The sequence below is a fragment of the Vicugna pacos genome, unplaced genomic scaffold (assembly GCF_048564905.1).
Source record: "Vicugna pacos unplaced genomic scaffold, VicPac4 scaffold_77, whole genome shotgun sequence".
NCBI classification, from domain to species: Eukaryota; Metazoa; Chordata; class Mammalia; order Artiodactyla; family Camelidae; genus Vicugna; species Vicugna pacos.
In genome coordinates, this window is record NW_027328758.1 from 1,645,469 (window position 1) to 1,717,218 (window position 71,750).

Below are 71,750 nucleotides of genomic sequence, written 5' to 3' on the forward strand. Positions count from 1 at the left end.
ATTACTCAAATTTCACATATGAGGAAATGTACTTAAGCCATGAAAACAACTAATATATTCATCATCAGGAAAGAAAAGAGTAAGGATTTACAATACTCACTGACAATTTTTCTTGCATATTAAGACTACATAAAACCATTTCAGTCTTTGTAAATTTTTCAGTCAATAAGCACCACTAGAGAAAAACAAGTAACATCATTAGCAAAGGTTCGACTTTCAAAGCCAACTTCTCTTTTGCACAATAATTATTTTAAAGGTTTTGTTTCTAGAGCTTACAAAGCACTAAAATAAAAAAAAAGTACCTTTTTAAGTCATTACCTGAGAATAAAACATTTGTGAATTGTACAATTTTAATTTATGCCACTCTATCTCACATTCTCACTGGTGTCTCTCCTTTGAAGGCCTCATCAGGCTGAGATCACTAAAATCGGCCATTTATGGAGTCACAGGGTTTCGGGTAACCACTCAACGGGATGCTGATTAGAGGAGAAATTGAGAATGCATCCTGTGCAGCCTGGATTCCAGCACCGAGCTAGCCACCGCCAGCTGCGTTTGATTTGGGACAAGCTGCCCACTTCTCAATCCCTCAGCTGCAAAAAAGGAGACACTGATACCTACCCGCAAACACCTGCTATGAAGGAAAACATGAGGAAAGCATTTTAGCCTTATGTAGGTGTCCACTTACAGCGAGTTTGGTCATTATGTTGATGAGGATGCCTCTTAATAAATTAAGCTAGACCAAAAAGTAGAAATCCTCATAAAGGAGAAACATTTTATGTCAATTAGCATTTCCTTTTGGGTGGATTGTAGAATATTCTATGGATTTTTTTTAATAAACTATGTTTTGTCCATTAATTATAGATTTGCTGGTTCATGAACAAGTCTCCAGATAAAGAATTAGAGGCCTCTGACCTCTGAATACGAAGAAAGTAAATTTTTAAAAAAATCAGGGTGGAGATTATACCTCATTTGGGAGAGTATGTGCTTAGCATGAATGAGGCCCTCAGTTCAGTCCCCATTAACTCCATTTAAAAACTTTGTTTTTAAGAAATGGAGAATTAAAAGAAAAAGATGGAGGAATACAGAATTTCTTTAGAGACACATCTCAGATTTAAGATGGGGAAGAAACCATCCATTTCTCAGAGGAAATCTTGAGAACTATGTAAACTAGATCTGAGATGTCTAGTCTTCTAACATTATCCATGAATTCATATTACCAAGTCTTAAAACTACCTGATAATCCACAGTGGTGATACTGATCATAACAGCTGCCAACACGGATCGAGCTCCGGCTAGGACTGCTCTGTTCTGACATCTCTGCCCCTGAGGCCTCACCAGGCTGAGAGCACTAAATTCGGTCATTCATGAGCATCTCCTGTAAGGCCTCCATTGTGCTTCTCACTCCCCCCTCACCATCTGAGGGAAGCACTTTTATCATCTTCTCCACCCGCAGATAAGGCCACTGAGGCATAGAGACTAAACCCGTTCCACGTCACATTGTTATTAAAGGATGTCTGTATTTCTGCTGTTTTGCTTTTGACAAAGGAATCTGAGATATCAATTCGAGACTGTTAAATAGTCAAGTCTGTCTGGTCTTCACCTCAAAGAGCAGATACTATAAATTCCTGATGTAGGATGAGGCTGCCGCCACAAACTGACTCAGCTTGAAATTAATATCCAAGATGAAGCAGCGGATACACGTAAATATTCACGACTGTCAACTCTGCTCACGAGTCTGGGCCCCTCACTGCCTGAACGGGGGTGAAATCCCCACCCCTGTCAGGGAGGGAAGCACAGATTTTCAAGGTCCTACCCAGGCTTCATGGGCTGTTTCCCCCCACAGACTGTCCTCAAAGATTAAAAAGCTCTCAAGATTTTTACACCATGCAAATCTAAAAGACATTTCTGCATATGGAGCACTTTCTCAGGCTTAAACTTTTTTTGCCTACACTCAGCAAGGGGGAAAAAAGAAACATGACTCTGCAAAGTCTCTGAGCCTCACCACTCACAGGAGTAGAATGGCCACAGCAGAAGATGACCCTTCACATTGCAGGATGAGAACAAAATAAAGCCGCCCCAACAACAGGCACTCCCAGAGACAGTGCTCAGCTGTCTTCTGCACACTCACGGTTGTGCAGCCCTCACCACCATCTATTTCCAGAACACTTCATCACCCCAAAAGAATCCCCCTTTCACTAGCAGACACTCCCTAATCCCCCTCCACCAAGCCCCTTGCAACCATCACCTGCTCTCTGCCTCTGCACGTGCCTTTTCTGGGCATTTCAGATCACTGAAATCAACAATATGTGGCCGTTTGTGTCTGGTTCCTTTCACTTAACATGCTGTTATCAAGACTCGTCCATGTTGAAGTGGTATCAGCATCTCTGTCTTTTTTTTTTTTTTTGAAAACGTTAAAGTTTATTTGAAGGTCGTAAGTACTATCAAAAAGAGTAGAGTGGAGCATAAGTGATTGGGTTTCAAAGGGAAAAGGGCGGGTTGAACAGTCAGGGTGGACTTCCCAGAGCAGGAGACCTTTTTATCTTCCCTTTTATTATTTTTTTTAATTCACTCTTACGTCTGAATAATGTTCCACTACATGGAACATACTACATTCTGTTCATCCATTCAGCAGCTATGTATGTTCCAGGTCCAGAAGAATGAGTGTAAGAGGTGACTGTCAGGGATGGCACTTAAACAAAGGGAAAGATGTGCTTTAAAAAAAAAAAGCCAACCAACAGAGGCACAAGGAAATTCACTGCGTTTCTGAGCAAAGTGCTTGCTTGCTTCAGCAGGTCTACCGTGCAGGGCTGGGGCGGATATTGGAAGGGATCACTGTGAGGGAGTCACCTGAGAAGACTCCCCACTGCAAGCAGCTCAGACAATTCTCCCTTATCCTGTATTGTTAGAGCCATGTTTCTAGGTTTCTCTTATTTCAAGTAATAGTACTTTAAGTACACAGCTGATCATCTGCATCAGACCACCTTACTTCCAAGCCACAGAAAACCATTCACTAACCGCAGCAGCTCCAGGACATAAAGGTGATGGATCAGGGAGTCCTGCAGCATCCCAGCCTGCAGGTACAAACCCCAGATGTGTCCTGTTGATGTCCAGAAAGTAAAATGCATGGAAATATCTCACTGCTGGTGCATGACTTCAGCCACCAAATTGCCCCAAAATCATACTGACAAAGCACTACTCAACCCACACACTACAAAAAAATAAAAAAGCTAAGAAGGCAAATTTAGGTTCTTCCATTGAAAACCAGCAACCGTCACTGCCAGTATCTGTGGTGTAATGGTCCTGAGTTCAAAAACCACTGTGCACTTTCTTTACAAACGTGAAAGGCATATATGTATTCCACGTAGATGTTATTAGAGTAGGATTTTTCTTTTCAAAATTCCAGTTGCAACATTAGCACAAGAAAATTTATGTTTCAGCTTTAAAAGAAAATCAATTATCTTCCACTTTCTTAATGTTGATCCTATTATTATTTTATAAAGGGAGCTATGCTGCAGATTATAAACCAACTGTTTGGCTTCTGCAAATAATAGCTTTATGACTTCACTATTTCAGAGCAAACTTTAGCGATTCTTTGAGAGGTGGGGCCTGGTGCGCCCACTAACAGCTCTTTAAATACTGACAAGTATGTGCTATTAAGTAATGCAAAGGCTCTAACTCCACATTAACTCAGAAACCAAAGAAACTACACCAAAACCTTACTTTATCATTTTTAAATATTCCGATTCTTTTTAACATTAAATTTCTTAAAAGATATGATTTCTTTTTGAGAAAAACCACAGCTGTATTAAATTTCCTCTCACCAAGAAAGCAATTTTTATCAAGAATAAAAACCCCTATGGAAATCCAAAACACGGGACGTTTCTAGCTAAGTGAACATGCAGATCTGAACACAAACTTATGTCCTATCTGATCTCATTCGAACGAGCGCAACAAAATTCTGGGCTACCCTGGAACTTAGCTCTTCTGTTCCATATGTTGGCTGAGCTAAGATCATCACACAAGGCAGGGAAGGAGAGAAGAAAGTCCACTCGGCGGCCTCCATCTGTTTTCTTCCAGCCACAAGGTATCGCTTGAGCGGCCCCGCTAACAAGCCCTCCCCATAAGGAAATCCGGCATCCACACTGCCCCTGCCGTCCCCAAGCAGCCCAGACACACCTCTCCCACTGGTCGCCTCCCAGCCTGAGAATGGTCTTCTAATGACCCCGCCAGTTGGTGGCACCCTCCTCCTCTTCCCCGCTACACACACACACACACACACACAGAGCCAGGGCAGCCTTCCCAAAGCACAAAATTGATTACATCATCCCCACTTCAAACCCTTCAGAGGCTCCCTGGTAGAGTTCTAGCCCCACCCCTGACCCTGCTTGCCCAGCTTCACCTCAGTACCCAGGTCCCCAGGGACCTCAGGGGCCCCCTGACGTGCTCCTAATTCCCTCTTGCCTCCAGGCTCATTTTGACTGCTTGTCAAGGAAGCCTTCCCTCACTCCAACCTCCCCACTTTGTTCCTCTGTTCCTAGAACATTCTAGGCTAAGTCAACTTCTGACACTGCTAAGCTCCCAAGAAGCTAATGCATTTTGCTTACTAATGTGGGTCCACCCTCTCTACCCTAGACACTCAGAAGTGCACGTGTTATAAATAAATGAATGACGGGATGGGTCTCAAAGGGAGAGACATACCTGCTTTCGCCCGTCCTGGCCCTTCTTTCTGTAGAATATCAGAAGCAAAACCAGAAGTACCTTTCCTGAGGGTCACTTCCTGCTGACAGCCTTCACTGACTCCTGTGTCAGTTTTAGTAAAACCCAAGCTCCTCCAAAGCCCTCCTCCCAGGCCCTCTCCAGTGTCCTCCCCAGCAGGGCACCCTCCACCCTGGACCACAGACGGCAGTCTCCACGAGTCCCCAACCACAAGCCTCCAGGCCTCTGCCCGGGCTGCACTTGCCACATGAGCCTCCTTCTTGACTCCTTCTCCTGGCTGACTCTTAGTCTGTCCTCAGAACTGAATGTAGAGCCCATTTCTTCCAGGAAGTCCTCTCTGATAATACCCTTTAGCTCTTGGCTGGGCTTCTTCTACAGCAGCACTGCATGGCGACCAACTGATGTTTGTCCACCCACTCCTTTGAGACCATGACATCTTGGAGGCCACGTGGGAAAAAGGAGTGAGATGACAAGAGGGGTGGGAAGAGCAAAAAGCAAAATCAGAGCCCAAGTCCCAAATTTAAGGATCCTTTCTCAGAAAAAAGAGTAAAATGTTTCATACATGTGTCATTTGGCTACGATTTTTGTGGCTCATGGAAAGCAAGAGCTTGGTGTTTTAGTTCAAGAACCAAGTTACATGCAAAGAAATGTATATATTCATATATAAAGCAAGCCAGAGCTGCTCAACAACAGTATGCTGTTAAATTCCAAAGGAACTTTGATAAAGGCAATCTCTCTCTCTCCGTTTTTTTTTTTTTTTTTTGGAATCATATAGTTTCAGAAGTATTTGTGTAACTAAGTGATTGCTACAGCCCATGATTCTGCACTGCAGTGTTTGGGGCTGAGGAAGCCCAGATTACATGCACTGTGTAAATGCAATCACACCAACACGCTGATAGGTGCCGTGGTGGTGGAGCTGATGTTCCAAAGCAGACAACCTTACAATAGAACACATTTCTAAGTAAAAAGTAAGAAATGCAATGTTCTGTACTCAATTACATACGTTATATGGTTTATTACCCTACAATGCATCCTTCCTAATGAAACCCAAAAATAAATTGCCAACGTCGATTTTCTCCATCTGATGGTTTTATGTTAACATTTGTTATCAAACTCTCACTCCATACGAAAACCTCAGACCTAAGCTGCAGCAGAGTTACATCCCGCAGAAGACAGCCTATCAAGGGAGAACTGGAGAGTTTCCCTTCAGAAGCTGCTAAGTCTGGTTTTGCACCTGTACGTAATTTGCAACCACGTCATCGTCAAAGGAGTAAAACCTTACATCTGTAGGGTGTAAAGCACTGCGGTGCTTCCAAACCATCAAAGAACGCTGAGCTTTGTGAAACAGTCCTGAGGCACTTAAATCGTACTTTTTCTGAAAGGCTCTGAAACTGACTCACTTCACCATTCCAGGTACAACAGGAATTAGTAGAGAGAACATGCCCTTGAAGTCTGACAAGGCCCTGCTTGAATCCTGCTACAGCATTTACTAGCCACTAAACGGACCAATTCCTTAACCCCTCTGAGAAGGCTTCCCAATCTGCAAAAAGGGGCTGCCACCGCCCTCATGGGAGGGATGGATGTGAATGGAAAACCCAATTAGGGCTGCCGACTGGTACCTGACACGGGGCCTGGCTAGTTTCCCTCCGCTGCCCTTATCTCCCTTTAAACTTGCACTGTTCCCCCTGGTAAGGGTCAAGCCCCCGCAAGAGACTGCCCGATTCTTCTTGTATCCCCGGATACATGACTTACCCTTAGGAGGCCATAAAAACTGCCTCCTCCCCAGTTACTATCAATATTCTTTAGAGTCTGGGTTGTTTTAACTCTATTATACAGGGAGACTATTCTAGAACATTCCAAGCACCATTCTCCACGTTGGCTCCCCTCCCAGCACCCATCCCTTTTCATCTCAGATCCTGTATGATTGCCTTCTGTTCATGGGAAAGCGAGTCCAGTAGGGTGGGGACTCCCTAGGCCTCCCTCCCTCCCTCCCTCAGAAGTAAGTGTGACTACCTTCTCCCCACTCCCCACTCCAAGTCCAGCTTCTGAGTAGTCTACCCTCCCAGACCCTGCAGACTGCAACGTCCCAAGACACACACGTGGCCACGACCCTCCCTTCAGATTTCTTCCTGGCTGGCCCTGCCCACCACCCGGCCCCTTAAGGATAAATGGCATTGCTGTGAAAATCCCAAACGCCGCTGACTGACACACCAAAGTTGCATGGTCTGGGCTTTCCTCCAACCGAGGCACAGCCCTGCCCTCCCTCACCTTCAGTCTGCACCTCTGGAGAAGTGCTAACCCACATGTAAGGCTGTGAACACCAGCTAAGAAGGACGAATCCCAACGTGTATTTCTAGTTCGGCACCTTCACCTGATCCCCAGGTTCATAGACCCGAGTGCCTCTTTGAAGTCCTAACTTGGATGAAAAATGGCATCTAAAAAATGCCTCATGTCCACCATTTACTCTGGAATTCGATTCCTGGCAGGTACCTCCCAGGCTCCCCATTTTAGTAACAGCCCCAGCACACATCTAGTTGTTTGAGGTCACATTAAATTTCCCCTGTTCCCTCCCCCCGGCCCTGCCCTGGAATCAGTCTTGTTATTTCCGTCACTAAGCCCATCTCAAGTCTGGTTCTGCAGGGACCACGGCCAGAACCCCACAAGCTCACAGCAGTGTGCAGTGAGTCACAGTCCTCTGAAGGGTGCTCCCTGGAGGGGGAGGCATCTCCTGGCACGGGTCACCTCAGAAGGCACTGGATTCTCACAAAGAAGGTCCAGGAGAAGGGACTCAAGGTTTGTCCGTGGTCTGAGCTTTGAAGGGCCCGAGGTCTTGGGGAGCTCCTAGTGAGCAGACACACCTGCCAGTGAGCAAAAGAGGATGGAGGAGCCCAGGCAAGGATGTTCTCACTCCAACCCCTGGGCTCTCAGGAGCCACAGGAAAGGCCTGTGTCCAGGGCACAGCCCAGTCATCACAGATCCCAGCCTGCATTTGCCAACCCAGACAGCCTAAACTCATTCAACTTGGGACACCTACTTCTGTTCTGTTCCCCACCCAGAATGTGATGGACTCATTCAGAAATTCTGGCCTGTCTCAAGCGAGACCAAGTCAGTGAAAAATGCAGAGTCGACATTTGGACCAGAGCATGAAAGAAGAAACAAGGCCTCATGGTCAGCATGATGGTGGTGGCCAAACCCTTCCCCCGGGTGAGATGAACCAGGGTGGGGGTGAGAATGCAACGTCCTAGGTCGGCCAAAGCATCTTCCTTCACGGTTGACTGGGGTGTTGATGTCTCACTACCACAAACTAACGACACGGCCGTCAGTGGTGGACGTCAGCTGCAACAGACACGGAGTCAGCTATTTACTGCCAACATGGGTTAAAATAAACGCCGGTGCAGGGAGGCCAGCACGGCTGCTGAGGCAAACCACAGACCCGGCTATGAATGCCCACTGGCTGAAACAGAGTGGAACCTACGGTCCCCTTTAGCGGTCCATTTGTCCACCAGATACAGGTGAGCCAGCCTCTTCGGAGAAGGCCATGTATTCCTGATACTCAGAGAAACCAGCCTCGTAAAGGGAACAAAAGAGTGGCATGGATTTTAGACACGATACTGTTCCTTTATGAAGGCAAAGTAAACTAAATGGCACGGGGAAGTTGAATGCAAAAAAAAAAAAAAGTGACTGCTTCCTCCAACAGCGTCCCCTGCAGCTGCTCACCCCCGAGCCGGCCACTTCCTCACCAGTGACCGTCGGCCTGGAAGCGCCGTCACGCACGTCACACAGCGACAGCCAGGAACCACATGCCGAGCACGTTTGTGTAAAAGCCCGAATCAAGCAAGATGCTGCAGACTTTGACTTTCCAATTTAAATACTCCATGAAAAGAATCCCTCAGCAGCAGCCTAAATCAATTCGCATCTCACTTCTTGAAAACAAACAAATTTAATAAGGGCGCATTTGTCACCAAATATAAGGAGGATCAAACAGGTTCCTCAAAGCAAGGATTTTAACAGGTACCAAACACCAGTGGGTAATGTGCTAAGAAAGCAAATATTCCAAAAAATTACAAAATAAAAGGATGACTAGGATAATACATGAATCAAGTCAGCTGTTAAGTTTTTGCTTTTTAAAGCGATGGAGACAGTACGGAGGGCGATCTGGCTATTTCCAATGCAGGGTGTGCACATCCCACCTTTTCAGACGCAACAACATCGTCACTGGGCAGTACAAGAGAAAAAGGAAAAAAAGAAAAAGGAAAAGAGGAACAAGCGAAAATTAGAAACACAGAAGAACAAAAATGACTTTGACAGCCTGTACAAGAGCTTAGTTGAGTGTGTGAGGCCAGGGACGCGGGGACGGTGAGACCCACACTAACCTCCTGCTCCAGGGAAGGCAGGAGACTGTGGGGAGCGGTGCTGCCGGGGACACCAACGTGATCAGCTCCCCTAACCAAAACTCCACCTACATGCATCTAGATAGCTTTTGAGCTACAAAATTTTGTCGCAATTCAGGCTGGACAGTTTTACTCACTGCCACCAAGAGTAGCAGGAGAGAATTAGGCTCTGATCCTGCACCAAAGCATTGCTTTATAAATTAATGACTGTGGAATAGTAAAAGCAACAATGGAGTAAAAGTGACTGGAGAAGAACGTGCTTGACCCGAGCTCACTGGCCGCGTTAACTCACTGACGTTCAGATGCTGGCTGGGCGCTTATTGTACCAAAACAGACAGACCCACCTGGAGGGAGGTTTAATGCGCTGCTGTATTTTGATGCCGAGAGCCATGCCTGGTACACGAGGTTCTGGGTAAACAATGGGGACAGTGTCAACCACTATGTGCTAAGCACACATCCAGCTACTCAGCCAAATCCCAAGGGCAGACTTCAAAATGCAAAAACAAGCTGGCATTCTCTGGTGGGTCTACAGACTCAGAGCCACGCAGTTGCTGAGCAAAAATGTCACCAGTGCCTCTTATGACAAAAGAGGAAGCACTCTCCAGGGGGCTGGGGCAGGGCTCCAGGCTTCCACTGCTCACCCACCAGTGTGTGCAGGGGGATAAGGTGGTCCCTGCTTATGTTGCACTGATGTACCTACCTTGACTAACGCCTGGGGGCTCAGCAGGAGGTGACAGGTGAGGTAAACGGAGTCAGTCTGGGAGAAGCCCGGTGCTGGCAGCTGTGCCTTCAGCAGTGCCCAGGCTCCTAAACCTGCCACCTAATCTCCAAGGAGCAGAAGGGGAGTGCGGACATGTAGATCACCGGGCCCTGTGAGGACAAGTACAGATCATGGACACGACATGCCTTGCCCCTTCCTTAAGCCACAGAGGCATGTCCGGGGAGGAACTGAAAATTCATCCAGAGTTCTCCAGGCACCACACGCTGGTGGGACTCGGGTCCCCTGTGCCTCTCACTCACAGGGCTGGTCTGGACATTCTTTTTATCAATTCTCTGGCATATTCTCCTCCAACTTACCAACAACCAGAAAGTAGGATCTGATCTTAGGTATGTTCAAGAATCACAGAGCACCGCCTCCACAGCGGGCCCGGCAGCACGTGCCATGTCCTCCGACCGTCACCTTTGGGACCGCCATGAGCGCTCTCCAGACTCAAAGCCCGAGGCCGTAGGCCGGGGGGACACAGCTTCCCTCACTCTCCCCAGCAAAGTGGAACCACCTCTCGGCAAAGGCATCTCAACCTTTACTGCCCGAGGGACAGCAAGATAGACACATGGGGAAACAGAGCAGAGGGTGAGGGGGTAGGCTGCCCAGAAGAGCTCGTCTGCACTTCCGAGGCAAAGTGAGGCCTTTGACCTAATCACAGGGGCAAAGTGAGGAGGAACCTTTCCCTGCTGTGTCCCATACTCCGTGACACAACATTCCTTGCATAAGGAGTTCATTCGGAAGTCCCTGGCGGTGTTTCTGATGTCCTAACCTGGCATGGTGGCTGTCGGGCAGGGAGAGAGGGCCTGAGCCGTGCAGGTGCTGGGCCTGGGAGGCAGCAGACACTGGCTCCAGCCGCAGCTCAACCAGCGCCTCGTTCTGCGTCTCGGGATTCAGCATCTCATCTATAAGCAAAGGGATGAGACTGTCCCAGGACAGGCTGCCCAACAGAAATGAGATGAGATCCATGTAAAGAAAGTTTCCCAGTTGCCACATTTAAAAATTAAACAAACAAACAAACAAAAAAACAAATATTAGAAAATGATTTTAAGAACAGATCTTACTTATTCTACTGTATGTAAAATACTATCATTTTGACATGTATTCAATATAGAAAGTAACAAGATAAAATACATTCCTTTTTCTAGACAAGCCTCAGCGTCTGATGTGCATTTGACCTACAGCACATGTCAGCTCAGACCAGCCTCCTCCTCAGCGCTCCTAGCATCAGTGGCTGTGGCTACTCTATTGGACAGAAACTCCAGGGGTCCCACCAGTGGTCCTGGCTGAAAAGCGGGAGAAAGTGTCCACACTAACCCTAAAAGGACCTCTCTGAAACAAAGGGGGATTCACCTTGAAATGTCTGTAAACCGGCGGGCTGCACCTTCCTCCACCCTTGGCTACAAGACAGCCTTCTTCCTTGCTGATCCCTTCCTGGATGTAGGGAAGCAATCCGGCACACAGCCAGGGCGGCCGGTCCTACAGGTAGACTTACCTGCTCTCTGTGTCCAGTCCCATGAAGTCCTCCTTCTCAAACAAGGTGCAGAGGAGGGGGATCTTGTCTCCAGACTTGTTGGGGGCCCTATTCAGCCACTTGAACTTCAGAATGATGAAGAGTGACTCAGTGAAGTCCTCGATCCTCTTCTCCACCAGCCTGCAGGCCTCGTAGATTGAAGGCCACGTCTGTGCGTGTCTGCTCGGCCACCTCCCCATACAGCACAAAGACAAAGAGCTGACAGTCATTAACGAGGTGCCATACAGCTCCTCTGCAGGTGGAGCTTCTCGAAGGCCTTGGCCAAGAGGCAGTCGGTAATGGTGACAAGGCCCACGACCTTGCAATGGGTCTGGAAGTTTCTCCACTCATTCTCGGGCGCATAGTGGTGCCTATAGTGGATACAGAGTGCCCACTGGGAGCCGCACGGGCTGATCTGGCTCACCAAGGAGATTCGCTTATAGATGCAAAAAAAATCTCCTCTGAGATGATCCCAACGGCTTTTACCATCACGGGGAGAATCTGGTCGTTCTCAGCGCACTGCACGTAGTCAGGGATGCTCATGTTGCAGCCCCTGCAGAGAGGGGAGAGGAGATCGAGATGCATACTCTGCTTTGGGCTGTTCACCCCTCTGGGTTGCGGTGACCTCGTGTGTACCAGCCAGAAGGCAAGGGAAGCCCAAGCAAACCGGGGGTACAGTTTGTCCTCAGAGTCAGCACATGGCTAGTGTAGCTCGGATCACATTACCCAGCTTTTGGTCTAGGCTTGCTGCGCCTGCACAGCAGTCATTTCTTGTTTTCTGTTTCCAAGTACCTAGCCAGACCCTGATGCAAAGTCAGTGCTCAAAACTGCTGAATAAAGAAATGAACAAAGGAACGGCTTTCCAAATCCCTTTAAGCAGAATATAGAGAAAAGAGCCACAGTGGGATCTAAACATCAGGATTTCAATTCCAATTTGTTTGAACTCCTAAGCTGCAGAATAATGGATAAGAAAACTTGCCTTGGGGAAGAGGGTACAGTTCAGTGGTAGAGCACGTGCTTACCATGTACGAGGTCCTGGGTTCAAACCCCAGTACCTCATTTTAATAAATGAAACAAATAAACAAATATACTTACCCTCCTCAAAAAAATATTTTTTAATTCAAATTTCAAAAAACATCTTGCAATTGACACAACATTGTAAACTTGACTATACTTCAATTAAAAAAAATCTTGCCTTACAAGAATATATCTGGATTATGCAAGTTTGCAAATGTAAAATGCCTAGGGTACCACCTGCATAAAAAGGGGGGACTGTAGAAATTTACTATCGCTCTTTTATGAGCTATATTACCTTTGGTGGGGGTTATAACTTCTCACATCTAATTTTCTCAGATTAAAAAAAAAGAAAACTTTACCTTATTCTCAGTACTGCTGAAGAATCTGATAACCCTATGAAAGCATCTGACCCACAGAGGTTACTCAATAAATGTTTGTTGAATGAATGAATAAAAAGCAAAGTGAATGCTGCTCCCTGCCATACACCATCATAGTGGTACTGCCTAGAAATCCCAAGCCCAAATTCACCTGACTCTGCACTAACCATGTGGGTGACCTGGGCAGGCCTGTGTGCTTCTCTAAGCCCCAGTTTAATCGTGAATAGAAATGAAGGCAATAACACAAACTTCAAACGGTTAGTGAGTCAGTAATGAATTGTACCCGAATTTTGCAAGATCGAACCATTAAGGAAAACTGGGCAAAAAGTTCATAGGCCCTCTCCATATTATCTCTTAAAACTACATGGGAATCTACATTACATCACAAAATTAAAAGTCTAATTTCTTAAAGAGGATATTGAGGTTAAATGAGCTCACTGTCTCAAATAAGGAACACACAGCACAAATAGAACTATCCCTAGACCATGAGATACACTCAGTTAAATTTCCCACTGAACCCACTGGTCCCTCCAAATTCAGAGCACGAGGATGGGTCTACGTGGCCAGAGGCCACTGCACCTGAAGCTAACAAATCTAGTAGTCCCCACTTCCAAGAGCCCTTGTCACCAACCTAGGTCTAAGTTTGTATTTGTAATTTATTTTTCTTTTTATTAAATAGAAACCCCCAATTGCATAGCCTTCAGTTCACCAAAACCTGACCACAGAGATCATGGTGGCAGCCCTTCTTTGTGAAACAATAAAATGAAATGCCATTTCCATAAGACCTCTGTGTAAATCTACAAGGAAACTTCATCCTGGACTGAGAGGAACAGGACTGGGGAGGAGGGGGCAATCTGGGGCACAGAGAACTATGGGCCACCTGTCCGACGATGGACTTTAGTTTCAACACTCACCCTCCAAGAACTTCAAAATACACACAGACAGAGTGCTATGGACAAAATTTTTTTTTTTTAAAGAAATCACTGACGCCCTAGTAGCTCTTGTTTCTAATGAGACACAAATGGATTATGTGTATAATGTTACACAAAAACCCTAAAATACTATCACCCCAACTTGAAACATGAAGAAACTGAGGGAGAGAAGTTTATCACATTGTGCAAGATTAGAGAGAGGCCACATCAGACACCGTATTTAAACCCAATCCCCTTCTCCACTGCTCACACTAGAAAGTGTGACATACAGCCCCTTTCCTGCCCTTTCCCTGCAATAAATCTCTGAAGAGTCTTTTCTGTGCCACCTGGAATCACAATTACATCAGTTTTCCACAAAGAACTTTGTCACTCCTTGGAGGACGTATCAAAATCTAAACGGTTGGGATGGGAGGAGAGATTTGCATTTTTTGTTTCTCAAAGGAAACATGACTTTAAAGGAAACTGAAAAGCACATATCTAGTCTACGGTCTCATTGTGCAGAGAAGGAAACGGACGCTGAGAAGAGATGAGGAAAGGGCCTTATTAACAAATATTGCCTGAGTGCAGCACCAAGCCAGCCCTGGGCACCACTGTGGGAAGATCTGGGAGGCCCAGGAGAATGAGTGTTAGAAAAAGGAAAGAGAAGAAGCATACAAGGCCCTGTCTCTACATCACCATAACATGGAGTTCCACCAATTTACCCAGTATGTGTGCAGCCAAAATTAAGGTGGGCTAGAGAGGTTATAGAAACTTTGAAGTCTCAATCATAGTGGAAATTCTAACATTTACTGTGCTTTTTTCCCAGTTCAAGCATCAGCTCAGTGGGCGCTCTGTACCAGGGACTACAGGAGGCCTGGAGTTCTCCCAAATACAGATATCTGTTACCACGTGAGAAAACCACATACAGGCCCACCAGAAGAAAAACGCCCACAGATAAGATGGAATTACTGAAACTGAAAGCCGCCAAGCAGCATATATTAACTAGGAAAAACGGTGCTGCTAGAAATGGACTCATGGACATAGAAACAAACTGTGTTTAGCAGGCAGGAAAGGGGGGATTAACAGATACACATTAATAAATATAAAATAAATGACAAGGACCTGCTATATAGCACAGGGAACTATATTCAAGTTCTTGTAATGAGTTGTACTAAAAACAATCTAAAACTTATGTATATACATATGCATCTGTTTATAACTGAATCTCTCCTGTACACCTGAAACTAACATTGTAAGTTAACTACACTTCAATAAAAAATAATTAGAAAAATAAAAGCAGGACATTAAAAAAATAAAAGAACACTGTAATCCCCTTAGCTGTAGGTGGTGGAGAATTCTGGTTGCAAGCACCAAGTCCACTGGATCACTCCAGAACTGACTGTCACCCTTTCTGACCATCAGAGTGTCACTTGGCTTCACTGAGGTTACTTTTCTCTTCTGTGAAAAGCTACAGTTGCAACTAAGAATGTATAGAATCTCATCATTCACAAGCCCAACAATTTGTGAAGACTTCCCATGGGCCAGGCTATGGACAGATGAAAATTTAGGTTCTCAGATATATTCATCGGTAGAAGAAGTTTATGCCATAAAGACATTAATTATTCCTGTTTTGATAGACAGATTCAATGTAATTCTTATCAGAATTCCTACTAGATTTTTCATGGAATGTAACAAGTTAATTTATGGTCAGGAACAGCCAAGAAACTTTCTGTAGAAACACCACTGGGGAAGGGTGGATAGGTCATTGATTTCCACTGTTCTTTCTGAAGTGATGAAAAACGTTCTGGAATAATAATGGTTGCAGCACTGTGAATATGCTAAAAGCTGCTGAATTGTACCATTTAAATGGATGGACTTCATGGTGTGTGAACAAAATCACAATAAAGCTTTTATATGAAAAAAATATTTCTTGACAATTATTTTCCCCTCTATACAACTAGTCTGCCGCACAATTTAAGAAAAACAAAAAGCCAAAACAAACCAAACTGTGCCAGGAGCTCTTTAGGACTGTAATGTCCCTGGGTCTCCAACGCCTCTGGTGGTGCTGTTCCTGTTAACACACACTGGCTGGGTTGGACTAGTTAGGGACTGTAACTATCTTTCTAAAATCTATGGTCACACGTTTCACCGTGGGAGAGGGAAGCCTGGAGGATGTCACAGCCTCATACCTTCAGCTCATTTTTAGCTGAACCAAGCCCTGCTTTCACCACTATAATCCCTCTCACTATAAAAACACGTGACATCATCAAGCACCGCCATCATAACACCTGAAAGTGTTCAAGGAACTTACCTGGGGCAGAAACACTGAGGGAGGAGACGGAAGCTCCCTTAGCACTGACGCTCCCTTTTGCCGACTCCACCAGGAGAAGCTGGTATTTACAACCTGAGGCTCTCAGCCCGGGGAGCAGCGCCCACGCCACTGAGCTGGTCCGCAGGGAGCGGGAAAGGGAGAGGGGGGCAGCCCCGGGGTCGTGGGGAAGGGAGAGCTGGGTAGGGGACGCGTGCGGCAGCCCCGCTCGGAGGCCAGCCCCAGCTGCCCGCCCCCGTCCGGGTCCGCAGACCCCGCCCGCGTGGGACACAGCCCGCCCAGGTGTGGGGACTGGTCGGCGGCCGAGGAGAGGAAGCCCGGGAGGAGAGGACTCGCGGGAGGGAGAGGGGGAGGGGACGCCAGCCGCGGACTGAGGGGAGCCCGGGTGGGGCGAGAGGCGGCAGGTGCACACCTGGCCCTGGACAGCTGTGGCCGAGGCGCCGGGGCAGAGGGGCCTGGCCCGAGCAATTCAGCTGAACACACGCTGACTCGCGCCATCGTGGGCTGTGACACGCGGACCGCCCTCCCCCAGCAGCCTGAACATTTCCCGGGAGCCCCTACCTTGCACTTCCACAGCCGGAGGCCCCGGCCCCAGGAAGAAGCCAAAGGCCTAACGGGCGACAGAGCTGAGAAATCTTTGGAGCCGATCCCGGGCTCTGAGCTGCAGCTTCCAACCCGCGGTCCAGCTGGCACCAACTACGCATGCGCAGTCGAGCCAGCGACCCTCTGGTTTCTTCGAGAGAAGCTGGGGAAGTGAGGGAGGGAGAAAATGGAAGGAGGGAGGGAGGAGGGGAAAAGTGGAGGGAGACAGATGGACAGGAGTTGCAGAGAGAACGGAGGGATCTGGAGAGGGGAGGGGAGTAGCAGAGATGGAGAGAATAAGCTTTACGTCTGGCGGCACCCCGAAACAGGCGGCAGTCCTGCCTCTGCACCCTTCTCTAACACTTCAAGGCCCGCAGCTCAAATTTTATCTCCCTGGTCCAGCCCTTCAGTCGAGGCCTCTGCAGTACCCCTATGGGATCACGTCCGTTGCCCCCACGCGGAGATGTGTTTCTTGTTGCTCTGGGAACCAAGCACCGGAGGGTGTTGTCGCTCAGAACTACCTTGGGAAGAGTACATATTCCCCTTTTACACGCTGGGAAACAGGCAGGCAAGATCTCTGCCTTAGCTCCACTATCCCAGGTGTTGAGCTGGCGGGGAACGGTAGGTATAAAATCAGAGCCCCAGAGGGAGCATACTGCCTGAGTGTTGGTGCATAGTCCCCATCCCGCCTGATTAAGCCACACCCCACCCTAGGGGAACCATCAAGGGCTCACAGTAGGTCCCTGGGTGTGGGAGAGCTGTCCTCATTTACAGTGCCCAGCTTGCTGGGTAGATAGGAGTGTTACTGAGTCCAAATTCATTCTCCTCAGTGCAGGACAGGCCAGTAAGTTGGGAGACCAGGTGTTGGGGCATGGAATAGCAAGTTTCTGTAGACCTTGATGGCAAAGTAATGTCCTGGAAAACCATCTCACCAAGTCAGAATTCAGGCTTCTTTCCTACGTGCTTGGTTGTAGCAAATTCTTGGTGTAGGAATTCTTTTTTGTTAAAATCCTTTGTTCTTGCAGCTATCCGCCTGAGTCAAATCTCTGTAAACCTCCAGCAAATCAAACGTTATTTTCTATTCTGCAACTTGTTATCTTTTTATGAATGAAAAAGTGTTAAATATCCTTAAAGGTCAGAGCCTTCAGAAAAGGCTCTCCTGTATATTTCAGGCTCTAGGCAACATTGTTTCACAAGCAAGATGAAGACTAGGAGACAGAGCACAGGGTTAAAGTCAAAGGAAAAGTTCTAGTATGGAGTCCGATTTGTTCTTTTCTATTACCCGGGCAGAAGGCACTTGAGGATTTAAACCCCTGTAAGTTAAAAATAACTAAACGTTTAAAGGAATTTACATACATAGGTGGGAATATGCAAAGCATATCTGGAAAATCACACAAAGGATAGTAAACAGTGGCATCTCCAGGGAGGGCTGAAAGAACAGAGGATGAGAGAAAACTTCTTTCACTTGTGTATTTTTGTGCTCTGTTTGAATTTTTTTTAACCATATGCATGTATTTCTTTTTCAGTTAAAAAAAATTGTAATGGAGCAAAGGAGTAACTAGCACAGCAAATACAGCAGTCATGGAATCACTGAGCCATCACTGTTAATTTAAGCCAGGAAACATTTATTGACTCTCTCCTATGTGCCCAGTGCTTTTTTAAGACTTCTTTTATTATTATTATTTTTATTTCTAATTTATTTTATAAAATAATAACATGCTATCCCTCAACCTTGCCAAGGGCTGGTGAAAAACTAACTGAGTTTTTCTTGAGTTGTTTTCCAAGGAGTAGAGATGAGTTATAAACTGAACACATCTTCCGGGCAAAACAGTCGGAGTGGTTTTCCAGCAGGCCAGACAGCTGTGAAGGGTTTACCAGAGAGGAGCCCAGAGGCTGAGAGAGAAAGCCTCCAGGACCCTACAAAAAGCTGCCCAAAGTGCCTTCTCCATGGCACTACTGAAATAGGAAAGAACAAATCTTACTCCATATTAGATCTGTTCGTTTGACTTTAACCCTGTGCCATTTTTCCTAGGTTTAGTCTTGTTGGTCCTGCACCTTTTGTAAAACAATGTTGCCTAAAGCCTGAAATATACAGGAGACCCTATTCTCAAGGCTCTGACTTTAAAGGAAATTAACACTTTTCCATTCATATAAAGATAACAAGTTACAAAATAGAAAATAACATTTGTTTGTTGGAGGTTTACACGGATCTGACTCAGGTGAAGAGCTGCAAGAACAAAAGATTCTAACAACAAAGAATTCATAAACGAAGTTTGCAACAACCAAGCATTCCTGCTTCCCCTTTTTAATATAAAAATATCCTGAATTCTGACTTTCGGAGATGGTTTTCCAGGACATTTTACTTCCATCTTCTCAGCTGGCTTTCCAAATTAAAGTTGCTATTTCTTGCCCCAAAATCTGCTCTCCCGATTTACTGGCCTGTAATGCACAAGCAGAACAAGTCTGGACTTGGAAAGACAAACATACATTGAAGGTACCCATTTGGTATTTTAAATGACCTGCTTCCACTCGTCTTCCTGACGTTTTCTTCTCTTGACAACTCCTGCTATGTGTATGAAAACCCTGTCAGGTGGACACATTTACATCTCTAGCCACTACCCTTCCAGGTAAGAACTGATGCCAAGAAGGCAATGGAAGTTGCTAGAATTTATTACCTGGCCAGAAAAGAGCAGAAGTGGGTTCTGGCTGATGTTCAGGAGCAGGCTGGGACACCTGACAAGATGTCATATGTATGGACAGACAGCTGGGCACCAAAGGAGAAGCTTCTAAGCCTCCATGAGGGACTTGTTGGATAGGAAGGAAAAGTCCCAGCCTATAGCTCTGATCCCACCACGAGCTTCCTGAGCGAGGCTGCACAAGTCACTTAAATTCTCTAGGCCCGTGCTGCCCACCATGGGAGCCACCAGCCACATTCAGGATTATGAAGTTATTCTGTAGCCAGACAGAATTATAAATACACATTTTATTGCAAAATTTCAGCAAGTATAATATTTAAAAACATTGTTAGTTATCTTGCCCTAACAAGTTATTTTTGTATGTCTAGCTTTCTGTGGTTTGCAAAGCCTGCGACTAATGATTCCCTTACAGTGAGTTATTTTGAAATTATAAGTTACTGGACACAGTACCCTCATATCACACTTGAAAAAAACTGATCCACATAAACAAGGTGATCTGACTTAGTAGTTATTAGCAGGGGCTCTGGGGTCAGCCTTCCTGGGTATAAATTCTCACTCTGCCTCCAGGGGGTTCTGTGTGAATCTTGGAAAAATTATTATTATTGTTGTTGTTGTTGTTGTTGTTGTTGTTATTTGTGCCTCTTTTTCCTTCCCTTTTAAATAGTGAGAAATATGTAGACTCTATCTCGTACCGCGTTGCCAGGATTAAATGAGTAAACGTCTGTGCTGCCCACTTCCCTGGGTTTCAGCATTCTCCAGGCAATCAGTGCCAAACTCAGTGTTATCCTCCACTGTCTTCGTCAGTCTGGGATGCTGTAACAAATTACCGTGGGTCGGGTGGTTTAAACAACCAGCATGTTCCTTAAGTTTTGGAGGCTGAGGTCAGTGTATCTGGGAGAGAATAGCCTTCATGGCTCGAAAATGGCTGTCTTCCCTCTATCTTCATGGGCCAGAGAGCAGAGAGAAGCAAGCAATCTGGGACCCTTTATAACGGCACTAATCCCATTCATGAGGGCTCTACTCTCATGACTTCACTTTATCCTAGTAATCACCTCCCAAAGGCCCCGCCTCCCATACCATCACCCTGGGAGATGGGGTTTCGACATATGGATTTTGAGGGGATGCAAACATTCAGTCCACACATCGGCTAACTCTCCCCAACATGCAGTCATCAAACCTGTAACTAATATCAAAGTAATGTTTATATCCCTCTGCACATTTCCATTCCTGCATCCATTAACACTGAAGCCCTGTTATTTTATTCCTTATTTTTCTGGTAGAGATTTAATTGATTCCTCTAATCCAATGCTCTCCTCACTCCAAACATTCGTCTTAACAGCCCTGCCAGGTAGGTCTTCCTTAAGACAACTTCCCACGGCACCTGGTTGTTTTTCAGTATAAATGTCAGAATCCTCTCCACACCCCAGCCTAGACCTTTAATCCCTTACACTACCGCCCACTATGTTATTTTTCTATTACCACTGTAACAAATTTCCATAAGCTTAACAACTTAAACCAGCACAGATTTATCACCTTATGGCTGTGGAGGTCAGAGATCCAACACAGTTCTCACTGAGCTAAATTCAAGTTAACAGCAGGGTTCCTTCCTTCTAGAGAATCTAGAAGAGAATGTTTCCTTGTTTTTGGTTTTTTTTCTAGCTTCCAGAGGTCACCCAACTTCCTTAGCTTGTGCCCCACGACTTCCTCCATTTTCATGGCCAGCAGCCTTTCTGAACACTGCTCCATGGCTACACCTCCCTCTGAGTTTAAACTCAGCTGGGCTATGTCCTCCATTTTAAGGACTCCTGTGATTACATTGGGCCCACCTGGACAATCCAGGCTACTCACCCTATTGTCTCATCTAAGGATCCCCTTCTCCCCTCCAATTCAGGCATTATGTATGTGGCTGTGACATTCACCTTGTGTGACATTTCCTCTCATGAGCAATTTAAGGTTCAAGGCACTTATGAATGACTTTTTGTTTTTCTTCCTTAGTCTTTCTACATTCAGTATGTGTGGTGAGATTATATGAATTCTTCTTATTTGTGGCCCTCCACTAATCTTTAATAATGTATCATGGGTTTAAAAGGCTAATAGACAATTTAGAAGACAGAAATCCTCTAAGATTTTTCTCCTAATATAATCTGTTATCCCTTTTACCATGTACAGAAACATGTCACAGTTGGCTAACCTGTGGTGGGGGAGGGACATGATTCTGCCAACACACTCCCCTCATTCTCACCAATTTGATGATCGGCTAACCAAGGATCTATGCTCCCCACTTTGCTCACTTCTTCCTCTTTTCCACTGACTATTCTGTTCCCACTGCTACCTTCATTCACCACATCAGGATTTCATGACCACATTCTTCTCTAAATAAAGTGGATATCTTGCATCTAATGTCTGATAACTGTTCTTATTTTATATGCACACACTGACCTACACATAACTCCACTGATCTCTTTATTTTCCTAGAATTGTCCAGAGGAATCAGTTCCATGATGATGATGATGATGATGATACTGACAGTGATGACAAGGGCCTCTCAAGGATTCTGATAAAGAGGGAATCAATAAAGAGAGGGAATCATTACAAAATTGCCCCAGAAGCAGGCTTAAAAGTAAATAACTGCTAAAGTGTTTAATGAAATTGACTAATATTTAACTATTTTTAAAACTTTGTAACACTGAATTTAAAATTTTAATGGGAATTTTCATTCACCCCTAACCAAGATTCAACTCCAGGACCAAAATCTAAGGAATTCTATCTTCTAACAAATTGTCCACTAGCCTTTTAAACACGTGATCCTTTAAGAAGGATAATTGCTGGGCTGAAAATAAGCAGGATTCATATAATCTCACCAGACACAGTGAATGTGGAAAGACCAAGGAAGAAAAACAAAAAGCCATTCATAATGTCTTGAAACTTACGTTGCACACAGGAGAAAATGTTAGCCAAGGTGAGTGTCACATCAACATGACGACTGAGTGGGATGGGGAAGCTGATCTTCTTCACCAGACATTTATGCTGATTTGTTAGATGCCAACACAATTTCCTCATTGGATTTGCTTCTAATAAGTATGGAAGAGTTTACGCTCTACCAACAGACTAAACATTTCCCCCTGCTGTCAGGTCACTGGACTGAATGTCCCCACAAGAAGGACATGATTATGTTTCAAAGGGAAGTCTTCTTGAGAAGCAACAGGTGTTTCAAGGGCAGAACTGCATGTCCCCCCATGGAGGGCTGGAGGAGTGCTAGATGGGGCACTAGAAAAACAGCAGGAGTGAGTTCAGATACTGCTGCTCAGGTCGCCAAAGTCAGCAGTGCTATCTCTAAGGATATGTCATTCTCCCAAAATTTCCATGAGTGAAGGAGCCTGTGAACACTAAGCAGGTTTTTAAGACACAGCAGCACATAATTTACATAACAACTCAATTACAGTATGTTTTGATATTTGGAAAATAATTAGCCATTGTTCTTTGAAACTGCAGCAGTAGCAATAGAAATAAAAAAGACTGAGACATCTTGGAGACAACAATCAATAAACAATTCTAAATCTGCAGGATTTCTTGACAATATGCAAGCAATGAGCTAGATGTGTGCTGCAGATACCTCTTACTGCAGGGCTCACTGCTGCAAAGCATAGAACTAGTTTTCTCAGCAGATATAGGGAACCAAGTCAAGATTCCTAATTTTGAGAGGTTTACCATATGGCTGGAAAGATCAGACAAGTACATACAGCCAAATATGAATAAATGTAATCAAATAATATGAAATGTGAATGGAGCACAGAAGAAAGAGAAATTCCTTTCACCTGGGATCTAGAGAGACTTCTTCTGAAAATGCGGCTTTGGAGATGGCCAAAGACATGGGTGGAATTTTGGTAGAACAGGATGTAAGGAATTTAAAAACTGATTGTAAAATTCATATAAAAATGCAAAGGATCCCAAATATCCAAAACAACTTTGAACAAGAAAAACAAAGTTGGAAGACTTACACTATCTAATTTTCAGACTTTTTTTATAAAGCTACAGTAATCAGAAAGTATGCTGTTGGTGTAAAACAGGAAAATAGAATAATGGAACAGAATAGAATGTTCAGAACTAAACCAACACTTATATAGACAATTGATTCTCAAAAAGGATGCAGTGGAGAAAAGGATCTTTTCAACAAGCAGTGCTGCAATTGTTAGACAGTGATACGCAAAAAAAAAAAAAAATGAACTTTGATCCACACCTCACAAAATATACAAAAATTAACTCAAAGTGAATCATAGATCTTAATAGGAAATCTAAAACTATAAAACAGCTAGGAGAAAAAGCGTAGGCTTAAGCTTTATGGCCTTGGGTTTGGCAAATATTTCTCTGCTATGACACCAAAATTATCATCTATTTTAAAAAGTAACTGATAGAGTGAACTTTACAAAAATGAAGACTCTTCAAAGCTCTTCTAAACACTGCTAAGCAAATGAAAAGACAAGCCATAGACAGAAGCTATTTGCAGATCATATATCTGGTAAAGGTCTCTCTTTGTGTCTGATCCAGAATAAAAACATTTCAAAACACAATAATAATGCAAACACCTGAATGAATGAATGAGGACAGAAAACACACTTCAGTAAAGATATCCAGATGGATAATAAGCATATGAAAAGATGCTGATTAAAGATGCCATTAGTCATTATAGAAATGCTTTTAAAAACCACAGTAAGATACTAGTTCACATATATACTAGAATGTATACGATTAGAAAGACCGACCTTCCAAACTGCTGGCAAGGAAGTAGAGCAACCAGAACTGATACACACCACGAGGAATTTACAATAGCACAACCATTTTGGAAAAGTCTTTAACACTTTCTTTAAGAAATTTAAACACCTATCTACCATATAACCCAGAAATTCCTCATCTGGTGCTTTAGAAAAGAAAAGCATATATCCATACAAAGGCTTGTAACCAAATTTTCACTGCAATATTATTTATAATAGCTCAAGTTGGAAATAACCCACGCATCCATCAAGAAGTAAATGGAGAAACAAAGTATGGTCTAAGCAAACACTGTTCACAATAAACTATTCAGGAAAAACTCAGCATTAAGCAATACTCTGCTATGAGAAAATAAGCTATTAATACAGCAACACAGATGACTCTCAAAATAATTACACTGAATGAAAGAAGTTAGACAACATAGAGTAGATACTGCATGAATCCATTCATACAACGATCATGAAAATGCAAACCAGTATGTTGTGATAGAAAGCAGATCAATGGTTTCCAGGGGAAGAGATGGGGAGGGAGGGAGGGACAACAAAAGGCAGGAGAGAAGCTTTGGGGTGATGGGTATGTTCACTGTCTTGAATGTGGTCATGGTTCCTTGGGGATATACTTATGTCAAAACGCATTAAGTTGTACACTTTAAATGTGTGAAAATTATTTTGCCAAGTATACCTCAAAGCTGTCTTAAGAAAAAAGGCACTTTTGTCGACGCAACTCAGGGCCTTATTGGAGTGAGATGATCAGTCCCTCACCCTGTCTGCCTAACGGGAAGGTAGAAAACCTCTTACGGAAGATAAGATACGGATTTTTCATTTGCAATGTCTGCCATGTAATAAGGAATTTCTAGACATGCAACATGTCGAGACTATATGATGGATAAAATGAGAATAAGAAATATTAGACAAAGGATGCAAACCCCCAGGTGATGTAGGCATCAGAGTTACCAATAAAGGCTATAAAACACTTTTAATATATTCAAGAAAATAAGGAAATGATGAGAGAACAAATAACAGGGTCAAGACTTTCACCAGAGAAATATACTGGAATGTATTTTTAAGAAAAATCAAACAGATACTCTAGAACTGAAGCTTTCAGCTCTGGAAACAGGTAAACAGAGCTAATTAGGATCCCTTTTAAGTAAACCTTTCAGTAATGCCGGATAAAATACAACAACAAAAGTAACACAGAGATAACTATGGAGAGAGAAGTTCCCAGGTGACAATAAAAAGAGGACACTTAACGCCAAAATGGTAATCTTGTGAGCTGATGCCACCGCACCCTGGAGGGAAGGGGTTTTCATCTGCACATAAATAGGGATACAATGTCCATTTAGGAAAAAGGGTCCATATCAGACGTAGAAGGGTCTTCCTTTATAGAAACCTCTGCATAAAACGTATTGGACAACTTGCCTCTTCACTGAAAGGAAGACTCAAAGTTCTCCACCTGTGCATGCAGGAAAGTGGTGAAACAGCCGGTTCTCTAGGGAAAAACAAAATCTCCCTTAAAAAAATCTAATCTCCACGCCCCTGCTTTATATGAATGTGGAATCCATATTGATACTCCACTTAAGATTCCGGAACTCCCAAACTGAAAAATATAATTCAAGGTTGATCATATCACCTAGAGCCTTAGGATAAGCAACACAAAATTGTTCTCTAGGGAAACTTTATAAACCAGGATATAAGGGACAAACATAGGAAAAAAATTGTACTCGCTATAGAGAAACTCCCACAACTCTACACACACACAGACACACAACTATAAACAGAAGGAAATAAATGCCACAGGGAAGAAAGAGCTCACCGTAAAACACAGGATGATTAATATTCCAGAGCCTAAAATTATGAAACAATCTAAGAGAGAGCATAAAATAAGTATGACTGAATCATTAAAAGATAAAATGAATCTTATGCAACATAATGAACAATCAGGACATCATGTAAAAGAAAGCAGATCAATTTTTTTATAGAACTAAACAGAACTTATGGAAACAAAATACAGATATCATTTGGCATATAAAATTCAATGTATGGGTTAAGTAACATTTTAATCTTCAATATCTAGGGTGTTCATTAAAATTCAACAGTAATCTCTAAAGTAATTGTTTAAAAAGAGAATAAAAATAAAGAAGTCAAAATGAAGAATGCAAAATAGGCCGGTCACTATTCTAAGTTCTCCATCCATTTTATCACTTAATGCTCACAGTCTATGAGGTGGATAGTACCACTTTTTGTATATGAAGAAAGTGAGTCTCAAAGGGATTACATATCCTGGTTACATGGTTAGCAAGGGAGGGAACCAAGCCCGGATAGGCTGCCTCTACACGCCATGCCCTTAACCATGACTGCAAGGGATATAACCGGCAGGAGAAAAGCAGAGCAAAGCAAATAGAAATCACAAAACACGATGCCAGAAATACAACATCATCACTAATCACAATGTATTTAGATGAGATACAGAATGAGTTAAAAGATTTACAGATTTCATTTGTTTACCTGAGACAAAGCAGAATTAAAACTTAAAACTGGTTGAAAGCTTAGAAGAATACCAGAAAGAAGTCAAAAGTTAGAGCCAGAAAAAGAAACACCTGAGAAATACTAATCAATGGAAAGGGAATCACTCAAGCCCCCCTCAGGTTCATAGGTACCTGAAACCCACCTTGGCCTGACACTTACCAGCTCTGTGCGAAACACTCAATCCCCCGGAATCTTCGTTCACTCACCTGTGAATGTAAGGAACCATCCCTCCTTCCATCCGGCCAATTTGTATTGACTGCTGTGCCACGGGTACTGGTCAAGCCACCTGAGGTCCGTCAGTGAACAAATAAGGATCCTTGTCCCTGTAGGACTGAGGAGGAGAAGAACATAAACTACAGTCGTGACAGTCATGTGAAATATGTGGTATTCTCGAAGGTGATAGAAATAATATGATCAGGGAGAGGGGGTTTCTGGGGCAGGGACAAGGGGAAGGCAGTTTCCAGTTTAAAATGAGATGGCCAGAGCTGGCCTCACTGAGGACCTTGAGAAGGGGGCGCTGGTTGCTGAGCTTCCTCTAACACAGCACCGCACACTGGGTGACGGGAACCACAGGGGCTCACTGTCTCACAGCCCTGGGGGCGGGGAGTCTGCAGGCAGGGTGTCAGCAGGGCTGGTTCCTCCTGAGGACTGGGAGGGAGAGGCTGGTCCAGGCCTCTCTCCTTGGCTTGGAGACGACTGGCTTCTCTCCACATTTCATCACGTCATCTCCCATGTACACGTGTCTCTGTGTCCACATTGCCCCTTTTTATCAGGACACAAGTCATACTGGATTAAGGCCCACTCTAATGACCTCTTCTTAACCAATGACCTCTGCAACTACCCTATTACCAAATGGGGTCATGTTCTGTAGTCCTGGCGGTTAGGACTTCAGCATATGAGTTTGATAGAGACCGGCCACGGCAACAGGCCTGTGGGTGCAAATCTGATGTCCCCAAGGGCCAGCAGGGAGGCCAGTGTTGCTGGAGCAGAGTGAGCCGGGGAGAAAACCGGAGATGAGCTCAGCTTGGGGAGGGGGAGGAAACCTGTAAGGTCACCATAATGACTCTCGCTTCTTCACTGTGTGAAATGAGAAGCCATTGCAGGATTTTGAGCAGAGAAGATCACACCCAGGGTCTCACTCATGCCTGACTTAGGCAATGAGGATGAAAATATTTAGGCTTTTGAGCTGATAATACTTAGACTACATGATGGACTTTGAGTTGATGGTGTAGTAAATGAGACTATGGAGGGTGTTGGGATGGGGTGGATGCATTTTGCATGTGGGATGGACAAGAACCAGTGGAGCCAAAGGGAAGAACTTTGTAGAATAATGGCCCCCAATATGTCCACGGTCTGATCCCTAGAACCTGGGAATATGTCACTGTGCATGGCAAAAGGGACTCTGCAGGTGTGACTGTCAAGGACCTTGGGATGGCAGATCACTGTGGGAAAGCAAACGTCATCACGGAGGTCCTTAGAGGAGAGGCAGATTGGTCAGAGACAGAGATGTGAAGTGGCAGCAGAAGTCACAGTGACACAGGGCCCTGGGCCAAGGAGTATGAGCACCTATGCAAGCTGGGAAAGGTAGGAAGGTGAATCCCTCCCAAGAGCCTCGGTGTGGAACGTAGCCTTGGCCACATGTTGGTTTTAGCCCACTGACATTGATTTTGCATTTCTGCACCCTAGAACAGTGAGAAGATGAATGTGTATTGCTTTAAACCACTGAGTCTGTGGTCCTTTGTTACAACAGCAATAGGAAAGGAACTCAGGAACCAACATGAACATGAACCACAGGCTGCCTGCTGTGCTGGCAGGAAGTCCTTTGTCTCTGATCCTGGGGGAGTCTCCTGTCTTCTGGCAGCATCCACAAACTACCTCATGCTAACTTGGCAGCTTGCAGGTGGTCAAATCTTAACCCTGCACAGTTCTTGATATTTAGTTAATAAAAAAGATGGTGTCATCATGGGTATTTTTCCATCTTTTAAATACACTTCAGTCTTCTAATTGAGAGATGATGTAAATCGTTTTCAATCTTAATAATAAATAACTGTGGTTTTATTTGGTTACTTAAATTATGAATAATAATATTCACATTAGTAAAAGTTATTAAAATCAACATTCTTCAATGAAAATATCGTTTCTTTTTGCATGAACATGTATTAACTACAAGAAATGTTCCATGCTTTGTTCTACGATTTAGTGTTAGGGTCTTAAAGAATAATATTTTCCTCAAAATATATTATAGCGAGGGGATTCCTTTTGGTGGAACAGTTCCGGAATCAAATCTGGCGCATGGCTAAGGCCACAGGGAAACTAGAAATGATAGAAATCAGGAGGCATTATAAACACAGAACAATTTTTAAAGGAATTAAAAAACTGGATGTGTGAAAACAAAGAATCAGAGAATATTCTGGTGAAATAAAAGTATTTTTCAGCTTAAGCAAGACACTGGGTGAATAAATCTAAAATGAAAAAACCACCCAGAGATTAGCAGTGAGTCATGCATGCAGTGTGACTGATCAAAACCAAGTTGTTTCCAAACCAGTGTGCAGGCTTGCTGCCTTCATGAATCAAGTCTGTGTGGCACCAGGCCACCTTGAATACATGTTGATGAGGTATTTATAAGCCCTTCAACATCCCAGCTCCAAGCCCACGCACACGAGCCAGACGACCATCACCTACACATCTGCAAAACACACAGCATGGTGAATAGCACTTTTCTTGCTCAGTAGCCGGTGGCAGGGTAGTGTGAGCAGACAGGTATACAGGGACACAGGGACACAGAGGCACCTCCCCTCACTCAGCTGAAAAACTTCCGTGCATTCCTGAGTACAGGATTGTCATAAAATGCACCATGCATTGATCCTCCTCCTAGGAAAGAAACGACAGTGTTGTCCTCAGGTTTGAGCAAGGGTGGCCAGGGGATTTCAGAAGAGCTGTTTCAGCACAACCAATGGAAATGTCGTCCACCGTGACCACGAGAGACAAGTCTCCTTCCATCCCGGTAGGCACTTGGGCTCCTGATAAAACTGGGCTTAGTAAATGGTTGAGTAGAAGGCACAGACCTGAGGGGTGCCCCAGCAAGAGACAGGAGGTAGGGCCTGGTTTATGCTGCCATCAGGAATTTTCAAAACAGCAGAGCTGAGATGAATCATCTACCCCAGACTCCTAGCCTTAAGGTTAAAAGGGTGGCAGCCCTGACAGGCAAAGCAACATGCTAAAGGCAGAGCGTGGTAGTGACAGTGCCAGATGAAACGCACCGTGCCAACCCCATTCAAGGCCACTGACACTGAGGATGGGGCCAGGTTTCCAAGTAGGAGAATGAAACAGTGTAAATACTTTGTTCCCCCCAAAACCCCAAATTTTTTTTTAAAGGCACAAAAACTCACCTTAACTAGCTCTCTTCTGAGGGGGCTCTCTTCTGTCTCTGTCTTTCTGTCTGTCTCCATTTCCCTCTCTCAGACACAAACACATACAATTTTGTGAAAGGGCAATTCCTTCCATACAAAGACAGACTTCACATCTTCAGAAAGACACTTGACAAAGCACGTTTCTCAATTCAAGTCTTTGTGTGAGGTCTGAGCAAATGGCTTATTTTCTAGAACAATCGGTGGTTCCAAAATCAGGAGATCATCTTCCCCAACGGAAGAGTTCTGGTCTGTATTGATGAAGTTGGGGATGTCACATTTCATGAGCCTGTTCAGCTCCTCCTCTGGCCACCTGCTGCATCTGAAGGCTTCCTGGAGCCGAATATCACTGTCAAGGGCAATGGTTGAGATACCAGCTTTGGCCTTGTCCAAGTGGTCCACTTCATTGATGTAGCAGTGAAAGAGGGACCTAGATTCGTCATTGCCCTGCCAGAGAACACCTTGGGCACCAGCGGTCTTCCAAAGTCTGACACAAAGCTATTCAGTCTGAATCTCTTCTCGGGAGACTCTGCATTGCTATAAAGAACACCAAAATAAAAGATCGCTCACACTCTAGCTCGGTGACCTGAAGAATCATAGTTTTTGCCATCTACTGAGAGTAAATCCCTGCACAGAGCACGCTTACAAGCACTGGAAGTGAGAGACATCACTTCTGAACACATACAATTAAACCCAAGGCAAAAGTCTCAAGTGAGGGCCCTAGGACCATCCTGAAAAGACATCGCTCCCTGAGAATCCTCAATATTGGTGCCTCGAACACCAGTGTTTCTCAGTGGGACACTCAGATCATCTTCACCAGAATTACAGTCCTTTTTAAAATGCAGAATTCTGGGGTACACACCCTCAGAGCCTCCAGAGGTAGGGACCGGCAGTCTGTATTTTCATAGCCACCAAGATCACTAACCATGCTCAGGTTTAGCAGCGCGGTCTACATCGGGTCACCTGAGCATCGACAATGCTGTCTCACGGGGTGGGGGGGCCATGTGTGTCAGGGTGCTTTCCTACCCACGTGTCTCCCCTGATTCTCAGAACTGACAGTGCAGCCCCATTGGGCAAGAAATACCACCATTTCACAATGCATACGCAGGGAGCCCGACTGACAGATACAATCAGTGATAGGAGAGGGGACAAAACTCAGGTTCCTGATCCCTTGTTACACTTACTGTGGGACAAATGATCAGTTCAAGGGTAATAAATCAGTGAATGAGTGAATAACATGACTCTCGTTAGTCCAATGAGTGCCTGGAAGAGCGAGCCTAGGCACACTGAGAACCATAACAGCCCATCTACTTAATTTCCATCCTCCTCAGATTTATGTAAAGGTTACTTCCACCAAGGCAGTGACTCCTGAAGGGCAAGAATCATGTCTGAACAAACTCTCAAATCCAGAACAGAACAACTAGGCTCTGGAGTCTGTGTTTAGCGAGTGTTGAATCTCAGTGATTCCAGCTCTTACACCTTGCCTTCCCATCCCACCCCTCACGATATAGCCCTTATGACCAGTTCTCCCGGGGCTGGGGACACGGAACCCATTTACAGGACTGGAAGAATCTGATCATATAAACCATCCCCCAGATTATCATCAAGAGTCACCTGCATTTCAGGAATCGGTAATCCCAGAAGCTTTGCAGTTCAGGCAGGTGAGGGACTTTTATATCAGCTGTGTCTTCTACTGTGACTGCCTGGGTAACATCAGACACGGAATTATCAAAAGCTTGAGCTTTTCCTTTCAGGAATAATCTACTAAACAAATCTCGTTGACCACTCAACAAATGTGATGTGAAGATCAATGATTTACACAAGAGTACAACATTCACTAGGTCGTTGATTTTGAATCCGACAAAAATCATTTGAGAAAGATTGACAGAAGGTAGCTTTAATGCAAATTTACGTATTCTTACCTTTCAGTAAATCATCTTCTTCCCCTACTTATCACTTCACCCAAGTTTAAAAGATGTTTGAGAACAGGGATGTGTGTGCCAGCAATCTGTGACCCAATAACCTAAAATGTCACCTAGGAAAAAGAGGGAAGTAACATATTTTTAAAAAGTATGGTGAGGACAGCAGGGCCATCCCCCAACTCCACACTAAGAAGCTCTGAGTAATAGCTTTCCTGTCTGCCTGGGGCATCAGCTGATGTGAAAACCCACCTAGAAAGCACACTGTCCAGCAGCTCTTCCATAACACAGGCTACACTTTCTCAGGATTAAGAATTGGGCCAAGTAACCCCTTCACTGAAGAATAAACACAAAGGAGAACAAGAGAGTTCTTCCCCTCCCAAGGGGAGAGCCCAGACCTTGGGCTGCATGCACTGAGCCCACCTCCCAGGAGAAGGATAAACTGGAGAAGGACGTCCTGCGAAACTAGGGCAGCAAAGGTAGAGACAGGAACAAATTGACCAGCTTGCCAGGGACAGCCCCCTCCGTTGCTGCATTGGTGGCTGCCTCAGTCCCCTCAGCACACCCTGCCCACCTCCGGTGGCTAAGCTGTCAGAGAAACTGTGCTTTGCAACCTGGGGCAACAGAGGCTGCCCCCAGGCCAAGCTGCTGGGGAGATGGGAGCTAAACCACTAGCTCCCAAGTGGCAGGCCCCATACTCTCACCATCACCCCGCCGCCCCCGCAACTTAACTCACCCCCGTGACAATATGACCCTGAGATTTGTGACCTGGGAACGAGAGGCAGCAGAGGCCGCCCCCACGTCAGGCCTCCAGAGAGATGGGAGGTTATCCTCCAGCTCGCAATAGGCAGTAACCCTCTCCTCTCCACCCCCTGATCTCACCGCACCCACCTCCCAGGAGCAACCTGACCTGGTGTGGTGTGTCAGGCGAATCTTGGGCAGGAGAGGCCGTCCCCAGGCCAGGTCAGGGAAAAGGAGAAGTGGCCCCATTAGGCAGCTGCGACGGCTGGCTGCCCCTTCCCCTCGACTTCATCGCGCCCGCCTCCCAGGAGAAAGCTGACCTGGAGTTGGGCATCGGGCTTCTTGGACAGCAGAGGACGCCCCCAGGATTGGCCGCGGGGAAGAGAAGAGCAAATTGACAAGCTCCGTCCTGCAGGCCCTCTACCCTCGACGTCGCCACCCTCGCACCTTAAAGGCACCGCCCAGGGCGCCCCTCCCCAGCAGGCTGAATGGGACAGGTGTGTCTGCTGATCTGGGTCAGGAGAGGCCACTCCCACACCAGGCCATCGCGGAGACGGGAGCCAATCTACCAACTCCCCAATTCATCCCCATCCCCCCGCATCAGCCACCGCTCCTGCCCCTGACCTCACAGTGGCCTCCTCTAGGGAGCAGGCTGACCTGGAGATGGACGTCCGGCGAACTTGGAGCAACAGGGACCGCCCCCAGGGCAAACCATGAGGAGAAATGGGAGCAAATGGACCGGCTTCATGGGAAAACGCGCCGCTGCTTCCACCACCCCAAACGTATCACGCCCGCCTCCCGGGGTCAAGCTGACTAGGATACACGTGTCCCGTAACCCAGGGCAACAGAGGCCGCCCCCAGGACGAGCCGCGGGGAAGATGGGAGTAAATGGGCCCGCTCCCCCGCTGCAGGCCTCCGACCCCCGCCACCCTTGCACCCTGACTACCCTGCCTCCAGCCCCCAGCAGGCAAAGTGGGACAGGGGTGTCCCGGGACCTGGGGCAGCAGAAGCCGCCTGCAGGCCACGTGGTGCAGACATGGAGCTAATCCACAAGCTACCCCGGGGCAGCCTCCCTATCCCCGCAGCCACCAACTTACCAGATCCCTGACCGCACCGCACCCATCTCCCAGGAGCAAGCTCACCTGGAGTCGGACCTCAGGCAAATCTCCGGCGGCAGAGGTCGCCCCCAGGCCAGGCCGCGAGGGAGAGAAGAAATGGAGCAGCTCCCTGGAACGGCCCCCATCCCCCTGCTGCCGCCGCCGCCGCCTCCCAGGAGCAAGCTCACCTGGAGACCGGCGTCCCGCCTCTAGGGCAGCGGAGGCCACTCCCAGGCTCCGCCGCGGGGAAGAGCGGGGCGAATTGACCGGCTTCCCCGTGGCAGCCCCCCTCCCCCCGTGGGACCCGCACCTTAACGACACCGCCTCCACTCCCCACTCAGCAAGCTGAGTGGGACAGCTGTGTCCGGCGACCTGGGGCAGCAGACGCCGCTCCCAGGCCCGGCAGCCGGGACAAGGAAGCTATTCCACCAGTTCGCCAGGGGCAGCCCCGCTCCGCCCCTCTGTCGCTGCCGCCGCCCCCTGACCTAACCGCCCCACCTCCCAGGAGCAAGCTTACCTGGAGCCCAACATCTGGCGAATCTCCGGCGGCCAAGGCCCCCCGAGGCCAGGCTGCAGGGAAGAGAAGAAATCGACCGGCTTGCCCGGGCAGCCTCCCACCCGTCGCCGCCTCCACCGCCGCCTCCGCCGCCCCAAACCATTACACCAGCCTCCCAGGGTCAGGCTGACTGCGAGGATGTGCACTTGACTTCTAACCCTGGCTACGTGCCTAAGCACCTCCCTGCAACCCTACACTCCCTGCACCTCTACACCGCTGCCACTATCTGCACTTATGCACTGTCTGCACCCCCGCATCCCCTGAACTGCCTGGACCTTCCACAGCCCCTGCACCCCTGCCACAACTTACACTTTTACACTGCCTACACTCCTGCACCGCTGCATGTCCCACACACCACCTCTTGGGCCTGTGGCAGAGTTTCTGATGTTAGACCAATGCACAGGGACTCACATCTTTGCCAGTATATGATGCATCAGTGAACGTCTGGGGTTGGCTGCAGGAAGGTACATGTTCCCGTTCACTAGCCTGGGCCACTAGGGTGATCTCTGTGAGGTCACCCAGGACGGGCTCAGAGATGCTGTTCTCTGGGAAGGGAGGAGTTGAAACCGGTCTTGAGGGCAGAGCTGGGCTCACCAGGCCGTCCACTCTTCATGTTTTACACAGGGCTTCGGAGAAGTGAAATGCATCCGGCCAAGTAAGACCGGCCTGCTGTGCTCCCACCTCAGTCCTGGGCTCTGAGGCAGACCGACTGGCTCCCACCCTCAGGGCCAAGTTTGGGCACCTGAACGGTCCCTTTGAGGCATCCTATCACTTCTCAGGAAGAAGTCTCTCTGCTTCCACCCCATGGCCCTCCCTCCCACTGTGCTGGCCTCAGGAAGGTTCCTTATTTGGGGAAGAAGGCAGCCCACCCCCTACCCCACCCCTCACCTTGCTCTCACCCAGGCTGGTGCTCTCTCTGCCCTTCAGAGTCTGGAAGGCCATTCCTCTTCAGTTATGTCCCTTCTGAGATGGACTTGCTTCCTCTCAATTCTAGGCGAGGATGCACCATGGAATGCACTGGGTAAGAGAGCCAAAATAAACAGTTTCTTCTGTGAGGTTTTCTGTTTATCTACTGGGGCTGGGCTGTGTGTAGTTTGCTACAGCTATTCGTGCGAGAGGCTAAAGCCACCTGTGTGTCCTTGTTTACATCTCCCCGCTGTCTTTGGGTTTTCCCTAGACACTCCTGAGACATTTACTTCTTCTAATTTTATTCCTGTTATTACACAGGGGCCCTACTGACATGTACGTAAGGTGTTGGGGGAGCGGGACAGAGCAGGGCATCTGTAGTCCTGTGATTAGTTATCATTGAGACTGTGCCCTGAGCTGTGACCTCCACAAATGTTTCTCTTTCCCCCCACCCCAATTTGGGTGAGACAGAAGTTATTTCCCTTCCCCCATGTAGGTTAAGCTCTAGTAAAATAAATTCTCATTAAAACAAAACAAAACAAAGCAAAACACAACCCCCCACAATGGAAGAGAATGTTCTGGGTGTATTTCAATACAGCTATTTTTTTCCTTTCCTGGCAGGAAACATGAGGAGTTTTCCTATGATCTTCATTCTGAGAACAGGGTAAGGTCCTGGAGGTAAAATGCATGAAAAAGAGCAGGGGGCCCCTCTGACTGTCCCCCTGGAGTTGTCACACTCAGATTTCCTCACACTGAGCCTCCCGCTGGCCTCAGGGAACTGTTAAATCTGCCTGCCCCCGGGGTTCTTACAAAAGCGGGTACTTCCCTGGGAGCTGTGACTCTCCAACCCTGCCCGACTGCCTCTCTGGGTTGGGAGCAGCTTTCCCCCTCAGTTTTCTTGTGGATCTAAGAAGAGCAGTGGGTTTTCAGCTCCCTTGGCTCTGGTGTTGTTTTCAGGACAGAAGGGGCAACTTCTGAGCTCCTCACAAGCTGGACCAGAGGCTGGAGGCCTCCCATCCTCTGCCTCCATGCAATCAGTGGCTATGGTTCTAGCCGAGTTTCTGACGATGTGGATTTAAACACACACATCCCAGCCCCCACAGGAGCACACAGTCCCATAAATCCCCCTAGTTTCCACTGGTAACTACGGAGCCGATGGGGACACGGGTTTCGGGGCTGCAGAGGCCTGACTGCACGACTTGCTTTGCGGCCTATTTATGTTGTTGTTCTGGGCCTTGTCTGAAGTGGCTTGCTTACTGTATCTGGTACATGGGAAATATAAAATAATACTAGAACCTCCACTTTTTCTCCCTCTTGGGCCTTCCAACCTATACAGTAATAAGTGAACTCAGACGACCTAGTCACCACAATGAGGTCAGAACAGCCTGGCTCTCCTGAGTGATGGGCACTGACTTGCACGTTAACTCGGAACAGTAGGGGAACCGCCTTCCTCTAACAGGGCCTCTCCCCACACCGGGCACGCCCTCAGCTGAGACGGGGCCAAATCCCCCATTGAGGTGTGTGCCGGTGGCTTCAGTGTGATCTGGCCCTGGCGGGACATGAACCTGCAGTGAGGTGGAGGGTCAGGAGGAGGGGGTCCCTGCTGGGGTAGCAGGGGGCCCGGTGACACCCTGCCCAGCCTGGTGCCTGGGGCTCCCCAACATCTCCTATGGCCCCCGGGTCGGCTCTGGTCCGGGCCACTCCAGGCACCCTCCCAGTATCTCTTCATTAAGTCCCTTTTTTGCTTTTATCAGCCAGAGGTGGATTCTGTTGCTTGTTCAGTGAAACAGTGCATCAGGAAACCAGACTATTTCTAACATCAGTAAAATACCAACTTCGGTCAGATCGCCGGGCAGACCGTGCAGCCCAAATTCCCGCACAGGGCTGTGCAAATGTCTTACGTGAAGGGTCCTTATCATATGTCTTCAGAGATACAGAAGCTGGTGGTTCAGGTAAAACCTCAGGGAGGGATTGAGGAATCCAAAGCTGGTTGGTTTCAAAGACTAACCGGTCGGACCAGACCCCTGTGCTGTGGTAAGAAGCCTGGCTCAATGTCACGCAGACTCAGCACCCTAAGTGTCCGGTGGGGCTGGTGCTGTTCCCTTTATAGGCCATCGTAAGGGAGTCACTGTAGCCCCTTACACTCAGCAGGGAATCCATCCCTCTTAGCCCCCACCTTGGGGGTTCCATTTCACAAATCTCGGGAATGTTTAATTTTCATCTTTGTTTAGGAGGATGAAGGTGGGTCAAGAAGAGACGTAAATTCACACTTAGTGACACCAAGTCACAGCCAGTACCTCCTCCTCGGAGAGCTATGTGCTCCCACAGTGGTGGCTGGGGGCCTGGGCAGAGCCCCTCCACTGGATCCAGAGGGACTCACTCCTCTGGCTGCAACTGATAGGTTGGACAACCAATCCAGGGGGGACAGAGCATCTTTCCCGGGAATTTGGAACTGACACACAGAAATTAATTTCACTCATCTGGGGATTGGGAGGAGGGTGGGAATCAAATGAAACCAGAGCAGGAGAGAAAGTTGCAAGTGAAAGAGAGAGAGACAGAGAGACTGAGCTTGTGAGAGCAAATAGTGGGAAGGAAGGAAAACAATCAGGGGACAGAGGAATTCCAGTTCCTGGCTGTCTAGTTTGTCCCAGCCCATCAACGAACCTGCGGGATGGTTAATATCATTCCAGTTTTGCAGATTAGGAAACAGGCTGAAAGAGACGGGGGTTGGCTTCGGGTGCACTGTTAATTTAAGTGCCACTGGACCCCTCACTTCCCACTGCCTGAAGGCACCATGATCCTCACGAGGACCCTGCTGTGCTGACAGCCCAGCATCCTGATTAAAGGGACCCTGCGGGAGTGGGAACCTCTCTGAGTGTGGAGAGTTCCCTGCACCGAGATTCCATGCTTCAGTCATCTCCCGCTCACCCCAGATTAACGTCTCCCCAGCTGCACAGTCTCCCGATACTCTTCCCTCCCTGCCAGGCGCCCCCATCCTTACCACCGAGTGTACTGCTGGAGTTCAGGCACAGGGATGCCCAAAGGAACACGAGCCCACGGGCTGTACAAACAGCACACTCCCAGCCCCACCTGGGCTCCATGGAGATAGGCATGTATCATGTATCTAAGGCAATCTTCTTCTTCAGCTGGAGGCTATAGAGAAAAATAAAAGGTCCAAAACATCGTTCAGTGAGGAATTCTTCCAAGGACCTGACTCCAGAGTCTACAACCAGTTTTTCTGGCCGCTCCTACCCCCGGACTTTGGGTGAGGTGGATTATTGATCAGCACAATCCCCGGTGGCCCAGCTCCTGGGCTTGCCTGCCCAGAGGAGGCTGGGGGAATGGGTAAGGCCAGGGCACTCAGGAAGAGCACAGAGGCCCTGCCCTCACACCTCCGCACTTGTTAACCGTTCCCCAAATCTCAAGACATCGGACAGAGTGCAGCCACCACAATAATGAGATTCTCCCATCTCTTCACTCACTCCTGTCGGTTCACTTACATGCTGAGCATCCACTGGGTCACAGGACATGACACACAGGATGGCCGAAGGGACAGGCTTGGTCCTTCCCCCGGATCCTGTTCAATCTGATGGAAGAATGATCACTCATAAATGGTTTCTCAAAAGGATACATAGACAGAAGACAAACTGCAGAGTGAATCAAATTTTAAAATATAAATGAAGATCCCCCAGTCTCCCCGCCTAAGGTTAACAGCATAAAGAAAATAGATATTGCCTTTGATCACCAAGGAAGTGATCACCCCCTCTCAGGAGGAAAGGAGAGTTTTTCTTTGAGCAGGACACAGAAGTGCTCCATCGGATTGGACCAGGGCCTCTGCATTCATTCAGCATATCTGTATAAGCTCCTACTACATATGGGAATCTAGTAAGTAGACCCGTTCCCAAGGCTCTTGGGCTTTATTAGTCAACAAAATAGACACGACTCCCCATCACTGGGGGCTCAGAGTTTTAGCAGAGGAAACAGGCTGCATGTTGGGGGTAGCAAGAGCTTGGGGAAAAATAAGTGTGATATGAGCAAGCTCAGGTGATGGTGGTGGGGTGGGAGGCAGGCAGGAGGGATTAGGCAATCCTGGCAGATCGCACGGAGTAATGAACTTGAAGCAGCATAGATCTGGAGGAAGAAGGAAGAGCCAGAGCCAGAAGCCCCCAGAGTGATGGGGAGAGTATGTGCGGAGAGGCAGAGCACGCGGGTCCTGGAAGACTTTGGGACGACTTTGGCTCCTAATGAAATTTTGACCCTTTTAGTGAGTTTTGATGGGATGGGTGATGTCCAATTTATGCTTTTGTTTTGTTATTTTGGGGGGGTAATTTATTTATTTTAGTGAAGGTGCTGTGGTTTGAACCCAGGATCTCATGCATGCTAAGCATATGCTCAATCACTGAGCTACACTCACCCCATCAATGTATGCTTTTATAGGCTCCCTCTGACTCTGTGTGGATGAGATTGTAGAAAAGCAAAGATGGAAGAAGGAGGCTATTTGTGTCCAAGAAGGGGCTGAAGGTGACTCCTAGGAAGGTGGGGAACAGGGAGTAGGTGGTTAATGAATTCAGAGTAGTCAGAATTTTCTAACAAGCTGGATTTGCTGTGTGTGTGTGTGTAAGAGAAAGAGAGAGAAACAACATGGTTCCAACATCTGGACCTGGAAAATGGGATGGATGTCCTCTCCATCCACAGGGGATGGGACAAGATGGGGCTGAGCAGGTGGAAAGGGGCTGGAATCAGCTCAGTTCTTAAATGTCATGGTTAAGGAGTCTATTAGATATTGCCACAGAAATGCCTAACAGACAGAGGAGTCTAGGTTTTTTTCTTTCTTTTTAACATTAAAAAATATAATTTAATTGTATTAAATTTATTATGTGAATGAATTTTGAATTTTATTTCATGCCAAGGTATATGTTATAATAGCCAAATGGAAAATATATCAGAAAAGGGGAGAAATGAGGGCTTTCACATAAACTGACTGTCCATAAAGTAGGTAAAATTTCAATAAAACCAGTCTTCAGTGCAAAAACCTCATCTTTGTGTTACATAAAATTAAATAAAAAAGGAGTATGTTGATGTATCATTATTTCATGTTACATAATAGCCCCAAACAAACACACTGTTTAACTATGAGGCTTGTAGAAATACTATTCCCTTTACTGACATAAATACAGAAATACAGAAAGGTTCTAAGGGAGAATAAGCATCTTAGTGGAAATAATAGAGATCTGAGCATTTTACATGATATGTATGGACTGATTCAAAATTTGGAAAAGTAATTTACACAGTAGAACATATGTATGAATGTGAAAGCAAGATGAAAGAAAGAAAAAGAAAATGAGTATCAGGGAGAGAGTTCCAAATGGAAAGGGCAAATCAGGGAGTTTTGGACAAATCGAGAAATTGATAGCATGTCAACTTCCAAGTCTGGTTGCTTCCACCAAAAGTATAGCAGAGAGATATAGGAGAGACCCAGGACCCAACTCTGGGGCACATTCGCAGTAAATGTTTGGAAAAAAGAGGAGACGTTGGTAAAAGACCAGCCAGTGGATCGAAAGCACAGCGATGGGCTGGAGGCCAAGTAAAGCAGGAACATGGGGGCGGAGGGTTGGAAGAGCTGGGTCAAATGCTGCCAAAGGGCCACGCATGATGAAGACTGAAAACTGACCACTATATTTAGCAACATGGGGTCACTGATGGCCTTGACAGAGCAGTTCCCATAGAGCAAGGGATCAGGGGAAAAGCCAGAGTGGGTGCAAAATGGGATGGCTCAAGAGAATATGCACACAGTGAGTTTAAAATACGCATTACAGATTTGCTGCAAAGACATGGGGTGGCAATTGGTGGGGGCGATTTTGGGTCAAGGAGTGTTGTTCGTTTCTTTTAAGAGGATGGACTTTTATATACTGATAGGAGCCAACTAGCAGGAGAAGAAAATAGATGAGGTAGTGACAGAGAGGATGGATGTGGGAGTGACAGCCCGGAGAAGATTGGATGGATGGGCCCCCTGGCGACTTTTGGATGATCTGGCTTTCGATGTCACCTGTAATAAGAGGTGGGGCAGCAAGAGTGAGGTCACAGACATCAGAAGGCGAGCGGATGTGCTGGGAGTGCTGGTGAAAGTTCTCTTCTGTTGGCTTCCGTTTGCTTTGTCAAAGTAGAAAAGTAAACTTACCAGCTGAGGAACGAGGAGGAAGTGTTACTGGAGTCATGAGCAGAAGATACGAAAGAGCCTTCAGGGACAATGGGATAGTGAAAAGAACAGAGGGAGACGCGGGGAGTGTGCTCTCAGAAAGTTACATTTTACCTTTGAGGTCCCCAAGTGTTGGATGTGTGATTGTCCTTCCTGCTGTCTACGAAATAAAAATTGAATATGGTTCAGGAAAAACGCTATTTCATTCTAAGAGGCTGCCTGTTTCTCAGGATTGGTCATCTTAAACTGCAAACACTACAGAAATGTTGAAAAGAAGAACTTGTGTACCCAATGACCCACTATTTTCTATAAATTTGGTTGCTATTTAATTCCTCTATCAATACCACAGAACCGATACTGTCTAGGAAGGAGATACATCGATGCTTAAATGGAAATGAAATCTGTATCTTTTTCCTAAAATCCATGGCTTCCTTAACATCCCATTCCCCTTGGAATATAGGGGAGTCAGGTATAAAAAATGAGAAACAGTTTGAGAAAATCCCAGATCAGAATTACACAGCACAACCTCAGCTCAGAAGTATACAGCCGTAAAAATGTTTAGAAGAAAATCTCCGTAACTACTCTTAAAGAATTTTGCAAACCTGGGCCTGCCCAGATGTTTCTAAACTGGAGAGGTTCTCCAATCACTTGACCGGTACGGGAACCAGAGTCTGGTCAGCCTTTTCTGTAAAAGCCAGAGAGTAAATATTTTCAGTTTTGCAGATCATTTTGTTATAACCATGCAGGTCTGCAATAAGAAAGCTAAGAGCACTGGGTGACAGGAAACAAATGGGCATGGCCACACCCTCCCTTCCACTCAAGGCAGATTCTCTGTGGTGGGGAGCTTTGCCACAATGACTTGTTTCTTTGTTTCCATTGGTTTCTTTGTTTCCACCTTACTGCTCAAGCTCAGAACTTCAAGTGAGCCTGGTCCTTCAGCATCCATGCAGAGAGAAGGCTGAGCGGGGGTGGGGACCCCACCTGACAGAGAAGAGAGATGGCTTGTTAGCATGACATGAGACAATCACACTTTCCGGGGAGAAAGGGAACAAAGATAAGGGAGGGGAACAAAAATAAGGGAGGGGAACAGCAGTGGGACCCCTGGGTCACCTTCCGGGCTTGCTCTCCTTCCACGGCCACCCTGGGGGTCTGGGTGGTGTTGGAACTCAGCTACAGTGATTAGGCTGAGGGGGCTCAGGATAAAGGACCCTCCGTTGCCACACCGGGTTCCAAGCTCAGCCCCTCTAAGTCTACCCTCTGAGTTTCTGGAACTCAGCTGGAAGAATACATGATCAGGCCAGACCCAGAGCCCAAGCCAAACACGACAAGGGTCACGTGGGGTTGTAACCCCGTGCTCAGTGATCGGGGTCTCCTTGCAAATCTGCAGAAATTCCTGTTCTGCCTCATTCCTGGGAGAAGCCCCACATCTCTTCCTACTCTGTCTGTTCTACTCTTGAGGCTATTGTCCTGGAGGGATGCAGAGTCCTTGAACCTGGCCCTTCAAACGCACATAAGCAGCCTGTTCAATAAAACAAATTATGCACTTTTCCACATTTGCCAGTTTTTTGATTCCAGAAAGGCTGCGGGAATCTTTCTCATTGTCTCCTGTGCCCCCACCTCTTGGTGGCCCTCTCCTCATGGAAACACGATTTCCCACAACTGCACCCTGCCTCCCAGCTTGTCAAAGGGGAGTGACCCACAAAGACACAGGTGTTTCTGAGGATCCTGTCCCCCAGCAGAAAGCCTACTCGGGAGCCAAGGACAGGGATCTGGCCTCCTGAGCCGCTCAGCTCTAATTGAAAGCCTAAACTGGGGACCCCGAATATTGCTGAATGACTTCCTTAGTCACCTTGGCCGGAGGGGCCTGATTTTTCGTTCCAGGACTGGATGTAGTGCAGCCTCCATTTTCAGGGCTGACATTCATGATGGATCTATTTCCTCCAACTGCACCCCAGGAAGGAGAGGCCCTTCCATCCCACTGGTAAGAAACCCATCCCAGGGGAGTTCCGAAGCACTGCATTGCTGTCAGGTCCAGCATCCCTACAGAGTGGCCCCTCCCCCTGAATGAGCCCCTTCCCTGGGCCTTCCCTGCCCCGACATGACAACACCCCAGGTGGTGCTGTGGAAGGCAGGGAGTGCAGTAAGGGGTGGGGGGAGGAGAGCCCCTTGCTCTGGAGTGAGGGTTCTTGGGGAGACCACAAAGCAAGGCTCACCCCACCCCATACCCCAAACTCTTAGCCCAACCAACACAGGGGCCGCTCTGCGCCCTCTCACCGTGGCTCTCCTCTGAGACTGCACCCAACCCGGCATCTGGCACCCCAGCCCTACCTCCCCTCTTATGACAGATACCGTCTTCATGGAAACTGCCTAGCAGCGCGTATTCAAGGCCGGCAGCTGGCCTGGCGGATCTGCATTTCAGGTGCCCTACCTGGCCAACCATGCGTGCCTGGGCTCAGTCCTCTATCTTGCCCACCGGCAGCCTGGGTCCACGTCCGGTGCAAGCGGACGCCGCGGAGCCCAGGCTGATCCCCACACACAGACAGGTGAGGGTGCCCCCGCCCCGCTGCCCCGCTGCCCCGCCCACTGGTGGTAGTACCGCCCCAGCTTCCGGCCGGCGCCACCTGCAGGTGAGGACCTCCGCCCGGCCCCACCCTCCACGGCCCCGCCCAGCTGTTCCATAAGCCTCCCCCCACCCCCGTCCAGGCCGCGCCCTGGCCCCCATTGGCTCCGCAAGTTCTGCCCTCACACAACTAGACTCGGGAGGACGCACGACGCATGCGCTAGGGGAGGGCCCCGAGGCGTTGCCATGGCTACAGGCGCCGCGCCCCTCACGGGCCACAGTGCGCTTCTGGGGCAGGGAGCGGGCTCCGGAAGTGTGTAGCTGCCTGGGACCATGGCGGTGCTTGCTTCTGGGGTTGGCGGCTTGCTTGGCCGGGCGACTAGTTCTGGCCTGGTCAGTAGGCGGCGGACATCCTGTCTGGGGTGGCGTCCCACAGACGGTAAACGTACTTCCGCGCCGAAGGCGGGGCCGGTGGAAATGAACCGGGGTGGGATCGGGGTTGGGGTGGTGGCCAGGGATGGTTGTGGTGCCTGGGAGCGTTTTGGGGCGGGGCGGGGCAGGGCTTGGGCACAGCCTCAAGCTTTCCTCTCCCTCAGGCCCTGGGGCTGGGGCCGCGAATCTGGGTCTCCCTTGGTGGCCGCGGCCTCCCAGAACCCCCCGGGAAGGGCAGGCGGAGGACCCATCTTATATGAAGCGGGACCTTATCCGGGTTTTGAAGAGCCCCAGAATCAGATGTTGGAATGGGGTGGTTTATCAGCCTTGTTTATCTGCAGGGAAATTTCAGTTCATTCCAGATGTTGGTTCCTTCAGTCAACCTCAGGAATAAGACACAAGGGTCAGTGCCGATAAGCAGTTATCTAGGGCTTAACTCAAAATAAACTATGCGGGGTGTAGGGATGGTAGATGGGACACTCTCTCTTGAAGTTAGCAGTTTTATGGGATTAGAGGCCCTGGCTGAGGATTACATCCTCATCTGCAGTAATGGAGGTTGTGAGATACACACAGAGAAGGGAGAGGTGTGGTGGCGGTAACTCATTACAGAATCCAGGACCCTTGCCTGGCTCTAATGTAGAAGAGTCTCACCTAGGATAGGGCAGCAGTTATCAAAGTGTATCCAAGGCCCCTGAGGTGCAAGACCATTTTCATAGAAACGCCGGGATGTCACCTGCCTTTTGCACACTCTTGCTCTCCCGAGTTCCTGTGGGGTTTTCCAGGGAAAACCTGGCCTGTGATATCAAAAAACAGGGAATGCAGAGGCAGATAGGAGAATTCAGCTCTCACCAGTCCAAAAGAGATTTGCAGAAATTAAAATCACTGCTATTCTTCTCACTAATGATTTTTGTTTTGAAAAATAGAATTATATTTTGTTTAAGAGTATTAATGGTAACATACAGCAGATTGTTAATATTTTTAAGTGAATTCATGCACTTTTTCTAACTTCTTATTCAACTTCTAACACAGGAAATATTGATAGATTTAACTCACATAAATAGCAGACTTTTGGGGTTCTCAGTAATTGTTAAGAGTGTATAGGGTTCTGTAGAACAAGAAGTTTGAGAGCCCCTGGAGAACGGGTGCTCAGGTGATAGTCAGGTGCTTAGTGGTGTTAGATGGACGCCAAGATGTCTTCCGCAACTGCTCCCGGACTTGAAGTAATTGGCCACATTGAAATGGGCAGACAGTGCCTCCACTTTACAAACCAGAAGCTGCTGTATGTGTCTGGAGTCTAGGCCATGGGCTGTGCAGGGATTCCCGTTGTATCTGTTCTATCTAAGCGGGGATTCCTGTGAAGAGGCCTGGCCCTGAAGACCCGCTCTCCTTTGCTCCCTGCCAGGTACATTCTGTGTGACTTCAAGCTTCCAGAGGGCTTCAGCCTCCGTAGGAAGGTCTGCATCCACATTGCCTTCCTCCTGAAGACCCTGCTGAGGATGGAGGAGCCGGTACTGGTGCTATCCCCTTGGGGCCACCTTTACCACTGGCAGAGCCCCGACATCAACCAGGTCTGGATTCCCTGGTCGGATTCCTTTGACCTCCCAAGTCTCAACAGAAACATCCCTGACATTGAGTACGAGCAGTTCATTGCAGGTGAGGCGGTGGTCATTTAACTGGGGCCAGGTGGTCGTTGTTCTGGTTCCGATCTGAACATCGGGCCATCTTACTTTGGGCTTGTCAGTCTGCTTAGGGGCCTTGCTCATATTTCCCACACTGCAGGTGAATTTGGTTTTTCCATAGTTTTTTCGGGAAATCAATTTGAAGTGTTTGAGCTCTATGTCCCCTCACCTCTGAAAACCCTGGCCTCCTGGTGAGATGGAGCAGTGACAAGGAGGCCACTGCCACAGAGACCTTGTCCCAGAAGGACTCGCTCCCTGTGCACTCAGGGTTGTTCTTACCTGTAGGAAAACACGATGTGTGTGTAGCATGGGCCACATGCTTGAGAAGGTATGTAACTGCCCATCCAGTATAATTTGGTCCTGCTCAAGCTACACATTTTAAGTTTTGTAAGAGGGAAGACTTCAAGATTTTCTTTGAATAAAGGTATTTAGAGCTTATCAATTTTTTTAAATTGAAATGTGGTTGATCTACAATGTATTGTTAGTTTCAGATATACAGCTGTTTTGTTAGTTTCAGGTATACAGCATAGTGATTCAGTTGTACGTATACATAGTCTATTCTTTTTCAGGTTCATTTCCATTATAGGTTGCAAGATACTGAATATTGTTCCCTGTGTTCTGCAGTGAATCCTTGTCGTTTGTCTGTTTTACATAGAGTAATTTGTATCTGTTAATTCCAAACTCCTAAGTTTTGTTTATAAGTCTGTGAGTCTGTTTTTGTTTTATAAATAAGTTCATTTGTATCATTTTTTTAAAATTCCACATATAAATGATATCATATGATACTTGTCTTTGTCTGACTTATTTCACTTAGTGAGATAAGCTCCAGTTCCTCCCAAGTTGCTGTAAATGGCCTTATTTCCTTCTTTGTTATGACTGAGTAATATTCTGTTATATCTAAATACCACATCTTTATCCAGTCATCTGTCAGTGGACGTTTAGGTTTCTTCTATGTCTTGGCCATTGTAAACAGTGCTCCTGTGAACATTGAGGTGCAGGTATCTTTTGGAATTAAGATTCCCTCTGGATATATGCCCAGGAGTGGGATTGTTGGATTAGGTGATAAGTTTTTTTTTTTTTTGGTATTTTGAGGAATCTCCATACTGTTTTCCACAGTGGCCGCACCAAACTACATTCCCACCAACAATGTAGGAGTGTTTCCTTTTCCCCACACCTCTCCGGCATTTATGGTTTGTGGACTTTTGATTGATGGCCATTCTGACTGGTGTGAGATGATAACATTTTAGTTTTGAGCTGCATTTCTCTGATAATTGAGCGATATTGAGCATTTTTTTATATGTCTATTGGCCATTTGTGTGTCTTCATTGGAGAATTGCTTGTTTAGTTGTTCTGCCCATTTTTGGATTTGGTTGTTTATTTTTTTCTTATTAAGATGTATGAACTATTTATATAGTCTAGAAATTAAGCCATGGTCAGTCTCATCTTTTGCAAATATTTTCTCACATTCCCTAGGTTGTCTTTTTGTTTTACTTATGGTTTCTATTGCTGTGCAAAAGTTTATAAGTTTAATTAGGTCTCATTTATTTATTTTGGCTTTTATTTCTGTTGCTTTGGTTGCTTAGATTGCCCTAGGAAAACATTGCTGAGATGTGTGTCAAATAATGTTTTGCCTATGTTTCCTTGTGAGAAGTTTATAGTGTTTTGTCTAATATTTAAGCCTTTAAGCCATTTTGATTTTGTTTCTTTTTGGTTTTTTTGCGACTCTATTGTATGCTTTTGATTTGTGGTTACCTTATTCTTCAAATATATCAACCCATTGCTATATCTATTTCCTTTAGACTGATAATCACGTAGGCTCCAACACATCCTAAGAATAACGAAGAAAAAAAGAAAGAAAAAAATCTATATTTTCTTGCTCCCCTTTCCCATTCCCACCTTTTTTTATTTTGATGTCCTTTTTCATTTTTACATCTTTATGTTTATTCTCTTGTAACTCGTTATTGCATTTCCAACTATGGTTGTCCTGAATCTATAGCATCCTGCTTCCTTTCTGTTTAGAATAGAACCTTTTAATATCTCTGTTAGGTTCAATATTGCTGAGTTATCTCCCCTCCCCCCTCCCCTCCCCCCCAGACTCTGAATACTCAGTCCAGGATAGCTAAACCATTCTAGCCTTCATCGGTTTTGGGAAAGCAATCTTCAGAGTGGGAAAAAACATTGAAAAATAAAATTCTGTGAGTTGCTTTCTACCCTTGCCCAGAGATGAGAAACATCTGAAGGTGGAGGAAAAAAGTTGGAGGTGGGGAACACAAAGTCTTTTCACCTTTTGCTACTGAAGAAATGATTGCTTTTGTAATTAGTGATGATGCCTTTTAAATTGGTGAGATCGAGATTCCACAGCTTCAGCGCCTGTGAAAAACCAGCCTGGAGAAAACTCTCTAGGGCCCCTGCAGTGGGAAAGGCAGCCCCTCTGAGCACCTGTTGTTCTGTATTCTTCCTACCTCCACACGGGTTCGCTAGGCACCATGCAGGACAATGCAGTTACCCAAGGTGGAGGACGGGGAGACCCCTGCTGTGTGTAGAGCCACAGGAGCCCACACTTGAAGGACAAAATGTAGAGTAGTGGGGCAGTCATAGGAACAGAGGATGGTTGAGACCCAGGATAGTGTCCTGGAGTCCAGCAGCCAAGGTTGGTGGGGCAGATGGGTCCCTGGGGCATGGGAAGAGTTTGAGGGGTCTGAAGCAAAGATAGGAACCAAGAGACTGGATTCGTGTGGGGGTACAGTGACCCTTGGGGGCTGCAGGGCAGCTCAGTGAGCCCAGGGGGAATGGGCACTTCCCCAGAGCTGGGTTGACAGGTCACAACCAAGTCACTGGGGACCGAGAGGCACTGAGTCATTTTAAACTTTTTGTCCCTCTTCCTGGAAAAGAAACTGCTGCCTGTTAAATAGCCTGTGTCTTTAGTGAGAATAAAAGACATGAAGCAAGATTGCCTCAAAAGTCATCCATTATGTAGTTGCTAATAAGGGTCAAATGCAAACTTGAATAGATGAAATGAATCATTCATCAGAGGATTTTAAAATCCTTCAAAATAAAAATTCTTGTTGCCTTTGTTCTTCATTTCAGGGTTCACTTGGTGATAATAGTAGTAACCAAAGCAACATCAAACCCTTACAGAACTCTGTCCTGCTGTTCCAGGAACGCTGTGTTCACGACAATCCAATGAGTAGGCACCACTATGAGTTCCACTTTAAAGGTAAGGATATTCATTAATCACACGGCTAATAAATGGCAGAGCTGGGACTTGAACCTAAGCTGTCTAGCCCCAGAGCCCCCTCTCAGCCCCTTCACTGCAGCTCATCACTTGGCATGCCCGACACAGGCCAGCATATAAGAGCAGCGTGACCTTGGCCAAGTTTGCTTCAACGCTTGGTCTCTGTTTCCTCATCTGTAGAATGGGGGTGTGGGCAGTGAACTCTGTGAGCTCAGTGGTCACTTCGTCCAGCTCTGCTTTTATACTGCTTTGAGTTAATTCAGTAAGTATCCGAGCCCCTACATGGCCCACACATGGGCTGGCGCTTTGCTAGGCCGTTGGTTACGGAGAAAAGTAAGATCAGCCTGCTTCTCCGAGGAGCCTGTGTCCCTCCACGGGAAGCAGCTGCGAGGCCCAGGCTCCCTTGCTAGCAGTCAGGGGCTGGGCAGGAATGTCTGATAAAAGAAGGTGGAGGCAGAGCCCCTCCGGGAACAGTGGTGGCCACACAGCTCTCAGGAGCGAGAGCTTCTGTGCAGGCTGCTGAGAGGGGAGTCCTCATGAGGCCAATAGTCCCCCCAAACTAAGCCCTCAGGACAAAGATCCAGCCAACCTTTCAGTATCACAATAGAGCCAGTTCATCCTCATCACTGTGCCTCTGTGCTCCTTTGTCCTGGGGCCTCTCTTCCCCCTACACCCAGACTTTTCTCCCTCTCTTCTCTGAGTGTCGCCTACTTCACCCGTGGTCCCTGCTTCCTGGGTAACCATCTCTGGAGTTGACACTTTGCCCCCTCTCACACCCCCGTTTGATCAGGAGACTGGGTTGACTTCCTTGTGCTCACTTTCCACCTTCAGATCATTGCTCCTCCTCTCTTGGGAGCACCTGGAAAACCCAGATCCTTTCCTAGCAGTGCCTGCCACCCTGGCCTCCCTGCTCATCTGCCTCAGTCAGGAGAAGCTGGACCACAAGCTCTGTATTGCCTCACCTCCTACCATCAAGACGTCAAATTTGATTCTCCCTCCACCACCCAGTATGGTCATTGTAGGGTCTTCTTCTCTGTCAGCCTGAGCCAGCCACCCCCCATTCACCCTGTCCCCAGGCTCATACCCGGGCGTGTCTTCTTCCCAGGTCAAGCCTCTCTCCTTTATGTGCCCAACTCTATCCATCCAGCTGCTTCTCCAACAGCCTCCCTGGCCCTCCTTCACCCTCACTGGGGCATCAAGCACTGACTCCTCTGATTTCCTGCCTGTCCACGTTCCTCTTACTTCCACTTCCCCACCTTCCAGCTCTGCATCCACAGTCAGCACTCTCTTTATGACAAACAAAACCCCCTTGACCCTTGATCTTTTCAGTTCCTCACCAGGACGACTTCCATCTCGGTTCACCCAGCTCTATTTGTTCTGAGCCTGCAGGCAGCAGGCTCTCCCAGCACAGATTTCTAAGACTACAAATCAATGCCCAGCATGTTGCCACTGCCAGGCAATCCTCCAGGATTTCTCTAGTGAGCACATTTCCCCACTTATCACTCAGTGGTATCAACATTCTCTGCTCTCTGCACACCTCTAAGCTTCCCTCTGTCTCTTCCCTGACTCCCAGCAGATGGCCTTGCCTCCTGCTTCAGAGAGAATGACATGTTACTTGAAGGGAACTCGCTCACCTGCAGCAAATCTGCTCACCTCACCTTTTATCTGTCTCTCTCCCACCTGGACTCTAGCTGTAGTTGTTCTTAATTTAGTGAGTTTAGTTAACATATATATACACAGTTAAAATCATAGCACACAATAGGCTACCTTCTAGGGCTTACTTTTTCAATTTAACATAGAGTGTATGATTCATCCATTCCATTGCATGTACCTGCAGTTCATTTGTTTTAACTGATCTTGTGTTATTTTCACACACACAATATTTAAGAGAAGGGTAAGCCAGGATTCAGGATGCTGGTTACTTCCTGTGAGAAGGGGCCAAGAGCAGGATAGGGAAAGAGGACACAGTATGTCACTGTCAATATTCCTGTTATGATGCTGGGTAATAAGTTCATAACTGTGTCTTATAATATTAATTTTAATACATAAATGCCTCTGACAGGCACCTACGATGAGAATGTTTCATGAACCAAGATATACAATGGATAATATTACATCATTATTGTTATGTAATCTTGTTATATTATACATTAATCATAATCTTACATTATTTGTTATGGGTTATATGTTATATAGGTGCATGAATTATATATTATATATATAAACACCTACATATGTATTATATAATATCTGCTAATAAATAAACAGCATAATATGCTAGTATATATTCTATTATGTATTATTTAATAAATAATATACTATATCCTGTTATATGACATGGCACATAATCTTTAATAAAATAAGAAATCTGTCAATATATAGGTAATTAATAAAATTTTTTTAAAAAGCCCGCAGCTTTTAACGCCGACACCGCTCCAGCTTTCACTGTCTTTTCTCTTCCCTTTCATGGTCGTGGTCCTCACAGTGCTATCCGTTACCCCTTTCATCTCCTTATCCTGAACTTTCCTCCTCCTCCCTTCGCATGCTGGCTTCTGCCCCGTGGTCCCTCTAGTCACTAGCGGCCTCTGGGGCACTGATTTGCGGGCACGGTCTCAGGCCCCAGCTCACCTGGGTGTCCGTTGCCCCTGCCACCGCTGGTGGGGGCGGTGCGGGGCGGGGGGCAGAGTGCAACTCTTGTCCTGGAAGAGAACACAGCACAGACTCAGTGAACAGCAGCAGGTGTGGCTGGGACCTGCAGGACTGTGGGGAGAGCCAGACTGTCTGCATCCCGACCGGGGGCACTTGGAGTGTGAAGAAACCTAGTCCTCACTGCCCCTGAAGTGAGGAAGACAGTCTCAGGTGAGTTAAAGTGCTTATGACCTAGGACTGTTGGCTGGAAAGTACAAACGTGCCCCTAAGGGGAGGGTAGTTGATGTTCCAGGCCCCACGAAAGCCCTAAGGGCTGGCGGGGAACCAGGCTGGACGCTCCACTGGACCCAGTTTCCCCTCTAGGGTGGGGCCTTCGGGAACAAGCAGAAAGCCCTCGGTCTCTGGGGGCAACGCGGCAGTGTGGTAGCATCCCTGCAGCGACTCAAGTGAATTCAGGGCCTGTTTGATTCGTTTGTATGGCCATATCGAGCCTCAGCGGAAGCCACAGCAGGAGTGGATTCCTGTCTCTCCAGCTGTCATCCTCGTGTCTGAGTGCCAGGCTTCAGACCCGATCCCCTGGGGCGCTAGGACAGTTATAGACAGAGGCGGCTGGGGAGGCCTCAAGAGGGCGGTACTGGCCTTCCTGCCCACACGATTACACGAAGATCAAACAATCCATCGATGGGAAGAAACTAAGAACCATGGTCACATCTGGACCCCAAGCTTAGTTGTGGTATATGGGTGACATTTATCGACAATCCAGCGAGGTTCTTGCCAGGGCAGCAAGCCAGGAGTGACACTGAGGAGCATCATTGTACAGAGGCTGGACTGGGGGTCTGCAGGCTCCTCCCAGGAGAAGCCTCAGTGTTTGGGAGGTGGCTAACATGCCACCTTCGTGTCACCAGCAATTGATGCTACCTGCAGAAAATCAGCTGTAATCCTGGGATGGATCAGCCCTGAGTGAGGTGATAAAGGCTCCTACAAGAGGGGGCGCCAGATGGACAGTGAACCAACCAACAGGCTGATGAGATTCCCACCTGTGTTTATCGTGCTTCCGTAGCCAAGAATGAGGAGAGAGTTGAATGGCTCACCATGAATATTTTAGCAACTTGAGAGGGTTCCATGTCTCACTGCATTTAAGTGTCACCTGGAGGAATTCAGGCAGTGTTTAGACCCAGGGGAGTCTAACGGCCTCTTGGTTCCTCATCAACCTGGCAAGCCCACCAGCCCTCTATGGCCAGACATTGGCAAGTCCCTTCCCTTGTTAGAACAAAACCTTTCCCACGCACGCCTGTGGTAAGCTTTTGTTTTTTTTTTAATTAATGGGAATGAAGATACCTTACAGCCTCCTCAGACCTTTCCTTAGGGCTTCTCGCCTTAGACCCCGGCAAGGGGGCCCGCTGCCCTCAGTCCTGCACTGCAGATGGTCCCCCGGGCCCTGACACTTCCTCTGGCCATGCCCTCCATTGGGTGGAGTCAGCAGGGCCAAGGGGACATGGTCATTGGCTCCATCCCGTGCTCTAGAAACCCAGGACTCCGAATGCCCTGCCTCAGCAGCCCCTGATCCATTTCTAGTGCCTGCACCGGCTCTCCCCGGAATTCACATTCCCAGGACTGGCAGAGAGGCCAAAGGGCAGCTGTTTGCATGGAGGTTATAGGCAGAGCCCGGAAGTGAATTCTGAGTGTCCCCCTGTGCACATCCAAGGCCCCTTATGGCAAGGGATGGACACAGCATTGGGAAGAAAAGAGTCAGGCTAGTGATCAGAGTCTGGGAATCAGCTCTCCCCACACACTCACTTTCTTTGCAGGACTCCCCTGAGTCTGGGAATTCTAATTTTGAACCTGGCCTTCCCCCTGATAATGAATGTATATTTGTAAAGGTAGGACTTTAACCTCCTGCACTTAAAATGTTTAGATATATAGGATATGAGCTCCCAGGTATGCTCTGGAACTGCACTTCCAAAAGTCCAGAGCAGTTATGTTGGCTCTAATGAGACTGTAAGTGGCAAAGACCGTCTCCAGAGAGGAGGGGCTCCTGCTTCACGCTCCGAAGCCAGGATCTTCTGAGAGGAAAAAATGGACACTGAGACCCTCAATTGTAAATTGATTTAGAATAACACCAAAGGTGTGTATGACGTGTGTGTGCACACACACGCACCTGGGGAATTGTGTTGTACATGACTGTGAGTGTGTGTGTGGCTGTGCACACACGGGCCTGGGGATGTATGTGGTTGTGTGTATGCTATGTGTGTGTGTGCGCCTGAGGACGTGTGTGGTTGTGTGTATGGTATGTGTGTGTGTGGTACATGAGTCCATGTATGTGTGTGTGTGTAGGGAAGTATGTGGAGCAAAGCCAGTGTGTCTGCACGTGTGTTTGTGTGTACGTGCATGCATTAGTTTTAACAGTAGAAGCTGTCCTTTAGAACTCTGAAGTAGTAAAATTTGTATGATGTCTTTCGCTGTATAATTCAAAATTAAACAATCTTCAGTCACCAGAAATTTATTACCCCCCCGATTCTGATTTTTTTTTTCATATTGATATGTCTTCATTTTACTGATGAGGAAACTTAGCTTAGAGATATTAACTGACTCATATAAGGGCATGGAGCTCGCACGCCCAGGGCCAGGATGCAGTCCAAGCCACGCTGCTCCAGAGGCCTGGGGCCCTGCTCATGATTACACGTGGCCTCTTGGCAGGGGAACAGATTCTGATGGGCTGTGGCCAGCATGCAGGCTGTCCAAGCCGGGGACTTGGGAAGCCGGGCGAAGAGTACCAGACAGCAGACAAGAGTGAAGCCCTGCTCAGAATTCAGAGAGGTTCCTAGGTCTTGGATGAGGAAGGAGGCTCACTGCTCATCCTTGATCCCTTTGCTGGTGGCCAAAAGGGACCAAGGCCCACGAGAGCACTTCAGGGAGCTGCCTGCCAAAACCTGGAAAAGGACTGCTCAGGACTGTCTCTGCAGTAGGAGCAGAGGAAGGAAATGTAGCCTCTTGGTGGACATTCTTGGTGATGGCAGTAGGAGGCCTAGCAGCCTTGTTATGGGGGTGGTAGGACAAGGTCCTAGTGGATGATTGTTTTCACGTGTCTTAAAAATCATTGCTTCATTTATTGTATCCACTTTGCGGATTATTTTAGGATGGTAAATATGGTCTCTTTAACTCCATATTAGCTGGATTGATTAAATTTTATATCGTTAATTTTCTCTTCAATGATTTGGAAGCTATATTGCCTTTTAATGAAAATTCTCTCTAAACTTTTATAAATCATCTCTAAGTTCATAACTTTATATGTAATTGGACCAGTATTCCTAAAACACTATCAAAAATGAAATAATCTATTAGATCCTGTTCCACAATAATGATAAATTTAGCATATTTTACCTCTCTGCTGTTCCAGATTGTGTGTGTGTGCGCGTGTGTGTGTGTGTGTTTGTGTATGTGTCCTCCAGTTACTATTTTTTGACAGTTGCTTTCAGTTTGTTATATTAACAATGAAAATATAGGTATAAACTTCTTGGATTTCATTGCTCACTACCACAATTTAATACCATGTCTTTCCCACTTTTGAGTTATTTACTTATCAGGATTTTCAAATCAACTGGACACAAGATTGGCTAAGTTTTTTTGAGTGGTGGTCTTGGAACACTTTCATGTATATATGCAGCTTTATATTCTCCTTCTCAACAACCCTCAGAGTGTTGTTGATGGCCCAAGAGTTGTTTTAAAATATGGCATTGTTTTTCATCACCAAAAAACCAAAAAAGTTTTCTTGATTTAAAGTCCTGTCTTTTTATGACTGGCTAGACTTGTCTGCTGGATAGAGATTTCCTTAACCTTCCTCCTTCTTTTCGCCATAACTCGGATTCATTGAGATGCATGTTTTTACCATTTCTCAGATGGGCTTCCACTTTGACTTCCGCTTTAAACCATCACCCCACTCTTTTTCTCCATGCTTATTCCTGAAAAAGTGAGCTCTCTATTGGATTAAAGATGGTTCCCGTCAGAGATGTGTGGCTCCCTGTCCAAAGGTCCAAATGAAGAGAAAAGGAAAGATTCGTGTTTCTGGTGGTTACATTTTGTCAGCTTAGAGATTTAGTTATCCGCGTGGCTGCGGTGGAATCTGCAATACCTTGGCTCAGAGTTTCCTTTTTCTGGCTTACTAGGGGAGCTACATTAGCTGGAGTCACGGCGCTGTGGCCGTTGTCAGGATTCCGGGGCTGAGGCAGCTCCTCTCCACCCTTGTTATTTTGATCTTGCAAAATGGGTCCCAGCTATGCGAACCCTGCACATGGTGGCCAGGATCGCCCCCCATGTGACGTGTCTCCAGTTCCTCGGCCTCCCTCACGGCTATCAGCTAGTTCCAGTAAGGGTACGAGCTGGCTTCCACTGCGGTCCTTCCTCCTTCCTCTCCAGGCAGGCCCTCCTTTCCCAATAGTTGTCCCTATAGTTTCTGTCCTGCGCTAAATAAGCTGAAGGAATTCCTCAGCGTTTCCAGCAGGTAGATGGCGCTCTTCTATGTTTGGACTCCTTCAGTGCTTGCAGTGGAAATTTAGGAGGTGGAAAGGAAGAGCTTGGGGGTTCTCCGTATCTAGGGCTCCCTATCCAGCAGATTCAACTAACAGTGGTTTGAAAATATTCATGGAAAAACAGAAAGTTTCAAAAAGCAACACTTGAATTTGCCATACACTGACAACTACTTACACAGCATTCATGTTGTATTAGATACCGTGAGTAATCTAGAGATGATTTAAAGTGCACAGGAGGACACAGCAAAAGAGAATGTGACAACAAATGTACGTGTATATTCATGTATAACTGAAAAATTGTGCTCTAAGCTGGAATTTGATGCAAAATTGTAAAATGACTATAACTCAATAAAAAATGTTTGTATATAAATATATATATGTATATATATATATAAAGTACATGGGAGGGTGCACATAAGTTCCATGCAAGTCCTATGTCATTTTATATAAGAGGCGTCAGCGTCCATGGATGTTGATGTCAGGGTGAGTCCTGGAACCAGTGCCCCATGGTTACCAAGGGTGACTGGAAGTCCAGGCTCCTTATCCCAGCCTGCCATGTCCCCACGTGGTCTGACTCCTACCTGTACCACACTTCCCTTGTCACTCTCCCCCAGCCCTGGCAGACTGCCCCCTGATTCTTGAACAGGCCACACTCACTGCGCTTCATGTCTGGCCCCTAGAAATACCCATTACTTTCTGAGCATGGCTCTGCTTTCACAAAACGGGCTGCATTGTCACTAGAGAAGACAGTGTGGAATTTCCTTTAAAAGCTGAAAATAGACTTAACTCATGATCCAGCCTTCCCACTCCCAGGCATATGTCAGAAGAAAACTCTAATTCAAAAAGTCACATGCACCTCAATGCTCACAGCAGCACTATTTATAATAGCCAGGACAAGGCAACAACCCAAATGTCCATCGACAGCTGACTGGATAAAGATGTAGTAGTATATTTATACAAAGGAATACTACTCAGCCATTAAAAAGAACAAAATAATGCCATTTACAGCAACATGGATGGACGTACAGATAGTCATTGTAAGTGAAGTAAGCCAGAAAAAGAGAAAAATGCCATATGATATCACTTATATGTGGAATCTAAAAAAAGACACAAATGAACTTAACTACAAAAGAGAAACAGACCCACAGACATACAGAAACAAACTTATTGTTACCAGGGAGAGAAGGGGATGGGAAGGGATAAATATGGGAATTGGAAAAGTGTCCCTCTTGGGGAGTTATGGAAATGTTAGCTATCTTGATTGTGGTGATAGTTTTCTGGATGTAGACATCTATCAAATTCATCAAATAGTACATGTGAAATATGTGTAATTTACCATACAGGAATCATACCATAATAAAGGTGCTGTAAAATAAAAGAAAAGAAAAGAAAAGAAAAGATTGGCGGCATTGTGTCCTACATTTTTATGTGTCTTTAGTGAGTGGGTCTTCAAGTTTCCGGTCTGCCATATTTTCTGAACCAGAAGTGCCCTCCTACACTTTTCTTTGATAAAACGTCAGTGGGTGGCATTTATTCCCGTGGCTTCAACTTCTCTCTGTCCACTGATTAACTGTCAAGTCTTTTCCAGCAAGGGCATTTCATTTCAGTCCCAGAAATACACTTATAATTGACAAGTAGACATTCCCACTTGATTAGCCCATAAAAATCTCAAGCTCTGTATGTTTGGATTTACACTCGCTCAGAACTAGGTTTACTTCTTAAAACAGTGACATCACTATCCCATCTGTTTTCCGTGACATACATCTGGGAGTTTTCCTTTACTTTTCCACACCCTCACCCCCGTCAGTACTACAATTCTCTTCCTTAATGTCCCCCAACTAAGTCCCCGCCCCTCGCTCCCCACTGCATTAATTTCCACCCCTTGCTAGTCTCCCCAGTGCTGTACTTTAGAATAAGCAATCCACTTTGCTCACTTTTAATGACTAATCTGTGTCACTCTCCTCCTTAAAACCCCAAAGACTTCCCCGCTGCATATGTGAGGATGTACACGCTCCCTGATTTAACGTCACACCTTCTCAACACTTGCTGCTTTTTTTCAGCCTCAGCTGCCGTTACTTCCCCACAGCCTCTAGCTTCACTGACCTTCCTTCCCTAAGTGCAAAATGCTGTTAGACACCACCAGACCTCTGCACGAGACACACAAGCTGCCGAGGATCCCGTGCCCACACGCAGTCTCCTGGTCTAGAGATTTGCTGGAATCCTTCAAATGTCAGTGCAGAAAGCATTTCCTCTCTGACACCTTCCCTACCTTCTAGAACCCTGCCCCAGGCAGTGCAAGAGCCCCTCTGAACATATAGTATATATGATGCCAAGTGACTCTTAGCACATTGTTTTGAAAACCTATTTAAATTTCTCTCTTCCACGACACACTGTCATCTCCTTGAGGAATGGGGGGCTGTGTGGTATTTGTCTCGACAGCTAACGTCTGGCACAGACCCCAGGCCATTGGAAACAGTCTGCTGACTCCTCAAGAAGAATTGTCATCTTTGCGACAATAAGAAAGACTACATGATCTCTGATCTTACACCATCCGGCAAGGGTCAAAATAATTTCACATAGAGCTACACACGCAAATTATGTGTATTCTCTCCTCTTTGTGAGCCCGAGATCATAGGCATCCTGGAACGTAGGTGTCACTCTAAGCTGTCTGTCCCCTAGGCTGTAACGTCCAACTTCAAAATATTTTTTAGAAATTGTAGGGACACGTGTACATCACCCGGTCTTAGAGCATACGGCGCTTCAGCCTGACCCAGTTTATTGTCCATATGAAAATCAGAAATCTTCCAAACTGAAACCTGAGGAAATATTTCCCGTCTCTCCTTCCAGTCTGTCTGCCATCTGCATCCCACATCCCCACTGCTCACCTGCGTCAGACCACCGTCCATCTAGAAACATTTTCGGTGGGACACATGGATGAGAACTAATTACAGCAATCATGAAAATGGTCGCATGAACGTAGGCGCTGCACAACAAGGATGCTTTGACCGGAGGCCTCAGCCGTGGCCTGCAGGGTCTGTTCACGTTTTCTGCCTGGCTTCAATGCAGACGTTGTGCAGAAAATCAAGCCTGCAGTTAAAGTCACAGAAGGCCTAAGAAATCCAGAAAAATAGAGTGAGAGTCATCTCCTTGGGAATATTTTTGGAAACCATCCACTAATAGGAAGAAGAGCTTTAAGAAGTTCGTTTCAGAGCAGATGATGTCCAACTGCAGGGGGGTCAGTTTTGTCATTGTTACTCGCTAGTTGGCTTTCTGCTGCTTCTAACACGCCGCTGTTTTGAGAAGTGGCCTGAGTCGCCCCTCAGAGCAGAATGGTAAGCTGGGCCTTGCCACAGCCTAGCTCCACTGTTGTGTAGTGACCCGCTGAGAAGGAAGGTATGGTCCAGGGCTTCCTCTGACTCTCTCTCCCTCCGTTATAAACTCTCTGGATGGAAAATGGAGTAAAAAATTCTTAATTCAGTATGGTATTGTCAAAGTATAAAAATAATTGTCTTTGGAGGGGAGGGTATAGTTCAAGGGGTAGAGTACGAGCTGGGTTCAATTCCCAGTACCTCAATGTAAAAAAATAAGAAAAATACTTTTTTAAAAAAAGAAAAAAGAAACAAAGAAGAAAAGAGATCTCAAACAATCCAACTTTAAAAGAAAAAAACATTTTATACATAGTAATCAGCTCAGTCTTTTGCTAGCTTAGGAGTTTGGGATTAACAGGTGCACACTACTATGAATAAAATAAATAACCAACTCCCAGGTCCTTAATAACCTAGTTCAACTTGAATCCTTTCTCTTTTTTCCCCTAAGCAACCCGTGGAAACCTCTGAAATTCTCACCTTATAAAATAATTCATTTAAAGGTGGTTTGAAAGTTTCTGCTTAAAACATTTATTTGTGATTCCGTGAATATAGGTCTAGTAAGAAAGATAGACAATAAACCAGTAAGCAAATAAATATATTATGTACTACCAAGTACTACTAATTTCCACAAAGAAACATAAAACATATTAGGAGAGAAAATGATTGAATAGGACATATGTGCGTGCTATTTTAAATAATGTGATCAGGTAAGTCCTCTCTGAGGGTAAAATAATTTGAACAAGGTCCTGAATGAAGCAAAAATAAGCCAAGTAGGTAACAGACAAGAAAAGCCTCCCAGGCCGGGAGAAGTGTAAGTACGAGACTTGGAGTTAAAAACGAAGCTGTCCTGGTGGGGACCATCTGGGCGGTGAAGATCGGCTGGAGCAGAACGGTAAGACCTGCAGAGACGGGTGAGGGACCGGATCACACAGGGCCTTGGTAGGGACTCTGGATATCCCTCTGAATACAATGGAAAATCACGAGAGTATTTTGCAAAGTGGAACAACTTGATCCGATTCATACTTTAAAAAGACCGCTGTCGGTAACATGTGGGGAATAAGCAATGGAAGCAGGGAAAGGTAAGCTGATGGGAAGCCAGTGGGAAGAGTGCTGCTGACCTGGAAAGAGACACCGAGGTTGGGCTCGGATGATGGCGGGAGACGGGATGAGAGGGGGACACGATTTGACAATAACGGTCACAGGCCTTAATGCTCGAGTTGGGCACAGACACAGAGTGGTTCAGGGTGATGGGTATGTGATATATGGGGCTGAGCCACAGTTTTTGTGCAGAGACCTGACAGGAGAATAAAGTGGGGACTTTGACGTCGGTAAGAAGGGTTGGTGGGTGTTTAATTCCCCCTAGAGCCGCGTCTCTGTTTCTCTGTAGATGAAGTCAGCAGAGCAGGGATGGGTGTTCCTACTTCTGCAGAGAATTGCGTGTCCTCCTCATCGACAAATTCGAGAGGCCGACCTGCCCATCCAATTGCAACATCTTCAATCTTCTTCTTTCTATCCAGGAGGAGATTTCCAACTCAGATGCCAATGAAAAATTCCCGTGTCCAGAGTTAGAGCTGTGTGTCTTTGGGATGACCTCAGAGATGCCTCCACAGATGCTTGGTGTGCTCTCTCTCCCTCAGAGCACACAGTTCCCTTCAGTCCGCTGGGTCTCAGCAGAGAAGTTTTCACACATAACCCCTCTCAGGCCTTGGGGACCAACCTCCCGCTTGGCTGAGCTCTGAAAATGAGCACGAGTTCCAGGAAAAACGCCTTCTCCAGGCTGCCTTCTGGCAAATTACATGAGGACAGTGTACAAAAGAGTGGGAGGGTTGTTGGTATAAATGGATTTTAATTTTTGCTATGAATCTGATTCCGTCCTTCCGTTTTTTTAAGGAAGTGTTCTTAGGCCAGACATGATTCTCCTTTTTTCTTTCTATTTGATCATCCAAGAGGTTTAGATAGGGTATTTCTTTTAGGGTAAGAATCTTAAAAAAAAAAAAAAAACCTTGCAAATAGCTTCTTGTTAGGCATTTGGACAAGACAACCAGTAAATTCTCCCAGCAGTATTGAACCCCCTTGTTCCTCCAGGGGGTCTCCAAAGGTATACATGTTCCAATTCTGACCCAAAAACCAATGAGACTTTCCTTTTTTGATCACTTTTTTTTAATCACAAAAGATATCACTAAAGAAGGTGAGAAAACAGCAGGTCCCCATCATCCAGAGTCCCTCCCAAAGAGCCCACAGAAGTAAAGAGGCGATGAACGAGAGAAACGGTTTATTTATACACACGCAGGAGCCAACCAGAAAAGTAACTACCATGTTAAATGGTGAAAGTTAAAGGCTTTGTTATCAACCTAACTTAATAGGGCAAAGGGAGAGGAGAGAATTGGCTTCCATGATAGATTTTCTTCTACATCTATTGAATCTCAGGTATCTTCAGCTAAAGTGCTTTTGTATTAACCGTGGGTTTCATCTGACTTTCCATTCCTCGAACTTTGTTCTTCTTTTTCAAGATTCACTCATGTATTCTGAGCCCCTGGATTTTCCACGTGAATTTTAGATTGATTTTCAATTCCTGCATAGCACCACCTGGGATTTGGGTAGGCATATTTTGAATCCTTAGATCTATTCGTGGACTACTGTCATCTTAGAAGAATGAAGCCTTCTGCTCCATGAATATGGAAATATTCTCTGTGAATGTAGGTCTTAATTTCTCTTCACAGAATCTCTTCTCTATTGTAGTCTTCAGTGTCCAAGTCTGGTACTTCTTCCTCACCTCTATTGGATGCTGATTCAGAAGAGACACGACCTCCTGGAGAACCTCTGCTGCCACGGAGCTGACATGGAACTGAGTCCTGAGAAGGCTTTAAATTCTTTTAAAAATAGAATTAATGTACTTTAATTACTCCATAGATGAGTAATGGATGGGTCACATTAACATAGGATTTTAATCCTTTTAGAATTAGTAGAGTAATACAGACACAGTACAAAAAATTGTTATCTTTATAGGAGTGCAAAAGTGTTTATATCCTTAAAGTTCAGAGCCCTGAGAATAGGCTCTCCTGTTTATTTCAGGCTAAAGGCAACATTGTTTTACAAAAGGAGCAGAGCTAGCAAGACTAAGCCTAGAAAACACGGCAGAGGGTTAAAGGAAAATGAACAAATCCAATATGGAGTCTGATTTGTTCTTCTCTATTACAGTTTCTTTTGGTGAGAGCTAAGAGGATGATTCCTGGGTGGGTCCTCCACTCTCCCAGGCTGGAGTTCAGGCAGGATCACTACCAGAGTCCCCATGACTTTGGACCTGATCTCCTGCAGAGAAAGTGACAATTATTGGATTAACATTACCTGTCAAAATCTCTTCAATTGCCTGTAAACTATACAACAGCAGGGGATGTCTCATTCACCAGTCAACTGCCAGTATCCCCTGATGCAAGGGACAAGCATCGTGGTGGGATCCATGGTGGCCTGGACAGTGCACCTTCCTACTTTTCTCTCCAGCGTTGGCTTCCTAACTTTGATGCTTCAAAAGCCCCCGTCCCTCTTCCCTCTGGCCTGCTGTGAATAAACAAGATCCCTGCACCCACCTAGGCTGAGCCCAGGCCACGCACACAGTCCCATGCACACAGCCCACCATCTGCTGTCTATCCATGTGCTCAAGTGGACCCTTTGAACTCCCCCACCCCAAAGGTCCGCGTGCCCAGATCCTCCGCCTTAGGGGTCCAGATCCCCATCAGGACCATCAACCACCCAGGGCCCACAGGCCAGTGGCTGTCAGCCTGGGATCACCCTGACCCATCAGGTCAGATGAGACACAGGGTGCGGGGATCAGGGTGGCAGGGCGGGAATTGGAACCACCTTCATACCAGCCTGCCTCGTCCTGTAGCCTCAGACATTAACTATGAAGGTGCACACTAGGCTGGATCCCCCACTGGTGGCAGTAGTCATCATTACTGGAGCACGGATTTCCCCACCCCACCCACAGGGTGAGGGGTGAGGGAGTGAGCTCAGGGTAGGGGTGCACTCAGAGTGAAGGGGATCCCACGGTGAGGGGGTATAGGTTGAGGAGTGTGGGGCCCGCTCAGAGTGGAACTGACCTGGCTGAGAGGTGAGGGGGACAATTTCAGGATGTTGGGGGTCCTGTGGTGAGGCATGAGTGTGTAGGAGCCATAGGTTAGGACCTAGCAGTATGGAGTGTCAGGGCAGGGACCTCGGTATCAGGAGAAGGAGCCCTGTCTTCAAGGTCTGGTGGGAGACTGGGCCTGGCCAGCGGTGGGAGGGTAGTAACAGGGAGGGGAAGGGGAGAAGGGGAAGTGGGGATGGCGGGGTGTGGCCTGGCCCAGGGCAGTCGTGGTCCTAGTTCAGTGCCAGGACACAGTCGGCGGCTGGGTGAAGGCTCTGGGGGTGAAGACCCGGCGGGACGAGCAGGAGGGGCCCCACCTGGCTCCTCCCGGCCCCAGTGGCCAGGGCCGGTAAAGCAGGAGACCCACCCGAGCAGTTTGCGCTGCGGGCGGGAGAAGGAGGGGCGCGCACGCGCAGATGAACAGACGCGCGGACGCCGGAACCCGCCCAGAACGCGTGGAAGCCGGCGGGAGCCGGTTGCTCCTGGACCAGCTCCTGGAAGAGGAACACGAACTGGGGTCTCGGACGCCGCTTACCCTCGACTCTGCTGCCGCTGCCGGGCAGTCAAGGGGGCGCTGGTGGGGGCGCGCTGCTCGGGGAGCCGGCGGGTGACGCCTGGGCTGTGCGGCTGGGGAGGCGCACAGGGAGGGGTGCGGAGGTGAGGTCCCGGCCGCGCGTCCCGTTTGGACCCTGAGGCGGGTCCCAGCCGCCGCTGTGGTTCGTGGTAACCCCGCTATTAGTAGTTCCTGAACCCCGCGTTTTTACCGCCGCTTAAACCCGGGTTTAGGGGAGCAGGTACAGCCCCGGGAGGTGGGAGGGCGCCGGACGGCTCCGGAGCATCCCCGATTGGCCCTCAGATCATGGCCTGCTCCCGGGAGGCGGGTGCAGTGCGGTCGTGCGGCCTCGGATGGAATGGAGGCTGCCCCATGAGAGGCCCTGGATTTGCTCCCATCTTCCCCGCGTCCTGACATTGGGGGCGGCCTCTAAAGCCCCAGGTTCGTGGGACTCAGGTTACAGGTCAGTCTGCTCCTGGGAGGTGGGCTCCGTGTGATCAGTGTGCTGGGATGGCTGCAGCAGCAGCGGGAAATGGTTGCAAGCCCCGCGCTCTCACAGGGCAGCCCCAATCCCGCCATCGGAGCCGCCGCGGTTCACTGACAGCACAGCACCCGCCTTCCAGGAGCAGGCTGACCTGTAACCTGAGTTCCACGAACCTGGGGCAGCAGAGGCCAAGCTCAGGCCATGCGCTGGGGAGTTTGAAGCAAATCCACGGGCTCCCGTGGGCAGACCCCATAACCCGCCACTGCCTTCGACCACACCGCGCCCTCCTCCCGGGAGCAGGCTGACCTGTGGGCCGTGCCTGGAGCAGCAGAGGCCGAGCCCTGGACAGGCCGTGGGGGAGAAGGGGGCAAGTCGACCAGCTTGCCAGGCCGCTGCCCAGCTCCCTGCCGCTGCCCCAGGTTCGTGGAACACTTGTTTTCAAGTCAGTGGGTTTCTGAGAGGCAGGTGTGGTGCCGTCAGGTGGCGGGGGGTGCGGGGAGGGGTGCTGCCCCAAGGGGAGCAGGTGGACTTGCTCCCATCTCCCCCAGGGCCAGACCTGGGGACGGCATCCGCTGCCCCATATTTGCAGGACGCATGTCATGTCAGCCTGTCCCTGGTAGGAAGGTTCAGTGTACTCGGGACAGCCTCGGTGGCTGACAAGGATTTAAGAAGTGGGCTCTAGCCCAGCATAACTAACTCTCCTTTCTTCTCTTGCTTCCTCATTTGGCGGCTGTATCGTCTTTTTCATTATAGCTTATTGCTGGATAATGAACATAGGTTTCTCTGTTATACAGAAGAAACTTTATTTAAAATCTATTTTTATATATAGTGGCTAACATTTGTAAATCTCAAACTCCCAAATTTATCCCTTCCCATTCCCTTTCCCTGCTAACCTTAAGATTGCTTACTAAGACTGCAAGTCTGTTTCTGTTTTGTAGATGAGTTTGTGAAGGAAAAGCCCAGCTAGGCTAACAAGCTAAGTCACAAATCTAAGTGTAACAAGTGTCGGATTGCTGATCTGAGTTCTGCTGGGCTAACTCGTAAATCTAAAATTTAGTGTCAGTTTACAGGACTAACAAGCTAACTCGTGAATCCAAGCTCAACAAGTGTCAGTAACGTGATCTATTCCGAATTAATAAGCTTCAGTGTACTGATTCCTTGCTTTTAGTTGTTTGAGCCTTATTGGCTAATAGCTCATACTTGTAATTAACCCTATAAAACCTCATGTGCACGTCTTGGAGGGGCTCAGAGCTTCGGAGCAGAAGCCCCTCTGAGCCCACTGTCATGATAAATCTGAGTACTCCAACCCTCAGAGTGGTGCTTGTTTCTTGGCTGGCCTGTCATTTCCGTAACAGTGCAACCATAATTATTCCAGAACGTTTTCATCAATTCAGAAAGACCAGTGGAAATGAATGACCTATTCACCCCTCCCCAGTGGTGGTTCTAAAGAAATTTCTTGGCTGTTCCTAACCATAAATTAACTTGTTACATTCCATGAAAAATCGGGTAGGAATTCTAATCAGAATTGCAATGAATCTGTCTATCAAAACAAGAATTAATGTCTTTATGGCATAAACTTCTTCTACACATGAATATATCTGGGACCCTATCTTTTCATCTGTCCAGAGCCTGGCCCATGGGAAGTCCTCACTACTTGTTGGGCTTGTGAATGATGAGATTCTATACATCGTTAGTTGCAACTGTAGCCTTTCACAGAAGAGAAAAGAACCTCAGTGAAGCCAAGTGACTCTCTGATGGTCAGAAAGAGTGACAGCAAGTGCTGGAATGATGTAGTGGACTAGGTACTTGCAACCAGAGTTCTCCAGCACTTACAGCTAAGGGAATTAGAGTGTTCTTTTATTTTTTCTTAATGGCGTTGATTTTACTTTTACTTATTTTTTAAAATTATTTTTTATTGAAGTGTAGTCAATTTACAATGTTAGTTTCAGATGTACATCAGAGACTCAGTTATAAACATATGCATATGTATATACATATGTTTAAGATTGTTTTTAGTACAACTTATTACAAGAAATTGAATATAGTTCCCTGTGCTATATAGTAGGTCCTTGTCATTTATTTTATATTTATTAATGTGTATCTGTTAATCCTCCCTTTCCTGCCTGTTAACCACAGTTTCCTTTCTATGCCATGAGTCCATTTCTAGGAGCACCGTTTTTCCTAGTAATATATGCTCTTTGGCTGCTTTCAGTTTCAGTAATTCCATCTTATCTATGGGTGCTTTTCTTCTGGTTGCCTTTATGTGGTTTGCACACGTGATAACACAGATCTGTATTTGAGAGAACTACAGGCCTCGTGTAGTCCCTGGTACAGAGTGACCACTGAGGTGATGCTTGAACTGGGAAAAAAGCACAGTAAATGATGGAATTTCCACTATGGTTGAGAATTCCAGGTTTCTATAACCTGTTTAGCCCATCTTAATATTGGCTGCACCCATACTGGTTAATTTGGTGGAATTTCATGGTATGGTGGTGGAGAGACAGGGCCTTGTACGCTTCTTCTCTTTCCTTTTTCTAACACTCATTCTCCTGGGCCTTAAAGATCCTCCCCCAGAAGTGCCCAGGGCTGGCTTGGTGCTGCGCTGAGGCAATATATGTTAATGAGGCCCTTTCCTCATCTCTTCAGAGCCTCCGTTTCTTTCTCTGCACAATGAGGGCTTAGACTAGATAAGTGCTTTTCAGTTTCTTTTAAAGCCATGTTTCCTTTGAGAAACAGAAAATGCAAATCTCTCCCCTCAACCCAACCCTATAGATTTTGGTAAGTCCTCCAAGGATTGACATAGTTCTTTGTGGAAAATTGATGTGATTGTGATTCCAGGTGACACAGAAAAGACTCTTCAGAGATTTATTGCAGAGAGAGGGCAGGAAAGGGGCAGTATGTCACACTTTTTAGTGTGAGCACTGGAGCAGGGGCTTGGATTTAAATACGGTGTCTGACGTGGCCTCTCTCTAATCTTGTACAATGTGATAAACTTCTCTACCTCAGTTTCTTGATGTGTCAAGTTGGGGTGATAATATTTTAGGGCTTTTGTGAAACATTATACACATAATCCATTTGTGTCTTGGTAGAAACAACATATGCTGGGATTCAGGGATTTGTTTAAAAAAAAAAAAAACCTTGCCCATAGCACTCAGTTGGTGTGTATTTTGAAGTTACTGGAGGGTGAGGGTTGAGTCTAAAGTCCATCGTGGGACAGATGGCCCATAGTTCTCTGTGCCCCAGATTGCCCCCTCCTTCCCAGTCCTCTTCCTCTCAGTCCAGGATGAAGTTCCCTAGTAGATTTTTACAAGGTCTTGTGGAAATGGATTTTCATTTTATTGTTTCACCAAGAAGGGCTGATATCATGATCTCTGTGGTCAGGTTTTGAAGGGCTGTCATCATGATGTCTGGTCAGGTGAAGGCTATGCAATTGGGAGTTTCTATTTAATAAAAAGAAAAAAATTACAAATAGAAAATTAGAACAACGGTGGTGACAGGGGCTCTTGGAAGTGGGCACCATTAGCTTTGTTAGCTTCAGGTGCAGTAGCCTCTTGTCACGAGGACCCATCCTTGTCATCTGAAGTTGGAGGTACCAGTGGGTTCAGTGGGAATGTTAACTGAGTGTATCTTATGGACTGGGCATTGTCCTATTTGTACAGTGTGTTCCTTATTTGAGACTCACTTAACCTCAATAACCTCTTAAAAAATTATACTTTTTATTTGGAGATGTAATGTAAATTCCCATGTAGTTGTAAGAGATTATATGGAGAGGGCCTATGGACCCTTTGCCCAGTTTTCCTTAATGGTTCCATCATGCAAAGTTTGGGTACAATTCATTACTGACTCACTAACAATTTGAGGTTTGTGTTATTGCCCTGATTTCTATTCACGATTAAACTGGGGCTTAGAGAATCACTCAGGCCTGCCCAGGTCACCCACATGGTTAGTGTAGATTCGGATGGACCGTGGGCTTGCGATGTCCAGGCAGTACCATTATGATGGTCTGTGGCAGGGAGCAGCATTCACTTTGCTTGTTTATTCATACATTCAAGAAACATTTATTGAGTAACCTCTGTGGGGCAGATGCTTTCGTAGGGTTTTCTGATTCTTCAGCAGTACAGAGAATCAGGTAATATTTATTTTTTTTAATCTGAGAAAATTAGCTCTGAGAGGTTATAACCCCCCAAAAGGAACTATAGCTCATAAAGGAGGGATAGTAAATTTGTACAGACCCCCTTTTTATGCAGGTGGTATCCTAGGCATTTTACATTTGCAAACTTGCATAATCCAGATATATTCTTGTATGGCAAGGATTTTTTTTTAATTGAAGTATAGTCAAGTTTACAATGTTGTGTCAATTGCAAGGTGTTTTTAGAATTTTGAATTAAAAAATATTTTTTGAGGAGGGTAATTATGTATATTTGTTTGTTTCATTTTTTAAAATGAGACACTGGGGTTTGAGCTCAGGACCTCGTACATGCTCGTACACGTGCTCTACCACTGAACTGTACCCTCCTCCTCCCGAAGGCAAGTTTTCTTATCCATTATTATGAAGCTTAGGGATTAAATATATTGGATAGAAATCTAGATTTTTTGATCCTACTGTGGTCCTTTTCTTTATATTCTGCTGAAGGGGTCTGGAGAAAGCAGATCCTTTGTTCATTTCTTTATTCAGCATTTTTGAGCAGTGACTTTGCATCAGGGCCTTGCTAGGTGCTTGGAAACAGAAAATAAGAAATGAACCTTCTCTGCAGGGGCAGGAAGCCTAGACCAAAGGCTGGGTAATGTCATCCAAGCTACGGTAGCCATGTGCAGACTCTGAGGACAAACTGTACACCCGGATTTGCTTTGGCTTCCCTTGCCTTCTGGCTGGTACACACTAGGTCACCGCAACCCAGATGGGCCCGCAGCCCGCAGCACAGAATATACCTCAATCTCCTCTCCCCTCTCGGCAGGTCCTGCAACATTAGCATCCCTGACTACGTGCAGTGTGCTGAGGACCACCAGACTCTTCCCATTGTGGTCCAACCCATGGGGATCATCTCAGAGGAGAATTTCTTTTGCATCTATAAGTGAATCTCCTTGGTGAGCCATATCAGCCCGTGCGGCTCCCAGTGGGCACTCTGTATCCACTACAGGCACCACTATGCGCCCGAGAATGGGTGGAGCGGCTTCCAGACCCACCGCAAGGTCGTGGGCCTTGTCACCAGTACCGACTGCCCCTCGGCCAAGGCCTTCGTGAAGCTCCACATGCAGAGGAGCTGTATGGCACCACGATTAATGACTCTCAGCTCTTTGTGTGCTGCATGGGGATGTAGCCTAGCAGCCGCTCACTGACATGTCCTTCAATCTACGAGGACTGCAGGGTGGTGGAGAAGAGGATCGAGGACTTCACTGAGTCACTCTTCATCTTGCCTAAGTCCAAGTGGCTGGATGGGGCCCCCGACAAATCTGGGGACAAGATCCCACTCCTCTGCATCCCGTTTGAGAAGGAGGACTTCATGACACTGGACACAGACAGCAGGTAATTTTACCTGGAGGCCAGTCCACCCTGGCTGTGTGCTGTATTGCTTCCCTACATCAAGAAAGGGATCAGCAAGGAAGAGGGATTCTTGTAGCCAAGGGGGGAGGGAGGTTCAGCTCGCCGGTTTACAGACATTTCAAAGTGAATCCACCTTTATTTCACAGAGATAATTTTAGGGTTAGTGCGCACATTTAATCCCGCTTTTCAGCCAGGACCATAGTGGGACCCCTGGAGTTGCTGTCCAATAGAGTAGCCACAGCCACTGATGCTAGAAGGGCTGGGGAGTAGGCTGCTCTGAGCTGAGATGTGCTGTAGGTCAAAGGCACATCAGACGCTGAGGCTTGTGTAGTAAAAGTATATAAACAATATTGTTACTTCCTATATTGATTACATGTCAAAATGATAGTATTTTACATACAGTAGATTAAGTAAGATCTGTTCTTAAAATCAGTTTCTAGTATTTGTTTTTTGTTTGTTGGTTTGTTTCTTTGTTTACCATTTTAAATGTGGCAACTGGGAAACTTTCTTTACATGGCTCTCATTTCATTTCTGTTGGGCAGCCTGTCCTGAGACAGTCTCATCCCTTTGTTTATACATGAGATGCTGAATCCCGAGACGCAGAATGAGGCGCTGGTTGAGCTGGGGCTGAAGCCGGTGTCTCCTGCCTCCCAGGCCCAGCACCTGTTCGGCTCTGGCCCTCTTTTCCTGCCCGACAGACACCATGCCAAGTTTCGACATCAGAAACACCGCCAGGGACTTCCGAATGAGCTCCTTATGCAGGGAAAGGCGTGTCACGGAGAATGGGACAGAGCAGGGAAATGTTCATCCTCACTTTGTCCCTGTAATTATGTCAACGGCCCCATTTTTCCTCGGAAGTACAGACGGGCACTTCTGGGCTGCCTACCGCCCCACCTTCTGCTCTGTTTCCCCGTGTATCTATCGTGCTGTCCCTCAGGCAGAAGAGGGTGAGATGCCTTTGCCGAGAGTTGGTCCCCCTTTACTGGGGAGAGTGAGGGAAGCTGTGTCCCCCTGGCCTATGGCCTCGGGCCTTGAGTCTGGAGAGCGCTTATGGCGGTCCCACAGGCGACGGTCGGAGGACCTGGCATGTGCTGCCGGGCCCGCTGTGGAGGCTGTGCTCTGTGATCCTTGAACTTAACTAAGATCAGATTCTACTTTCTGGTTATTGGTAAGTTTGAGGAGAAGATGCCAGA

General features: G+C 46.8%; 4 long non-coding RNA genes across 6 annotated transcripts; 1 reads left to right on the plus strand and 3 right to left on the minus strand.

The window, feature by feature from the left end:
- Positions 1-25,481: 25,481 nt before the first annotated feature.
- LOC140694664 (uncharacterized) lies at positions 25,482-30,188 on the minus strand. The gene is made up of 4 exons (XR_012070249.1): positions 29,977-30,188; positions 29,270-29,458; positions 26,794-26,918; positions 25,482-25,550 (listed from the first exon to the last, which is right to left on the minus strand). It is a non-coding gene; the product is annotated as an uncharacterized lncRNA (long non-coding RNA).
- A 75-nt stretch (positions 30,189-30,263) lies between these two features.
- Positions 30,264-33,526, minus strand: LOC140694653 (uncharacterized). 2 transcript variants are annotated; one of them, XR_012070236.1, is made up of 5 exons: positions 33,312-33,526; positions 32,824-32,992; positions 31,917-32,029; positions 31,609-31,697; positions 30,264-30,531 (listed from the first exon to the last, which is right to left on the minus strand). It is a non-coding gene; the product is annotated as an uncharacterized lncRNA (long non-coding RNA). The 2 variants fall into 2 exon arrangements; XR_012070235.1 differs by lacking the exons at positions 32,824-32,992; positions 33,312-33,526 and adding an exon at positions 32,166-32,422.
- A 529-nt stretch (positions 33,527-34,055) lies between these two features.
- LOC140694660 (uncharacterized) lies at positions 34,056-38,304 on the minus strand. 2 transcript variants are annotated; one of them, XR_012070244.1, is made up of 4 exons: positions 38,215-38,304; positions 35,207-35,324; positions 34,719-34,852; positions 34,056-34,321 (listed from the first exon to the last, which is right to left on the minus strand). It is a non-coding gene; the product is annotated as an uncharacterized lncRNA (long non-coding RNA). The 2 variants fall into 2 exon arrangements; XR_012070245.1 differs by lacking the exon at positions 38,215-38,304 and having other exon boundaries at positions 35,196-35,313.
- Positions 38,305-45,803: 7,499 nt separating this feature from the next.
- On the plus strand, positions 45,804-50,401 carry LOC140694650 (uncharacterized). The gene is made up of 3 exons (XR_012070232.1): positions 45,804-46,054; positions 49,168-49,297; positions 50,147-50,401. It is a non-coding gene; the product is annotated as an uncharacterized lncRNA (long non-coding RNA).
- The last annotated feature ends 21,349 nt before the right edge of the window (positions 50,402-71,750 follow it).